Genomic DNA, 72089 nt, shown 5'->3' with positions numbered 1-72089 from the left:
CAAGGTCCAGGTCCAAGAGAAGAAACCCTTTATCATCTAAAGGGCTTTCTAAGCTGCTTACTCGGAACTAGTGCTTTCCTATCCATACCACCTGTATTATTTCGGATCCTGTATCTGAAAACTTGACCTCCGCCTGGTTCCACTTGACTAAAAAGCTTTCCCGAGAAAGAGTACAGGCTACCTGACAAACCAACAGAGGAAACTCTCTTTCTAAAGAGATGGATTTGACAACGACCTCCTTTTTCTCTACGACCACCTCTCGCTTACCCGACCAAAAAGGAAGGAAGGAAACAAACTCTGTGAAAAGTCACCTTTGCATTGATTCTACCGGCCGCTCGCCTTTCACCAGAACAAAAGAGACTCTTTCTACGAGCGGAGCTGCTGGAACAAGAAGGATTTCTTCCTCTGTTCCATGTGCCCGAAAGAAGGAATTAAGTGTTTATTCCAAGCGTTAATTCCGAACTTACCCGTTCCCTCGCTTGACTACCTTCATATGAAAATATTTCATCATAAGTGGTTGTTAATGGAGTTGAAGTTACCAAGTTTTGAGGAGTCGGTATAAATTTATACCTGATTGCTCCACATATAGTTCCTCGAACCACATTTTCCAAACAAACCAGAGCCAATACGAATTGATCCTGTAACAGATCTGCTACAGAACGAATACATTTATTTTTTAAGTGATTCATATCGTCAAGTGTACCCATTTCAAATTTCATTCCAATCAAATGATCTGTATCGTGGTAATAAAAATATATTGTTCTGAGGTATATCAATATTCAATCTCTAGTTCATGTATTGTCGACCAATCCTTCCTAATTCACATCTTTGTTGAAAAAATCTCTTTCGTAATTCCTTATAGGGGGACTCAGAAAATACCAGATTCCCGCCTACACAAGAAAATTGTTGATAAAACTCCAAAATAGCATTTTCCTTCAACCCAATTTTCTTTTTCTCTTTCTCATTCAGGAAATACAATAATTTATCATTGTACACAATAAAATTTAGACACTTATATATCATTATTCTGTACGTGGAGTGTGACATCACTCACATGAAGCATTAAATGCCAATAGTGTGCTTCATGTGGGTGATATCACACCCCATGTGGATGATGTCACACCCCTCCTAATTTCCAAAAATACCCTTACTAAAAAAAATTCCATGTACAAAATAATGGTATAGAAGTGTCTAAAATTTGTCGAGTATGTATTTGTATATGTATATATATACTTATGGACGAAAATAAACAATGTTTTCGCCCATAAGCTCATCACTGTCCGAAAAAATCGGGCGGCATGCATTTTGCGACCCCCACGGACCTAGCATGTCTGCAGCGTTACCATCAGAACATAGTTCAAAAAATCACGCAGTGGTCCATTCAATAAACCACCACATACATAGTAAGATTGTGGCAGTGACGAAACAATGTAGCATTTCACCTATAGGCATTTTTAAGGTTTTTCTAAAAGCCTTCACAACGCCTATAGGTGCAATGAACAGTGATTTTGCCTATACTCATTACCGTCTAAAGTTCATTGCACGATCACGATTGTTCGGTAGTCTTTCAATTTTCATTTTTTTCTATGAATCAGAATGATTTGAAATTTAGAGTGTGTGTATATTTTACTGAGGCGCACCTAATAAAAATATGAAAAAATATTTCGCAAAGTATAAATTGGCCAAAATACCCCCATAAATTTTTAGGGGTATTTTAGTCAAATTATATTTTACGAATTATTTTTTTTCTATTTTTATTAGATTCTCCTATTTTCTATAAACACAAGCTCTAAATTTCAGATAATTCCTATTTGTAAAAAAAATAAAAATTGAAAATCGGACAACTGTGACCATGCGGTGAACTTTGGATGGTGATGAGAGTAGGCGAAACTCTTATTCATTTTCGCTTATAGGCATTGCGTAGTGTTTTTCTATATATATATATATATATATATATATATATATATATATATATATATATATATATATATATATATATATATATATATATAAGGGATTTCCTAGGATTAACAACCCCCCAAATTACATAGGTTCAAGTTAGAGACCCTTGTGAACCGTATTTTTACGTTTATTGCCCCTACATTACTTGAAGACCAAAGGATACATATGGGCATTTTGGACTTTTTACTTCTAAACTTGAAAAAATTTGAATTTTAAAATTTACCGATTTTCTCTCTCTTACACACAATCATATTCTTTCTCTCTCCTTGTTGTCCCCCATCCTCTTTCTCTTATCTCTCTTTCTCTCTTCATATTGTCCCCCATCTTCTCTCTCTTTATCTCTCTCCTTGTTGTTCCCCTTTCTATTCTTTCTCTCTCCTTGTTGTCCCCTTTTTTATTATCTCTCTCTCTCTCTCTTGATCCTATATGAGAGATTTCCAATCAAAAGAGAGTAATGATGGGAGAGAGAAAGGAGAGGGATAAAGAGAGAGAGAGAGGATGGGGGACAACAAATAAAGAGAAAGAATATACATAAGAAAACACCACACAACGGCTATAAGAGAAAATGAACAATGATTTCGTTTATCTTCACCACCGTCCAAAGTTCATCGCATAGTCACAGTTGTCCAGTAGTATTTCAATTTTTATTTTTTTTCTACAAATCAGAATGACCTGAAATTTGGAACGTGTATTCATCAAAAATAAGGGAATCTTCCCAAAAAAAAAAAATATTTTACATGAAAAACATTGATCAAAATACCCCTGAAAATTTTTCGGGGTATTTTGGTTTTGTTTTGCGGATAATTTTTTTTTATATTTTTATTAGATTCTCCTTAATAAGATGTACATCCCCTCCAAATTTTATGTCATTCTTATTTGTACAAAAAAAATGAAAGATAAAGCACTGCCGACAATCGTGACCGCACGATGAAATTTAAACAGTAAGGATAGGCAAAATCACTATTCATTTTCGCCTATAGACATTAGAAAGAATTTTCCATATATATATATATATATATATATATATAAGCAATGATCTAATACAATAGTTGTATCATAATATAATGCAACGACACTTCTAGAAAATCATGTTTGTTGTATTTGTATGGGGAAAGGTTTCTATGCTTCCCCTACAGCATAGAAGTTCTATCCAGCCGTCCAATTTTGATCAAGAGAGTCACTCACCGTTTGATCTTAGATATGATGTTTCAAAGTATTTTATTTTTAGTTTTTTTTATAAAAATTGTATGAATATGAAATTTGGTACGTGTCATCTTCTCATTGGGGCGCACCTATAAAAATTAATAAAAATAATTTTTCGATAAAAATAATAATGACCAAAATACCCCTTGAAATTTTGAAGGGTATTTATCATTTTATTTTATTGAAATTTTTTTTTTTTTTTTTTTTTGCTACTGCGAGTTTAATAAAGGCATGGACGTACAAAATTTGGTGTCAAAATACTTTACAAAAAAAATTTAAAAATAAAATAGTGTAGAGACGTGATATTGTGATTGGGGCAATCTTAGCCTTCCATTCAAAATGGACGGTTGGATAAAGGGGAGGATAGAACTTCTATGCTGTAGGGGAAACATAGAAAGCTTTCCCATTTGTATAACCCCAAATATTTCACACACACTCTCTTTATCTCAATAATCAATCCCCAAAAAAACAAAGTTCAATTTGAACCCTAGATAAGGTCAAAATGAGTCTTCTCTAAAAACGAATTTCGACCATTCATTTTGTGAATTTCAAGATCTTAGCCTTTATAAACTCAAAGTCATTTTTTCCTTTTCTAACATTGTTTATCTAATGATAATAAAGCCATCCAAAAAAATTGGAAATGAAAAAAATCTTTCTAAGGCCTAGATCTAAGCATCTCATCAAAATTAACAACCTATGTTAATTCGGCTAAAAAAGTATTTTCTCGGTTGTGTTTTCAATTTTTTCTTTTTTTGTGATTGTTAATTAGAATGAAAAGAGTGTATATTTCAAAATTTCAATCAAGCAAATGGACATAAGATGATTTTTTAAGGTTGTTGCATCATATTACTATACAACGGTTGCATGAAATCATTACCCTATATATATATATATATGAAAAAGCTAACAATAGCTGAGCAGCTATAATGAATATTAATGCAGTTGGAATCTCAACCGTCAGATATTCATCATGTGGTTCAGAATGCATATCACTATATGATTTTTAACTTTTTTTTTTAGAAATCGGATCATAATGAAATTTTACACGTGTGTACTAAAAAATAGGGTGTACAATTAAAAAATATGGGCGACCTCAAGATGCAAGTAAAATGTTGAAATTTTGAATTTGTTAAAACTTAAAAAGAGTTTCCACAACTTTAAAAACTTAAATGTATCACTTTTTTTTTTTTCCCTTTTTCTATGTTTACATATTATTTATTTTATTTTTATGTAGTTTTTGTTTTGTGCTTAAGGTTGTCTTGCCTCCTTTCCCGTTAACCTTGGCACCGTCCCTCTCTCTCTTTCTTTCTCTACGACTCTTTTCTCTCTCTAAAACACTGAGGGGCCTTCGAAATAGACTACAATCTAATCGATCTAGGTTTAAGGACTTGGTTAACCTAATCTGAGGTACCCAACTTGATCTCTGCATTTTGTTGTACTGAGACATGTGCTTTAAGGAATTGAATGAATTAGCATGCTTTGCACGTATAAGAGTATGATTGCTTAATAGAATTTGGGCGATCATGGTTTTAAGGCAACGTTTGAAAAAACGGATCGTCTATCCAAAAAATCAGGTTGGTTAAGTGGATCGACGATTCGGATTGGAGCATCGGGTGAATCGATAGGATTTGATCTTAAAAACTTTCAAAAAATCACTAAAAATTATTATAAAAAATGTAATTAGAATTTCAAGAAAAAATAAAGACAATGCATTATGAATTTTCATTATATTGCAAAAATAAGTGAATATTGAAATATTGTTTCGTGTTTAAATGCTTGTTGATTACATTTTGATTGTTTCTATCGATTTATTTTATGAGGCTTCTCTTTCTCTCTCTAGAGATGATAAGGGAGGACATGTACCTTGTATTTTGCAAATTTTTTTTTTTTTTTTTGCATATTATTTGAAAGTAAACAACCACAAATTTCAATTAATTGAATCATTTCCAAAGTCTTGCCTCATGGCCACAATTTTTTTTTTAAAAAAAAAAAAAAAAAAAAAAAAAAAGACCTCTCCAAATATTTACAAACCCATCCATTTTTCAGCTAAACACCATAGAAACAAGGCACTAACCCGATAAATATTTGCGTTATCGGGAGGAACAAAAGACAAAGATACACATCATTACGAGTCATTTTAACCACATCCGCCCACCTTCAAATGTCTATCTAAAATGCCCACGAGATTTAGCAAGCAAAAAGTATATGTTGCCAATTAAATAAGGGTGGTTGCCTCCAAATTTAATCACGAAATTTTAGTGCAAACAATTCTTAGAATTATCTCAAAATCTATTTTTATATTTAATTATAAACTTTTAAACTTCAAAAATGGTTAAAATCAAATAGATCTATAAACATATGAAAATATTGAAAATGGACGGTCTAGATAATGTGTTGTAAGATACACTATTTCTAGGACTCAAAATCTTCTTTTTTTTCCATATTTATACATCTTGATATCGAGATGATAAATTAGAGGGTGTTTCAAAATAAAAACAACATTTTCCGATAGATTTTTGAGACGCATCTTTAATTCTACATTTAAGGTTGCATCCTCATATAAACTTTTTCCATTAAATAAACCTAAGGTGTAATAATTAATATCGACAAAAATATAGAATTTAGAAATATAAATTTATAATCATGTTCTAATGAAATTGGAAAAATAAATAAACAAATTTATGCTTGTAATGAACAATAATAGAAAAATAGAAAGAGCAACTTGAAACATATTCTAAAATGGGCATATCAACTAAAGGTGCTCAATGAGCTATAATTATTTTATTTTTTAAATATCTTATGAACTTGTCTTATGTACCCCAAAGTTTAAAGGTCCTCAATGAGCGATTGCTATTCTATGTTTTTTTAATATTCTATGAACTATCGTGATTTACCCCAAAATACAACTCAAAACAAATGGGGATGGTATAGAATGAGGCTATTTACTTTTAGTATATGAAGGTCACAATTACCCATACCTATTCGATATGAAATCTGATAGCATGGATATCACAAAGTTCAAAAAAAAAAAATTTGAACTTAGAGCTTGGTCAATGAAATAAATGCAGCCGCCCAATTTCACATCAGATGGTTAAGATTAATTGTGATCACCTTGTACCAAAGGTAAATAGTCTCATTATATATTTTCCCAAACAAATCCCATAAACTTGTGTTATTTACTCCAAAGTTTATGGAAAAAGATGGGATTAACCCACTCGCTCATATGAACATATGAGCTCAACAGCTTAGATTGAATCTGAACCGATCTGACGATCACGGATGTCCACTAGTATTTAAATTATTATTTTTTTCTACAAATCCAAATCACTTGAATTTTTAGGTTTATGTTCTTCTCATCAAGGCACACTTAATAAAAATATAATTAATTATTCTTGAAAAATAGAATGACCAAAATACCCGCCGAAACTTTTCGGAGGTATTTTGATCAATTTATTTCAGGTAAAATATTTTTTTGATATTTTTTGAAGATTCAAATATTTTTTATGAACACATGCTTAAAATTTCAAATGATTTTAATTTGTAAAAAAAAAAAACTAAAATTCAAACACTACTGAACATCCGTGATCGTCAAATCGGTCCAAATTCAATCTAAAACATTGGTCTCATATGTTCATATGAGCTAATGGCTAATCTCTATCTTTTTCCAAAATTTATTGGCCTCACAAGGGATGATTTATTCCCCATCTAAGATTTGAAACAAGCAATGCCTCAGTGGCGTTGTATGAGCATTGGCGCGAGGTGTGGCCACCGCATATATCATGTGCATAGTAGGAGCTTCTAATAAAGAAAGCGTTGACTTCAAAGTTTTAAAATAGGGGAGGGTCACTTAAAACTACGATTCAATGGTTTTAGAGCTTCAAGGGATTATATCAGTTACAACTACGATCCGTAAGTGCATCCCGATTATATCACTTATAACCACAATCCATTGTATTCCACTAAACCAAAAATGAAAATTATAATGCACTTACGGATCCTAGTTATAACTGATATACCTACTAAGCTTTCTTTCTTTCTTTTTTTGTAATTTTCCCTCTTTATAAAAATGATCAAAAAAGATTCTTTTCTTTATATGTATTTTCTCTTTCCACTAAATATCCTAATAGAAAGAAGAGAAAACCCCAAAAATAAATATGTGAAATTCTTTTTTTTTTTTATGTATTTTTTCTCTCAACAAAACATCCCAATAGAGAAAAAAAAAAACCTCAAATGTAAGTAATAAAAAATCCAAAAAGATTTACTTCTTTCTATGCACTTTTTCTCTCTCCAAAACATCCAATAAAGAGAACAAAAAACCTCAAAAGTAATTAAGTGAAATTCCCTTCTTTCTATGCACTTTTTCTCTCAATACGAAATATCCCGATAGAAAGAAGAGAAAAAGCCCAAAAGTAAGTACACGAAAGATGGAATCAATCTCTATCCCATGATAGGTAGACTCTTATGACAATCTTAAGCTAATGATACCTTATCCCATAAAAACAAATTCTACACAATAAGAAATTGAGTTAATGGCAAATCTCAAATTAATAAAAAATCAGTCCTATATGAAATGAAATCAAGACAATTATCAACAGCCAACACGTCTCATTGCAAGGATTCATGACAGTCTTACTTCCTCAAATCTAAAAGGTTTGTCCTTTTGAAAATGAAAGTTATGTCCTGTTGCTTCCAAGTTTCAATATCAACTCCATCGTAGTGCCTTTGAAAAGGTTGAAGGTTTGCCTTGAAAGGTTTTTCGAAGTCCCAATCCATTGTGCTGTTCAGTGTCATTCTGAGAATAAGTAACTTTGGCACCTCATCTACTGAAGTAGTCCCTGTAGGCCTCAATAGCACGTCTTGTACCGAAGTGGTTGGAAATCTATCCGCACCTCTTGTACCGAAGTAGTCCTTGAAGTGATGCTCTGAAGATAGCTCAAGAAGTGTGGGAGACGCTTTACCATACATATCAAAAAGAAATATGGTGTTCTTAATCTCCTTTTACCTCTTGCACAAATTCCTTACGGTCAGGTTTGTTAAATTATGAGTTGTATTTTGTCTTATCCTTATCAATGAAAAAAGGGTAGGGGACTTTCTCCCCCACTGACTTACCCCAAAAAAAAAAAAAATATTTGCAAATGTTCTCCAACTTAAATCTAAATTTATCAATTTGCTAAGGGGCAGAGGGGAGCTCAATTAATGACTGAATGTGACTGAATATATGAACAAGTTCGAAACCATATGTGACCACCTTACAATGATTGGTAGTCCAGTTAGTGATCAAGATATAATCCTTTATATCCCCAAAGGTCTTGGTCTATAGTTTAAGTCTTCTAAGACCTCCTTAGTAACCATATTTGAATTCACTCTTTTGTAAAGGACCAACAAAATGGGAAGGTGACCGTTAAGGGGGTGCTGAGAGGACTTATATGTACTTCAAACTGACCAACTCTATGGTTTGGCTATGCCCATATCAAACTAAAGGAGCAATGTCTATCTTGTGGCATGAGCGTCTATGTCATCGTAGTTTTTCTATTGTTCACATCTAAGAAGAGAATCAAGTCTTCCCAACTTTGCTGATGACTTATTGGTTCATTATGTTCAGCTTGCTAATTACACAAACAATCTAAATCTACCCTTGATCTTAATGGTAGCAAGTCTAAGGCACCTCTTGATCTAGTCCCGTACCTATTACTTCTCTATCTAGTTCTTGGTTTTATATGCAACATTTGTACAAGACTATACTTGGTTACTTGGATATATTTTCTAAAACAAAAATCTGATGTGTTTGATCGATTTGTTAAATTACATGCTTATGTTGAACGTCAATTTGCCTATAAACTTAAAACCTTTAGGTCAGATAGTGACGGTGAATTTACCTCTCATGTATCTAACTAAGATTTGAATCAACATGGAATCTATCATCAATAATCATTTCTATGTACTACTCAAAATGACGTCATCGAACGGAAGCACTACCATATTGTTGAAAGCAATCTTTCAATGATGTACGCTAGTGATCTACCACAGTTTTTTTGGCCAGAGGGCTTTTCCACCATTGTGCACCTCATTAATAGACTACTCTGCTATTCATTAGTTTTCATATCTCCATGTAGACACCCGGATCCCGATCTAGGAAACTCCAAAACGAATCCTCCATATTCATATCATTCATTTGGTGGACATTGAGTTCTAGACTTTTAAGAACTCCAAATCATTTTTTTTCTTTTTCAAAATTATTTATATACTAATGATAAAATCATCTACAAAATTTCAGATAAGAAAAAAAAATCCCAAAAAAGCCTAGATCTAATTATCCATTAAAATGAAGTGCCTGTGTTCTTTGCTTTAAAAATAAATAAATAATAAAATCACTTTTTAAAGTGATTTTTCCAAATTTTATTTTTTCGAGATTTTTCATCTGAATGAAAATAGTGTATGTTACAACCGGGGTCAAACAAATGCCCTTAACATGATTTTTGAATATTTGTATTATCATATTACTACAAAACCATTGCGTGAAAGCACTCAACATATGTGTGCGGGGCACTTAGCTGAATACAAATTTGTTAATCAAAATTGACAATGAACTGGAGACATCATCCCCAACGATCACCTCAATACAAATCACAAACATTATTAACACATGCACATACATAAAATAGTGGACCTAATTTCATGTGCTAAGGAGAGAGAGATATTCTGTCCTATCGATACCAACCATTTACAGTCATTCCACCATCAACACAAATGACTTGCCCTGTGATATATGATGCAGATGGCATGCAAAGGAATGCAACCACTGATGAGACTTCCTCTGGCTCCCCTAAGCGGCCGAGAGGGGTTCGCGCGACTACACTTTCTGTATTCTTCTCTGCTTCAAAATACTGCAGGAAGAAGGAATTAAGATTAATATTGGGTGGAGGAAGGGGAAAGGAGTTCAGATCCGAATGTAGTTTCACCAGCACACTTCTTCCACTGTACTACCACCACTACCAATGGTTACTAACTTCACCGTCATAGAAAACGCCATTGTTAAAAGGCCATGATCAAAGTGACAAATTCTTTGAGTAACTTCTTACGAGAAAATCTCATAGAAGATATCAAGATTTTTCATCTTTTGATAACATCTTTAAAAACAGGTTGCGGTTTGCATAGAGTTACAACTTTAACAATCAAATTAAGGCACGCTTCCAAATTTTAATATAAATCTAATTTTGGTGTAAAAAATTCTTAAGATAGCTTGAGAATCTATTTTTGTCTCTAATTATAAAATTTGAAACTCCAAAAATGGTTCAAATCAAGTAGATCTATGAACAAACAAGAATCTTGAAAATGGGTGGTCCAGATAATGTGTTGCAAGCTACACTATTTTTGGGACTCGAAATCTTTTTTTCTTTTCATACTCATTCATCTCGATGTTGAAAGGGTTTTCCAGCATCAAAACAACTTTTATGATGGATTTTTGAGGTGCACCTTTAAACTACATTTTAAGGTTGCAACCTTATATAAATTTTTTCCTTAAAAATATGGAGAACTGAAATAATACAATTTTTTATTGGAACAATATTTAAGGAGTTTCCAAATACTCGCGCATGAACGCACAAGCTAATTGAATGTGCGTTACACAAATATCTAATGAAAATTTTATCATTTAAATTATAATCCAAACATAGAGGGAAACATATAGGGAAAATCAAGAAATACGTCATCACAAAAGTTTAGAAAATATTGAAAAGCAAATTTACTAAAAAGGGGCACAATTATCAATAAGACAGGATTGCATAAAATGGTTTTGGACAAAGAACCAGAATGAGAATATACCAAAATTCTATCTTATGACTAAAACCTTGCAATTGCCCAAACTTCACTATAACTTGTACTCATCAAACAAAATATCAGTCACCTATATATTGACCACTCTAAAGCAGAATATAAATTATTCATGCAATGAGGGTTTAGTGTACGGACAACTGTTGGCCCTTGGGCTGATCGAATTCAAATAAGAACTTACTTTTTTTGCAAGAGGTGTCATTATGACCCAAGGTGCCACGCAATTGGTCCGAATATTGTCACTTGCCCACTCACATGCCAAATTTTTGGTTAACTGATTCATAGCAGCTAAGAAAGGCATCCAAATGAGGGAGAATGGGTATGATAAAGTATGGCATGTAAGAGTACTGAACTTTGAAGCAATGAGAAAGAAAATATCAGATTTACTGTTACCTTTAGTTGCTCCATATATGGTACAAGAATTTACAGCAACAATGCTAGCCACAGAGGACATGAATACAATACTTCCTGCTTCTGATGCTTTGAGAAGAGGATGTGCAAGTTGACACATATGATAAGCAGATTCAAAGTTGGTTGCCATTGTAAAGGAGAAGTCATCAGCTGTATATTCCACAGTAGGCTTTAGTCTGTTCGTTCCTACATTATTCACCTAAGCCCATCAAGCCGAACAGGCCCAACTCTTTGAATTAGAATGGTAAAACCAATAAACTAACCCCTGAACCATAAGCCAATTTATTATTCAATTATAAGCATTATGGAAAGAAAAACAACAAATTCTACATAAAACAGGAGCCCAGAGGCACCAAAGTACATGTATGCTTCGATCTCTTAGTTGCTATGCAATTGTTGGCGTATAAAAAAGGGAACCAAAAAAAGTAGGAAATTTGAAGCATCAACGATTCCGAACAAAAGATAACACTCCAAACAAGAAGAAAGAATCAGTCTATTGAGCTGATAACTGGAAAAGTTGAGTTTCAGATATGTATATGCATGTTTTCGCATGACATGCTTTTCATATAAAGTTGCCAAATTCTCAACATGGATGAAACCAAAATTTTACTTCCTTGCCGTGGTCGACTGAGTCTATTCAAAATAAATTAAGGTGTTTACTATGTATACCATGAATCCGTGGATGGTATTCCATATGGACATCAGTCATCTGTTCCCAATGATGAATGCTGGGGGTTATTCTAGTTGGTCCATGGGATAATATCCGAGATATAAGGGATTTGCACCATTTGTCATCCAGAATGGAAGGTGAATGACACTTTGGAATACCATATACCATACTCCATATGGTTTGCTGTCCTTATTTACTATGAAGAAGAATGAAAGGAAGTGTAGGATGACAAGAACACCACTGCCTCCTTCTCAAAATGCAAGTGAGAACATCTTGTTCAGTAAATGATTCAAACCTTGAAATTTATCGCCCATGTAAACCAAGATTGGCAACCCAAAAAAATAATAATTAACCAGAGGCAAGGTACATGAATATTTGAATATTATTAAATGCAAACCATGTAAAAAAAGAAAGGCCCTCTAAGTTCCTAAGGAAACATATCAATCACCAGATATATTATTGCAGAAAATAAAGGAAACTTTATACAGATAAACCATCTCAACATACAGGGTCCTGATGAAAAAACAAGCTCAGAATAAGGGAAGAACCTCTGTCTACACAGGCAACAAAAAATTAGTCATAGTCAGTTCAAGGACAAGCATATATTCAATTTTAAGGGAAGATTGGCAAAAGTTCTATCAAGAATACTGTTCATTTTTCATATTGAGTGATATATTTGTAAGGAAAAGGTTAAAATGGACCATTTTTTCACTTTCAAAGATATAAAGAAATATTCAAGTTATTGATCTATCCATTTCGAAATTATTCCATAATTAGTGAAGCAAAAGGAAATGCATTTACAATTTCAAGAAAAAAAAAAAAACTCACAGAATTTACGAATAGGATAAAATTTGGGGTAAAAGATAAGACACGTACAAGAATATTGAGCTTTCCTTTAAAATATGAAGATACAGCTTCAATCAGTTTCTGCCTTTCCATACGGGATGATAAATCACAAACCGAACCATGCACATTCAATCCCATTCCCTTCCACTCATCCAAGCACTTGTCAAGATCAACTTCATTACGACAACAAGTGTACACTGATGCTCCAAGTCCAGCTAATTCTTCTACAATCGCACATCTGCAAAAAGAGTGAAGTAGGTAATGCACAATGCATTAAATTACGAGAGCTTGATTTTCTGCTACAAGTAAAGGAGGAAAGTTAGCCATACCATTGAAGCAGAATATAGCATATCAACATTGGATTTATTAATACAGCAAGTACCAACTACCTTAGTTGTCTTAAGAGCATCAAAATAATAAGGTATAGAATTAGATTTGGATGCACTCAAAGATAGTTTTCAAAGTAGTTTTGTCAAGGAGAAATAATGCTGAACTGATAAAAAAGAAACAGGATAAAATGGTTGAAGTATTTCCTAGGAAACTTTGCATACATCAATGTATGGCAGTAACAGGTTACTTGAGAATCAAATGGGGATCCTGTGTAATCCCGAATGTTGAATTCCACGAATCTATTTAATTATCAAGTTAGAGAAAGTCCTACTACCAACTATTTCACTTGGGGCAACCTCAGTACCTCACAAAACAAACAATACAAGTTAGCAGGAGTGTAGCTATCCATTAGCTTGTGAAACAACAACAGCCCAAGTATCAAGTTGTAATGAAGAACTAACAAACTTTTCCAATTTTCTTGTGGGTAGTGAGTTTCCTTATCTCTTATCAGTGAGCAAGAATGCCTCAAATTTCACTCAAACCTAAAGTGGAACAGTGCGGACAAAACTCCCTATGGATTAAGATTTCTAAAATGGTAATGGCAGGTTTTAAAATTTTTAAAAATTGCAAAAGTTACATATACCAAATTTTCTTACTACATACTGGTACATAAATATCTGAAAAGAGTAAGACAAAAAGGAGTCAACAAGTATATCGTCAAATAAATAATAAATAGAAATAGGCTGACCATTAGTACCTCATCTAAATTTTAACTATTCTACCAAGGTATTTGTTATACCATCCTGATATGGTTTCAGTTGTCCCGTTACGTTCTCCAAACCCTGTAAACTCCTAAATGAGTAAAAAATCCATTTTCTATCATAAGGTTAGATTTAGGAAATAATAGGAAATCACGTGCATGCACACACACACATGTGCACTCACACGCACACATGCACACATGCACACACGCACACACATGGGCTTCCACACACACACACACACACACACAACAAAAACAAACAAAAGTCCATTTTCTGTTATAAGGTTAGATTTAGAAAATAACAGGAAATCAAACACACATGCGTGAACACTTGCACACACACACACGTGTGTGCGCACGCTCACATAAAGGAAGCAGTTTTCTAATCTCAATAACACTTTCTTGGATGACTGCATCAAGAATTTAGGAACACCAGGCTAAAATAAAGAAGAAAAAAAAAATGACAGAAATAAAGTTGGATGCAATAAGATAAACCAATATACACATACATGTCAAATAAATCCTGAAGGAATTTGTCTGCCTTATCTAGCTCCTATGATATACCAAATTGTTTACCTGAATTTGCTATCATACTTAATGGTTTTCTATCTTGGCCCAGGACCCCATATATAAAGTATCCCAGATACAGTTTTTCTTAACCCCTCATGAAGCCATATGACTCCAAGCGAAAGACCCTACAAAATTGGAAAATGGTTTGTGCTCATTTAGCAATTTAAAGAAACTTCAAAATGTGATGCAATGACAAAGAACCATATCATGTAAGAACAGCACCTAGACATACTAGATTAATGTTTTCCTGGTTCCGTCAATCTCTTAATCACCTAGATTAGGAAGGTAACAACCCCACTCACAAAAAAATATAGTATAAAGAAAAGAGCGGGTAAGAAGAAAAAATCATATATTGCTTATCAGTGCATATCACTTTATAGATAAAAGAAAATTTAAATGAAGCCCATTAACTAGCATACAGTAAAAACAGAGCCACTCATAAGAAGCATATAACTAACATATAACTTACATTCACTAAATGAGGAGCCACTTTATAACAAATTCTTCAGGTTTGAGTGAAATATATTTAACCAGTAGTGAGGTTATAATTTCTCACACAGTATATAGATAGAGAATCTACAAAGTCAAACAAATATTTACAAGCAGTGTGCCGGGAATCAGCCGAGTCAACTCAGACACAGCCAAGTTACAGGGTGAGGCCGAGTACCCAGGATTTGTGTGTACAACTCGGGGCATTTAAAAATTTTCGAATAAATAAAAATATGTTATACGAATTTTTTCTTACAAGATTTGGATGTATTTGGCAAAGATTGGTGAGTTTTTTTTGCCATAATTAATATTTTATATTTTCTTTTTTTGGATTTTTTAAAATGTCCCAAATTGTAAATTGGGTTTTTTAAATCTATTTTTTCTCTACTTTTTTAAGCTTGATTTAACTTTAAAGTTGTTTCAGGTTTGAATTTACTTTTAATACATGTTTTTAATCTTTCAATTTTTGTAATTTTTTTAAAATTCTTTTAGGACCTTTTGGCCTTGTGCTGGACTCGGTTGAGTCCTGAGCAGAATCCTGAGTCCTGAGGACTCGGCAGAGAAATTGCTTCAGCCAGGGGCGAGTCCCGACACACTCATCATACTAAATGAGTCAAAAGACCGAAAGAGGTTACTAGCAGTTCACTAAATCAGATTAACAATGAATAAAATCACATGAAAAAGTGGAATTTCAGTATCTTATAAGCAATACTCGCAATATTCAAAGCAAGAAACCAGGTGACAAATTCCTGAATTAACATTCACAAAAAGAAAAGGTGACAATTTATTCAATAGAAAAAACACTTTGCCAGAACAGTTACTATTTACTAATAATAGGGAACAAGGGGATGATTAATTAGATAGAAAATCTCTCTCTCTCTCTCTCTCTCTCTCTCTCTCTCTCTCTCTCTCTCTCTCTCTCTCTCTCTCTCTCTCTCTCTCTCTTTCTCTCTCTCTCTCTCTCTCTAAAAATCATAAATGTACTGCAGAACAGGGTTCCACAATCTATGCCAAAGGAAAATCAATGCGTGGAGCAAAGAACATATAAAATTTGATTTGCAGAATACATTGATAATGGATGAAAAGAAACAAACTTCATCTTCAGTATCAGAGTTCGGATTGTAAAACATATCCACTGACTGTAAAACATGATAATTTACTACTGGCTTGAATTCAAAAGATCCTAGAGAGAGAGACCCAATTCCTTTGGTGCCACCAGTGACGAGAGCAGTCATTCCATTGAGAGACCATCTCTCTCCTCCTCTTTTTATCCCGCAGCTGCTGCGGCTGCCCTCTGCTTCCTCACCCATTTCTCTTGCTTTCGATCAGGAAAAGACCCTGCACAGAGAGATGCATATACAGTGTCCTCCTTCCTGCCTCACACTTTGGTGCACAGCGCTGAATTTCGATTCTCGAGGACTTGGGACTTCTTCTTTCTGTTTCTTTTTTTTTTCTGTTTCTTTTTCTTTTTTTTTCTGTTTCTTTTTTTTTTTTAATTTAATATAAATAATTTGATATTTACATATAAAATATGAGTAATGATCTACGAGACCCTCCACCACCACACACCCATGAGTTGATCTTTTGGAGTTTTACGGAAGGTATGGATTATTACTCATAAACTATATACATAAATAATAATAAAATATTTTATATAGCTATATTTTTGTGTACTTGAATTTAATCGTAAAATATTTTATATAGTTATATTTTTGTGTACTTGAATTTAATCGTAAAATATTTTATATAGTTATATTTTTGTGTACTTGAATTTAATCGTAAAATATTTTATATAGTTATATTTTTGTGTACTTGAATTTAATCAAACCGGCAGCACCAAGCTTTGTTTCGATTTACGCTTAAAATTCGAAAGTTTCGGCCTAAAGGCAAAACAAAAATAATAACATTGCTTTGGAGTTGGCCCCTAGGACATATGCAACTTTGGAGAAAGAACATTGGATTGAAAAAAGAACGTCGGATTTGTGTGGTCTTGTTAAAACGGGATTTTTTCATGGCCTCAGGTAGGGTATTGTTTCCATAGAGTATAATGATTTCTAGGATTCACGCATTAGTTGATTAGAAAAGATTCATTGTATCAACTCCAAATAATTATCGAAAAAAGGTCAATAATTATTAAAAAAAACAAATGATAATTATGAAATAATTATTGAAAAAGGCTAATGATAATTGTGAAATAATTATTGAAAAAGGCAAATGATAATGATGTGGTGAGCATGACACCCCCACACATCCCATTAAATTTGAAGCGCGTATTTTGTGCTCTGGCGGGATTATGTTGTGCATCTACTACCTGTAGATTTTTATTCACACGTATACCTGTTTAATAAATATCTTGAAAAATATCCAAATTGCCTCTTTTCAAGGCTGAAAACTCTCAAGCGCCTATTTGATAATTAGGAACTGGAATTTTATTGGAGATTTGGTTTTCAAGACTCTAAAATTGAATACTTTGATGATTGGGATCAATAAAAATTAGAAATAATATGTGGTTTTCAAATGCGGGGAACCAAAACCTAGACCGGTAACTGAGGCTCAAGTGATGCTACTACGATAACCTCAACCTCATTTCCAAAAAAATAATAAGTCAATGAGGATTCGGCCCTGTCTTTTGGTAGTGAGAATGAAATCAGAGATCTCATCATGGGGTTCGGCAATACTACTATCAAGTCCCATATCATTTTCAAAAGTGTATTACGGCCATGACATCCGATTTTTGGACATCTTCCAATGAGAATGATTAAAAACATAAGAGAGAAATTAAACATCGTCCCATTTTTGCACATCTGTAATCCACTCATGAAAACAACAAGAGCTAACAACAATCTTCCATTCAAATACATAACTGCGAATCCAATTCATTAAACTAGAAACAATCATCTACATCTAACTAAGGCTAATGCAAGCTAGGCATTGCAACGGTAAGCATTTTATCTCAATTCTCAAGAAAGTGAAACACAAAAAATCAACAAGGGCTACAATTTTTTAGAAAAATAAGATCCACTCCAACAAAGAGGTAGATTGAGAGAGAGAAGAAATAGACACAAAAAGACACAGAAAAAGTGAAGAAAGGAAAAGGAAAACAAGAGGGGAGAGGAAAAAAAGTGAAAGGAAAAGTAAGCATTCCCTTTTTTTTACTTTTGGATGGGGTTTTTGTGAGAGCCAACTCATACTATACATATGCAGGTCCCCTCTTAAACTATTTAGAAATGAATTTTGAATATAAAATTTTAGAGATTCATGACCTAGGTTAAGATGATCATGAAGGTGAAAATAAAATAAAATTTTTGATATTTAAAATGTAAATTTTTTTAAAAAAATCTACATGGTATAAACCTTGTGAGTTTTTTACAACATCCATATTTGGTGAGTAAGCGGGCCATTGCACGAGCTTAATCATGGAGGACTTTTCCTTTTGCAACTCTTAATAGTAATTATAAAAAAATGAACAGTACTTTGTAACCATGGTGGAGACTAGACAAACATAATCCATAAAAAACCCCTCCATGAAACTGATAAATATCATGTTTTCACATTAAAAACATGCAAAAGAAATCAAAAACAAGAATTTGTATATAAGTTAAATGAATAGAACTACTCACAAAAAATGATGATAGTTCAAAAAGATATGAGAATTTATGGCCTCACTCAGGGTATGCCTTTAATTGAACAGAATAGCGCACCAGGATTCCTATAGCCACCCCAATTAATTGAAAAAATACTATAACGATGATGATGATTCACAAAGATTGATGGTAAAGTCTCAAATATAAAAAACATAGAAGAGTTCATAATAAACAAAAAAAAATCACGAAAAAATAGAATTTCCATGGAGTAAGCATCCAAGCATGAACCTTGAAGCAAAATTGCAAACAGGAAGTACAAGAAATGCAGGGACTTTATTTTGAGAATTGGGGGTATGAGAATTGCTTGTAATCAAAGAAAAGGCACAACTCTAAGTCTTTTGGTATAAAATTCTAGGGTTTTTATTTTGAGAATTCAAGTTTTTTCTTTCTTTTTTTTCAGTTTTGATTTTGAAAGGCAAAGTGGATTTCGTTTGAAAGCTCGCCTTCCTCTCGAGAGACATACCTGCCACGAGAGAGACAAGACGTCTAGAGAGAGAAGATGAAAGAGATTGGGGGGCTCGGGGAGAAAAGTTGTAAAGGAAAATTTGAAAGGGAAGGGAAAAAAAATATCAGCCAATAAAGATGCCACTACTTTGCTTAGAAATGAAGGTTCCATATTTTTTTGAATGTTAATAGTAAGTTTTTATTTATAAAAGGAAAATTGTTTCATGTGGCGGGGACTGTATTTTTATATTTTGGTCCGTAAGGGATAAAGCATCTATTTTAAAGGGGTAATGATTTCATGCGACCGTTGTATATGATGCAACAACTTTAAAAAATGGCTATTTGTTTGATTCAAATTTTAAAATATACACTCTTCTTATTCTAATGAACAATCACAAAAAATAAAAAAAAATTGAAAACACAACTGAAAAAGTATTTTTTTAATTCAATTAACATAGGCCGTTCATTTTGGTGAGATGCTTAGATCTAGGCTTTAGTAGGATTTTTTCATTTCCAATTTTTTTGGATGGCTTTATTATCATTAGATGAACAATTTTAAAGAGAAAAAAATGATTTTGAGTTTATAAAAACCAAGATCTTGAAATTCACAAAATGAATGGTCTAGATTCGTTTTTAGAGGGGACTCATTTTGACCATATCTACGGTTCAAATTGAACTTTTTTTTTTGGGGGATTGATTATTGAGATGAAGATAGTATGTGTGTGTGTAAAAATTGGGGTCATACAAATACCATAAACATGGTTTTCGAGAAGTGTCGTTGCAATATACTATGATACAACCGTTGCATTGGATCATTGTTCATTTTAAATATTGATGCAAATAGGTAGTCCATCTAAAAACAATTGAAACTAACCGTCCAAATATTTTCTTAATAGAATTATTATTTTTAATTTTAAAAATTTATTTATTATTTGTATTCATGATCTCCATGCTAGAGATTACATATCCTCAAAATTAAAATCCATCTCAAAAATAGATTTTTTAAGAGGTGACTCATTTCTTGATGGACACATAGAAAGGTGTCTCTAATAAAAAGAGGTAACCTCCAAATAATAAATACAAAGAAGACGAAATAGAGAGAGTCATCTATTCAAAAGAGGCCGATCAACACTTCCAAAAAAATGACCAAACTCTAAACCTTGAAGAGCTGCAATACCAACAAACTTAGACGCCCCAAAATCCGCCACTGCGGCCGAGTCCTTACAGCTACTTGGCCAGGGAAATTTTTAATCATGTCCTTCTAATCAATAAAGGAAAATTGTTTTTTGTGGGCTCAACTGCATTTCTACAATATATGGTCCAGAGGTATAAAGAGGTATAAAGCGTCCATCTTAAAGATGAATGTAAATAGGTGGTCCATCTAAAAACAAATGTAACTAATGGTTCACATATTTTCTTAATATAATTATTAACTCTAGTTTTTTTTTTTTTTCTTTTTTTCATATTCATGATATGCTTGTTAAAGATTATATATTCTCTAAAAATTAAGATCAAATTATAATTAAAAAATATATTTATTGTTAAACCTACGTTCCTACAATATGCGGGCTAGCTGCATAGAAACCGTGTCCATAAATGTGTGCATTTTATAGAGAGAGAACAACCAAAGCGGTACATTCACTCTCGCTGCTCCAACATCCATCCTTTAGCTGGATGGTGAGATATACTGGTGGCCTTGGTTTTCGTAGTTTATATAGATCATATTAATTTTTAAAACCTTAAAAATCAGTGATTCAGATTAGAACTGGCTTGTATTGATTCTAGAATAAGTCAAGTCAATCGGATCTCATAAATATTAGAAATCAGCATGTTCCTTCAACCAGCCCAACTTTATTTTTATATGTTTTTTAATTTTTTATTCCTTAACTTTTCAAATTGACTAATCGTTAAACCGGACTTCTGATATGCTAATCTAGATTGATGTTTTAGAAGGGAGAAAAGTTTATATAAGGGCGAGGCTCTAAACAATTAAATTTATTGGATATGGTGATATCAAAATCACCTCCATAAAGAAATCCCATATTACATGGGACTGTGATTAATATTGATAAATTTTCTAAATAAAATATAAATTCAAAAAGATTACAATTCTGAGATATATCTCTTAATTCTTGAAATATATGTAAAGTCAATAGGAAGTTTCCTATTTGATGTGGATTTCTAACCTTTATATATATATAGATATATATATATATATATATATGATGAAAATACATAGAATTTATGTGCCCTATTTAGGTCACCATATGAGAAAAGTGGCTTCCTCTAAAGATAGAGGTTGGACCTCCGTTACTCAGCTTCCTACGAAGAAAAACACCATGAATGTGTCTCCTGTGATTGAGATGTTGGTTTTTTGTAGAGTTTACTCAGGTTCCTACAAAGAGAAACACTATGAATGTGTCTTTTATGATTGAGAGGCTGGTTTCTTGTAGAGAAGCAGTGATACTGGTTTCTTGTAAAGAAGCGATTCCCATAAAGATTTTGGGGTGTTTAACTTTTAGTGAGAAAAAGTCTCTGTTGTTTTTGGGTGGTTTTCCCTTTAGTGAGAGAAAGTCTTAGTTGTTCTCAATGATCTCTTCTTGGAGAGCGATTTAGTTATGGAATAGAGATGAGTCTATTCCTGGACAGTGGTTTAGATGTAGCCCTCTAAAGGTAAACCACGTAAATCTTTGAGTTAATGTGGTATGTATATTTCATGTTTTATTTATCAGATTATAGCTCATGCTCTCTCTTATTTTGTTTCTCACTGGATAAGTACACAATTTTGGTGGGGATCCAATTTTTGGGATGATTTTAAAATTCTAACAAAATTAAGGCGCACCTCAAAAAGCTCACTTAAAGAAGTTGCTTTGATATTAAAAAACCTTCAACTAGATCATCTCGACCACAAGATGTATAGACATGAAGAAAAAATAGATTTTAAATATCGAATAGTGCATCATGTAACATATTATCTAAATCGTCAATTTTCAAGATTTTTAAATTTTCATCGATAATGTTCGATCTACACTTTTTTTAATCTTTAAAATTTATAATTAAAAATAAAAATAAATTTTCAAGCCACTGTAAAGATTTATGATATAAAACAACATATTTTAGCATTGTTTCAAGGCGCACCTTTGATTGCTCAGTGCTTTAGCTTTATACAAACCACAACCTTTAGAAGTATGATCCGCGTCATCGTTTTTAGACGTTTGTGATACTTTTGGACCCAGTACGTATGCTGCCAAGTTTGCATTTGTAGAAATGCGGGCCTTTTAATAAACTTATTTGTTAGATGGGTTTTAAGACTTAATTTTGAAGAACATGCAATCTCAAGATCATAAATATGGAAAAATAAATAAATTTAAAAATTATAAATAATAATTTTAATAAAAAAATATTTCAACAGTTAGTTTCAATTGTTTTTAAATACAACACTTATTTGCATCGGTATTTAGGATGGATGCTTTATACCATGTGGACCGCAAACATCAAACAATTTTCCTTGCTTTTTCTCATCCAATCATTTAAAAAAGAAGGAAGAGCGTGCGTTTAGGTACTTCAAGCAAAGCTACCCTTGTCGGGAAGCCTTTAACAACCCCAAGGGGTGTTATGGAAATCTATTGGTCTGATGAGAGTACTCTTTTAAATGGTTTCTAAGTCTACTCCAAAAGCCGGCCTTTTTTGACCTGTTTCTATTCATTCTGAACTATGCTACCTCAAGAGCACCTGTCTACTCCACCGGACAAAATGCTTGCTTCGGAGAGATTTTAAATCTAAATAAAATTATGCGGGAATCGTTAGATAATTACTTTTAAAGCCACAACTGTTTAAATTATAAAGGTTGATAATAGAATAAGTTATAAATGGTAAATTTACTAACTTTATTTTATTTTTTTGACACTGTTTTTATGAGTCCATGTAGAAATGAGTCACCTCTTAAAAATATATTTTTGAGATGGATTTTTGGACTTAATTGTTATGGACATGTAATATCTAACAAGGAGATCATGAATATGAATAAATAAATAAAATTTCAAAATTAACAATAATAATTCTAATAAGAAAACATTTGGATCGTTAGTTTCAATTGTTTTTAGATGGACCACCTATTTGTGTCCATCTTTAAGACGGATGCTTTATGCCATGGGATCACATATTGTAGAAATGTGGTCCAACCCGTATAAAATAATTTTTCTTATTTTTTTAAAAGTTAATTTTTGTGATATATTGCTCATTAAGTAATAGTACTTTAGTAAATATCACTAAAAGAAAATGAGTATTTTACAAAATTGAAAATATTACTAAAAGATAATAGTATTTTACAAAATAAAGTTCTAATATACTAGCTTCCAAAATAATATTGTATTTTTATAAAACTTTAAAAGTTGTAATTGCTTAATGATTAAATCACCTATTAAAAATTTTAAACAAAAATACTTTTTTTTTTTAATGAAAAACGGTTAGATAGGGCTACAACCCTATTAGAATAAGCAAATCCTAACTTCATAACTCATCGAAAATTACAATCAAGCATTGGAAAATCTTTAAATCATTCATCTCGACTTTAACATTATGGTTGTGAAAAAAAATTAAGATTTCAAACTCTAAAAATAGTATATATTGTAACAAATTATCTAGAACGTCCATTTTTTTTAAAAAACAAGTGTTCACATATCCGTAAGATTTGTACCATTTTTTAAGTTTCAAATTATATTGTCAGTGTTGGAAATTGATTTTAGAGCGATCATAGAGATTTTTGTCGCTGAAAGTACTTTCCGGGCGACGATTTGAAGTGAGGCTTTATTTTATTTTCATAAAGCCTATGCCTTATAGAAACCACATTTTTTTTTTTTTTTTATAAATACGCCATCACAACTCCTTCTAACATTAATATTTATATTTTGAGGAGTTAATTCTAGACAAACCTATTTATAAATGATTAAATTTGAATTTTCAATTCTCTGACACTTAAGTCACTCCTAAAAAATTTGGTCGGTTTCCCGTCAATCTTAGGACAATATTTTTTGTTCAGGCACATAGAGAGCGTAATTTAGAACTTCTCTTTCTTGAACTTATTGTAGTTTTAATAAGTTTTTCCTATAAGGTTGCAACCTTAAATAGTCCAAGGCGTACCTCTAAATTTTATCATAATATGTAATTTTGATGTAAAAAATTCTTAAAAGTATCTCAAAATCTATTTTCATATTAAATTATAAAATTTAAAACTTCAAAAATACTTAAAATCAAGTAGATCTATATACATATCATATGAAAATATTGAAAATGGACTGTTTAGATAATGTGTTGCAAAATGCATTTTTTATTGCACTCAAAATCTTATTTTTTTTTCATATTTTTATATCTCAATATCGAGATGATCAATTGGAAGGTTTTTTTACATCAAAACAATCTTTTTCGATGGATTTTTTATATGCATCCTTAATTCTACATTTAAGGTTGTAAGATTATATAAACTTTTTCCTTCCTAAAATTATTGTACGATTAGATTTTACCCGAGGGAGTAAATAGGTAGTACGATGACGTGGGAGCATAAAAGCTTTTGGATAATAAACAAAAGAACCTTATATAATCCAACTCTTCACAAGAGGAAATTGCGCTTCTGTCCTCTCCCTGTCTCTGCGATTAAATATGAATTAATTCATTCTCTTAAAATGGGAGAGAAAATACTTTTTTTCTCTCTGGTTCATGAATTTCAAATACCATCAAAGCCTTGTCTGGATTATTTCGTGGCGAAACTGTAGTAGAAGGTACGTGATTTTGTTTTTTTTCGGTAATTCATGGAAGTTTTCTCTGCAACATTTGATTTTTTGATAATTATACCTGCTAGGGTAGTGTTTTAATTTTTTTAATTTTTTAATACGAGGTTCAATGTTGCATGGAATAATGCTACTCTGTGAAAGTTAGATTGAGGAAAGAAAAATTTAATTTAATTTTAAAAAAATTCCCTTTCTTTTGCTCTTTCGACTGGCACAGATGATTTCGATTTTATTTTATTTTCCCTTTCTTTTGCTCTTTCGAGTGGTGCATATGAGGGTCACTCAGTGTTTTATTTTTGTAAGTGGGCTCTGTTATTTGGGCATGGCTAGAATACTGATCATATACATGTTGAATGGAATTGTTGACATTGTGATAAAATCTAATATCCATGAGTGAATTATAGTACTAATTCTGTGTAATATCTCATTCATTGGAAAATCAATGGCCAAAATATCACGCAAATAACACAGAAAGAGCTACTTCTTCTTCACTAAAAGAATTACTTACGGGAATATGAGGGGAGAAACCTCTCAAATTATCAAAACCTCTCAAATTATCAAAACACGCGAATGCTTTTTAATTAGGTAATATTAGTGCTGAACAAGAAAGGGGTACTAGGTTTAGGGTCATGGTACACCATATTCTTTGAGTTATAGTGAGAGAAGGGAGTTACACTAGTTGATCTTTTGCTATGGACCCAACATTGGCAAAAGATATTGTCTCTGTTTAGTTCTCCGTGAACGTGTTAGAAAGAAACATGCAAAAAACTTACCAACTCTCTATTCTCCTTAAGTACAGCAGAAGGCTTGATGCTAGTGACTCACACGGGATGCGAGCTTTGGCGAGTAGGATACACATGGTTTTGAAGGTGTCGCTTTTGTAAAAAGCAATTCGTGGAACATAATTTCGCAAGACAAGAGAGACTATTTCTTTTGGAGCTTGAAGATGTAATGGAGGAGATCATTGAGGTCAGCAGACCTATTTATGGATCCTTATGTTGTATGAGGCATTTGAAGCTCGAGGAAGAAAAGGGTCTTTAGAGAAGAGTTAATCATTGGATACTATCTTGCTCTGCAAAATGTTTTAAGTACTCGATTCTTGGCACTTAAAAACATCATTGGTTTCTATTTTGAATAATGTTACTTAGAAAACAGAAAAGAAAGGGAAAAATTTTATCTGTACTCCATAGCCACATCGACAAAGTCAATTCCAATTTCACCAATTATTACTAGTGAGTATAGTTAATTAAGTAGTTTTCTTTCCTTGATGTTGTTTAATTTCTTTCTCAACATCAATGAGGTGGCTGGGCTAGAACAACTTCTTCGCGACTTGCATTTCTTGTTTCCAATTCTACTTCTATGCTTGCTGATAGCAAAGATATTAATTCTTATTCTTTTTTTGACACAATTTCGACACAAGACATGAGTTGGAAAGACCATTTACTGAAGAAGAGATTAAGGGGCTGTATTCTTGTTGGGTCGTGATAGAGCTCCCACTAATGGATATAGTGCGCCTTTCATTCAGGACAATTGGGACAATTTCAGATCTTGTGGAAAATTTCGCTAATTTTCCCCAGAGTGGTGTACTAGATAAAGCTTTGAATGCTACTTTTATCACAATCATACCTAAGGTTGAAGGGCTGAAAATGTGAGAGAGTTTCAACCCATTAGCCTTGTGGGAAGTGTGGATAAGATTCTAGCTATGTTACTTGCAATGAGGCTGAGGAGGGCACTAGGACTGATGATCTCTTGGTTTCATCTTAAGTGGTGCTTTGTTGGCAAATGAGCGTATTGATTCAAGATACAAAGGAAGTTAGACCAGGGGTACTCAACTTGGATTAGAGAAGGCATGCTATTTGAGTACTCTGATGTCCTATTTGACAGAGGTGGATTGGTTGGATGCTTGCTCGTGTGGCCATGACTTCTTTCTCCATCCCATAATTACCAGGATCTCCTACTTCGGTAGGCGATCCCTTCTAGGATCTCGATTCTGTCGCTCTCGGAACGGGTCTCTCAAGGATCTCAATTTTTAAATTTTGGGATCTCGAACCCCACTGACAGGGATCCAAATTCCTGCTTTTAGGGATCTCGATCCCAACCTTAATGACCAAGACAGCAACCAAACTGTTGATTTTCTTTGTTTATAGCCAACTAGCAACACAACTATTGCTTGCTTGCTATCAGTAATGAGATCCCTACTTTAAAAAGTATACACAATCCTAGATTATTATACACTTTAAGGTTGGTTACAAGATCCCCAAAAAGTTGGCTCAAGATCCCCAAACGGTTCGAATCTCGATCCCTAACATTTGAGGATGTCAATCCCTAACATGTGCATTGTATGGATGACGTTCCCAAACATATGGATCTTCTAGCATTTCATGGTCCCTCCCTCCTGAACCCGATCTCGGTACTGTTCCCACTCCCAATCCCAAGAACTATGCTCCATCCCTGTTGATGGATCTCCCAAAGGCTTCTTTGCAAGCCTGAGAGGGCTCAGATCAGCAGATCCCCCTTTTCCAATTTTACAATCATGGAAGAAATGTTAAGTCAGTAACTTTTACGTGCTCATTTGGTCTCTTTGATGGTTTTAGGCAAGCCTGAAGCAGCCCCTCATCACCCATTTTCAGTTTGCCGATATTGTTATTTTTTGTGGGGCTACCTTTGATCATTTAAAGCTCACGCCCTTTGTGTTTCTAAAATAGATACTCCCCAAACAGTAGACATGAGTAACAGTGCTATATTGGATGAAAATTTCTCATATCGTTGCTTAAATCAACCGATGATTGCATTGTAATGCAAAGTAAAAGAATTTCCAAGCAGGTAGATGCTTGGGCTTGCTTCTGTGTTTTGGTAGATGTAACGAAACCATATGGGATCCAGTTATTGATAGGGTGGAGAAAAGATTGGCCTCTAGGAAAGGAATGTTTCTCTCTATGGCTAGAAAGGTAACACTGATCGAGGTCGCCTTTAGCTCCATACATGTTCCTTTTCCAAGCATCTTGTGCAATTATAGAGAAGCTTAAGTGCATACAAAGTTTATAGCAAGGCAATAGTGATACTCAAAAGCTCCATTTAGTTAATTAGAAGCAGGGGGCTTGGTTTGAGACACCTGAATATTTGGAGAGTGGCATTGGAGGTCTAGCTATGAGGATGTAGCGTTATGGAAAAAGGTGATTGTTGCTAAATATGGTTTTGAAAGAAATGGATGGAAAATCAGCACCCTAATAGATGCTCAAGAATCTCAACCATCTGGTATGGTATAGCTTCAGTTGCTTATGTGTTCGAAAGGAATTTGGATGAGAACTAGAGGAGCAGATTGGATTTTATTTTGGGATGACACATTGTGTTCCCCCCACCCTGGAACGCTTTTTAGGACTTTTTCAAATAAGTCTTCTGCCTGAGATGATAGTTAAACAGTGCTATAGCAGAGTAGATGGGGGGGTTGTGTGGTGCCCAATCTTCTGCAGAAACCAAGATGATCAAGGGATATCGAAGCCTTTTTACCTCTTGAAATGATTGTACTCCATCTACATCCCTAGATCTTACTTCGATAGACTTGGAAGATTTTGTACCAAGCTTTGTCTCTCAAAGAATGGAGGCCTCCCTAGGAAGGTTGGTATGGGACATCTTGGCACCCTCTAGAGTTTTATGCTTTAGGTGGCTGGTACCATCAGATTACCAGCTCGCTGGAGACCACCTACAGCATGCCTACCGCATTAAGGTATACATTTCCCCTACATATGCCTCATGTGCATGGATGAGGAAGAGACAGGGGACTACTTGTTTATCCATGGGCCTCTTTGAGGAAAATTGGTTTTTCCCAAGATCAACAGTGGCGGTGGTTGCCAATTGGAAATATTACCCATTCGCATAAAAAGAAAGTACCTTGTGGAAATTCAGCCTCATTGGCATTTTATGGCGCTTACAGTTAGAGCGGAGCAGATGGATATTTAGGGAGGAGTTTTCAAGAACCGGTGTTGTAGGAAATCTAGAGATATGATCATTTTCTGGGCCCTTGCTAGTAAGGAATTCAAAGGTTTCCATGCAATGGACTTAATGAGCAAATAAGTCAGTGGTGACAACTGACAAATAGTCGAGTGTTGGAGCATGCTTTTCATGCTTTTTGTGGGTGGCACCTCCAATTGGGGTTACTTAAAGTCAACTTTGATGGGAGCACTCACGGTAATCCTGGGCCAGCTGGCGTTGGGTGTCATCAGAGATTATTTGGGATTTACTCACATTGATTATGTTTGGAGATGCCAATACAACAGAAGCTTTGTTCGTGATCACAGGTTGTGTATGTTCTTTAAATCATTCACATCTCACATACAATACAGAGGTTAATCTTTTGTTGAGAGAAGCCAATCACTTTCCAGTAACTGTCATAAACAGCCAATGACCTGTGTTTCATGGTTTCTTCACCTTAAACTTTGTGCCATATGGGACCCAGTTGGATACTGGTTCAGGTATGACACGGTGATGCAGGACAAATTGGAACCCATGAGTCCAACTAGGACTGCTAGTTTTCTTAAGCCTTAAATGGAGCAATAGAGAGTTTCAAGAAGTCTTGGTGTAAGAGAGAGTCAACGAGGGGGAATTCCTAGGATTGGGAGTTGGAATATACTTAAGACCTTGTGGGCTTTTGTAAAGGGCATTAATAGGCATATAAGGGTGGGACGTGCCAATTTGGGGGGCTATGAATAATGTAGTTTTATTTTGATTTTAACAGTTTTCTGTAGCATTGTGGTGAGGCTTCTCCCACCATTTCTCTCTCTAAATTCTCCCTTTGTGGTCGTCTTCTCTTAGTAAGTTGCTGGCCCCATTGTTTCACCTCCTCACATGGACATAGCTGGATTCTCCATTGTGAAGAATCCTGAAGGAAGGATTCTTGAGCATTGAACACATGGACCAACATGTTCGGATTCTTCTCATTATGTGCAAATTTGTCTCCCAAAAGAATCTTGTAATATATTTCTATAGTTAATTATTTTAATATGGAAAGATTGTCATTCGTCCCCTAGGGCTCATGGGTCCACCCTAGTTTTCACCTACTTAGGGATTTGATCCAGATCATCTTTACAAATCTATTTTCTTAAATCCATGAATTCGGAGCTTAAAAAAATGCAGATCTGATGATCTATGAAGAACTGAAATAAATGATCCAAAAGGAAAAGTATAATATGGACCATTTGAGGATCCATGGTTGTGGAGGTTGAGATAATAGCTATGTAGAATTTTGGAATTTCAATGCATCTCCGTGATGGATTTTGGAATGGTGGACGAATGCATCTTGGGACGCAGACTAACCTCACCTTGTTGATATTGTTTTTCTCACGACATTGGAGCACCCGGATGAGATCTACAGGTACGCAAGATTTGGGGTCCATTGGACCTCTTCCTTTTTTAGAAAAGAATATTTTACTAACATGCAAATCTGAATGTTATTTTCTCCTTCAGTGTGGGGCTTTTTCAGCCTAAAAGTGCTAGAGGTTGGTTGGTTCATACGATCTTTTTCCCATGGGGTGTGATTTCATGAAATCCCATGGGGTGTGATTTCACGAAACAGTTTCATAATAATATAATGAATCTGCACCTTCAAAAACCACATTGATGCATTTGTTTGATCCCCACATTTTAAATATTCATTTTTTTTCATTCTGATGAATAATCTCAAAAAACAAAAATTTCAAAAGAGCTGCCTAAAAGATGTTTTTTTTTTTTTTATAAACACACTGAATGTAAGCCGTCCATTTGCTGAGTCATTATCTGGGCCTCAAGGGCAATTTCTGTACCCCAGATATCATAGATAGCCTCATCATCATCATATGAGCAATTTTAGAAAAGAAAAAAAATTGATTTTGTGTTCTTAAAGGCCTAGATCTAAATGTCCATCAAATGGATGACCTACATTCATTGTTGGAGCAAGATTTATTTGCACCTTTTCTTGGATGAAAATTCAATTCTTTTGGTTATTGGGATGAATAAAGTGTGCAAATTTGGGGTCATACAGAGGCTCTCAACATGATCTCTTAAATGAATGCCTTGAGTATATGACTATCTATTAAAATTTTGCATGAAATGAAAAGTTTTGGCAAAGTGTTGCGTCGGTGCCTAGCTAGCACGACCCACCTCCTTTACCCGAGCCTGGGAGGGGTTAATGGAACGTTTAAGGTCCTCGCGCTTCTTAGATCAAATAGTTGGGAAAAGGCTTTGAGGATGATGATGAAACTTTTGCATGAAAACACTCATATCTCCCTCTCTTTCTCTCTCTCTCTCCCTCTCTCCCTCGATATATATATATATATATATATATATATGGATAATCTACAATTCACAACATTTCAGAATACCAAGGTTAATGTTAGAACATATCGAGAATGGTGGATTTGCTAATTATATGGTTTAAAAAAAATATATATATATATATATATATATATATATATTTTGGTATTTTGCTTATCAAGTAAGAATGTATGTGTAATTATCACTAAAAGACAATGGGTACTTTTTTCATTTTTATACGGATAATGTTGAAAATTTTGCTAAAGGACATGGGTATTATACATATAAAGTTCCACCACACTAACTTTCAAAATACCATTGTACTTTAGTGAAAATTTCAAATTTACTCTTACTTAATGATTAAGCTATGTATAAATCAATTTTTATACAAAAATAAATGATGTTTTGATAAATATACCCATCATAACACATTCTAACATTAACCTTTATATGTTGAGGGGTTGTTAACTCTAGACAAGCTCATATCTTTATATATATATATATATATATATAGGAAGACACTACAAAACGCGTATAGGCGAAAATGAACAGTAATTTCGCATATCCTCAACACCATCCAAACTTCATCACACGACCACAGTTGTTCGGTAGTGTTTCAATTTTCATTTTTTTTACTAATCGGAATAATCTGAAATTTGGAGCGTGTGTACATCTTAGTGAGGCGTACCTAATAAAAATATGAAAAGAATAATTCACAAAATATAAATTGACCAAAATACCCGGATAAATTTTTGGGGGTATTTTGGTCAATTTATATTTTACGATTTATTTTTTTCATATTTTTATTAGGTGGCCTCACTAAAATGTACATATGCTCCAAATTTCAAGTAATTTGGATTTGTAGAAAAAAAAATGAAAATTGAAACACTACCGGACAACTGTGACCATGCGATGAAGTTTGGATGGTGATGAGGGTAGGTGAAATCACTGTTCATTTTTTCCTATAGGCGTTGGGAAGAGTTTTCCATATATATATTTAGACATATATATGAGAAAAGATCTTGTTAACTTACTAGGTAATAGCCACACTGTAAGCCCAATGACCCAAATTGAATCTGGGCTGATCAATGGTCACGATTGCATTTTGTGTTTGAATTTTAATTGTTTTTCTACAAATTCAAATCACTTGAAATTTGAAGTGTATATTTTTTAAAAGTAGGAGAATCTATTAAAATATCAAAAAAATAATTCGTAAAAAATAAATTTACCAAAATACCCCTAAAACTTTTCAAGTGCGCCTTGATGAGAAGAATGAACGCTTCAAATTTCATGTGATCTAGATTTTTATAAAAAATATTAAAATTATATTACGAAATGAGGACGTGACCGTCAGATCAGCCCAGATTGTGTAGCTATCAACTAGTGGGCTAATCTCACCTCCCAGCCTTCTAAGCTTGATCAAATGCTAAGAGTGTGTACCAGTTTTCAAATTTTAATTATTTTTCTGCAAATCAGAGTTAGCTCAAACTTGTGTTATACTCTTCATCCACAAAAAGCTAAAAACATATGTATAAATAAAATGATTCAATTTAAAATAAAATGACCAAAATACTCATAAAAATTTCATAATTGTTTTCAATTTTGTTGAATGTTTTTTCTTATTTTTAGGTGGCCTAAATGAGATGAACATACCCTCAAACTTTCATCCCAAACTGAATTTAAAATAATAATAATGACATATATACTAATCTGCAATCTCAACCGTCCGATCAAAGATTGGATGGCTGGAAGGTGGACCTAAATTACTGCAGGAAATTGGTTCAGCAGTTTCACTATATCACTATGAAACTATTGCATGAAATCACTCTACTGCTGTCTAACACCAACACCCATACCCATAACTATACCCATACGCATACCCATACCCATACCCATAGCCATACCCATACCCATGTGACATCGTGAATGACATAGCATATTCACTAGTACATGCTGGAAATAGTAGGAGAGTCCTTTTTGTTGGATTAGATGCCTCACCAGTTTGATGTTTTTGTTTTCTTCTCTTCTCTTCCCACTATATACATCTCAATTTGTCTGCTTCATTGTGAAATCACTTGACGTATCCATTTTTCCTCTCAATACCCACACACACATTAGTGCCATCAGGTTTGCCTTGCAATCTCGTATCTCTATGGCTGCGCTAAACACATTGGGCTTGAGTGCTATCATATATGACAATGAGACCAAGGGCTCATTATACTCTCTCTTAGTATAAGCAACTCATTGTACTTGCCCCATTTATCTGTCTCAAGTGTTTGATGCCTTCGCTTTTAAACTGGCTTGGCAATGCACATAATAAATATTTTCCTCCTGATTTTTCTTATAAGGAGAATTAGATGTACATGTGACTGCGAGAGCTTTTGGTTGATTATTTGTTTCTTTTCTTCTGCCCCTCAATTTGGTCATTGCTATCACCTGGTACTATTGTTGTTGTTACCAATCATAGAAAAGGTGAATGAAAGAACCTCATAAATTATTATCTCCTTAGGCATTTGGCTGAGCAATAATATACTTTACCTAGTTTAAACATTAATGTTATTAGGATATTGGAGCTAATTACTTATTTAAAATTAGACTGTAATTTGTTTTTTGACATTGTTCATATTTGCATGCTTATAGAATATTTTAGTTACAAACATGTGAATCTGAAGAACCCTGTATGTTTTATTTCAAATGAAAATACCTGCATCTGTTGAAGACCATCCTGAATATTTCTAGTTTCAGTGTTTGCAGGTATGATGGATCCTCGCAATCCATTTCCGAGGGATTATGCCATTTTAGGATCTTTCTTGAAAGACCTTCTTTCTCTTATCACACCAGACGAGGATGATCAAATCAGAAGGGCTGACGTCATATCTGATATTGCAACTAGCCTTACTTGTCTGCAAAGTTTGAAAGGTATATTTGGCATACTCACTTCTATTTTTTGTTCTAATATGGGTTTAGCTCTAATTTTAGTTTGTGTGTCTGCCTTGTAGCAGTTTGAGTGTTTGACTTTGTGGAGTAGGATTACTTTGTGAAGTAGGATTTGGATACCTAAAGCACATAAGTGCTTCTAGGTTATGTTTCTTTGTTCTTGTATCCGTGTGAATTTGATCACATTGTGCAAGAGTTAGTCCTGTGATGGTCATGAGGGTCATGATTGGAGGTTTAATACTTGATGGTCAATTTGATGGGCCAAATAAATACTTAGATATGGCCATGTAAATAAGCTGACTCTAGATTCATGTAGGCCCCTATTTGCAAGTCTGTTGAAATTGAATAATTCTTGTCATTAAAAATCTGGAAGAAAAATCCCTTTTTTGGTGGTGTGGGCATTTGACTTTTATCGACTCAAGCAGGTTCTTCTGTCCAACCATTTGGATCATATGTATCCAAGCTGTATTCCAGATGGGGTGATTTGGATATTTCCATTGAGTTGGCAGTCTCAGATGTTTCAAAATCAAAAAAGCTGAATGTTTTGAAGCAATTAAGGGATGTACTTCAGCGGACAGGTAGCCTATTGATTATTTTAGCTTTAATTGGTTCCTTTTCCGGGCTGATAAAAGATTCTTTGTACTAATAGTGTAAACTTATACAATTTGATTAAGCTTAAAGAACATGAAGTATAGGGTATGACAAAAATTTTCATTACAAGATTGTGTTTGGATGGGACTACAAAAAGTATGCAGTTCAGGGAAAAGGAGGAGGTATGTGCTGGGTCACTAGGATGGGGGGAGGGTTACCCCTTCTCTTGCCAGACTGTTAGCTGTAGAATTTGCCTCTCACCATGTGTGTGTGTGTGTGTCAAGGGCACTGAGAGATCGTGACACTAGTGGAAGCACTGTGTTGTGTATTCATTGATATTCAAAATGGCTCATTCAGAATTTTATAGCCATTTTTGCCACATTAATAAATTGCATTATTTTTATCCAGTTTTTCAAATGAGCAGTATTTTTAAATATGCAAGTTTATCTTCCCTGCAGTCTGGATTACAGGTGTCCATCTTTCCATGATTCCATGTTCTTCCTGCGCCTGTTTCTTGTTAAAGCTTGCTATCCCTTACGACTACCGTTGATTTTCAATACTTCAATTCCAATTTTAACCTTGAGATGCATGACTCTCTCTCATGCGCAATACAGGAAAACATACAGGTGCAAGTTTTCATACTTGTGCTCATGCAACACTGATATAATTTTGCTGAATAATTCTCACACTGGAATTTTAATTTTCTGGATTCCTTCTTAATAATTTTCTTATTAATGATCTCCATATTCAGTTGATTTCTTGAAAAGAAACAAAAACAATGTTGGGAAGTTCTACTGTTATCTAGTTTTTTTGTCAAGATATGCAACACATTCACTTTTTACCTGAAGTTTTACTTTTTGGATCTGATGACATTGTGTGATACCAGTCGACATATTATCTTTGAAGTCTAAAATATTAGAGCTTTTTTATATACGTGATATGGTTTTCAAATTTATTGAGTTTTTAAACTTCTATGATGTGATTGCAGGTGTTGCGCATTACATTCAGTTCATTCCACAAGCCAGGGTCCCTCTTCTTATTTTTGAGAGCAATAGACATCATATTTCTTGTGATGTTTCTGTTGGCAATTGTGAGGGACTTTTGAAGTCCAAATTTCTGCTGTGGATCTCTCATATAGATGGAAGGTTCCATGATATAGTCTTATTGGTATGTATTATATTGAAAAAAGTAGAGGATAATAGAGGATATGAAGGGGTACATGGGGGATATGGGTTTGGGGAAAGAAATGAGATCGGTGAGGCTATTCAAGATTTTGCTATAGCCTACGACCGAGCGATAGCAAACACTTACTTTAAAAAGCAAGATGAACATTTAGTAACCTATAAAAGTAGATCACATAAAAGCCAGATAGACTTCTTCCTAGTTAAGAAGGTAGATCGACCATCTTGTAAAAACTGCAAGGTTATTTCAGGAGAGAGTTGACTGGCCAATGCAGGCTCATGTTATGGATGTCTAGATAAAGACATGGAAGAAAAGGGGTGAAAGTAATGGGTATCTAAGAAATAGGTGGTGGAATTTAAAAAATGAGAAAATAGACTTATTTAGGGATAAATTAGTTAAATTAGGAAAATAGAACTCTAAACATGAGGTCATGTTATATGGAATGACATGGTTGACAGTGATAAGAAAGTAGCAAAAGAAGTTTTAGGAGGAAAAGAAATTTCAATAAGGAAACTTGGTGGTGGAGTGATGAGGTTTAGAAGGCCATTGACGAAAAATGATCATGTTATAAAACTTGGCAGTGTAATAGAAACGATCAAAACTTAGAAGAATATAAAAATGCTAAGAAAGATGCCAAACAAATATTAAGTAAGGCTAAACTTCAGGCAAATGATAATCTATACAATAATATGGAAATAAGAAAAGTTGAAAAGATATCTTCAAATTAGCGAAAATGAGAAAGAAAAATTGTAGGGATCTAGACCATATTAAATGCATTAAGAGTGAGGATCAAAGGGTCTTGGTGAAGGATGAAGAGGTCAACAAAAGGTGGAGAGCTTATTCTAAAAAATTATTAAATGACGAACACAATAAGAATATAAGGGTAGAAGGAACCACTGGTATAAATGAAAGCATAGGTCATAGGTACATTCGTAGGATTAAGATATTGAAAGTGAAAGAAGCTTTGAATAGGATGAAGGTAGGAAAGGCTTTAGGACCAGATAGTATCCCGATAGAGGTTTGGAAGTGCATGGGGGAGATTGGCATTGACTGACTGACAAAGTTGTTCAACGAGATGTTGAGAACAAAGAAAATACCAGACGAATGGAAGGAAAATATTGTGATATCTATTTACAAGAATAAATGAGATATACAGAATTGTGTGAACTATTGAGGGATCAAGCATATGAGTCATACTATGAAGCTTTAAGAGAGAGTGATTAAGCAATAACTAAAGCATGAAACGAGTGTATTTGAAAACCAATTTGGTTTAAGCCAAAGAGGTCAACAACCGAGGCTATTCTCCTAATTAGGCAACTGATTGAGAAGTTTAGAGTGAAAGGAAAAGATATCCACATGGTCTTTATTGAACTAGAGAAAGCTTATGATAGTACCTCGAGATTTGATTTGGTGGGTATTGGAAAAGAAAGGAATCTCTGGACACTACATCAACTTGATGAAAAATATATATGATGGAGCACGAACTAGTGTATGAATAACTATAAGAGAGATGAATGAGTTTTCAGTGATAATAGATCTACATTAGTGGTCAGCATTGAGCCCGTACCTCTTTGTCTTAGTTATGGATGATATAATTAGGCACCTATAAGATGAGGTATTGTGGTGTGTATTGTTTGTAGATAACAGTTTTGATCCATGGGACCCGAAACAGTGTCAATATAAAGTTAGAACTTTGGAAGGATACTCTAGAATCTAAAAGTTTTGAAATTAGCCGGACTAAAGCAGAGTATATGGAATTCAAGCTTAGTAATAATAGGAGTAGAAACGAGGAAATAGTTAAGATTGACAGCTAGGAAGTGTCAAAAAGGGCGTACTTTCGATATCTTGGGTCGATAATCCAGAAAAATGGAAAGATTGAGGAAGATGTCGTACAAAGAATTAGAGTTGGGTAGGCGAAGTGGAGATGTGCAACCGGAATTTTATGCGATTGTCACATATCAATGAAGTTGAAGGGCAAAGTTCTATAGGACAGCTGTGAGACCAACTTTGCTCTATGGGGAGAAATATTGGGTGGACAAAAAACAATATACCCGTAGAATGAGTGTAGCAGAGATGAGGATATTCAGATGGATAGTGGCAAGACAAGAAGGTATAGAATTCGAAAAGAATTCATGTAGGAAAATTTGGGGTGGCACCAATAGGCGATAAGATGAGAGAGAGTTAGGTAGGTTGGTCATGTGTGCCGCAGACCTAAGTACAACACCTGTTATGAGGCACGGGTATAGTTCAAGTGGAAGGCTTAAAAGGATAGGAGGTATGCCCAAAAAGACATGGTTGGAAGTAGTCAAAAAAGATATGGAGACTTATGGCCCCACTGAGGATATGACCCTTAATAGAGCAGAATGACAGACCAGGATTCGTGTAGCCAACCCCAATAAATTGGGAAAAGGCTATGATGATGATACTTATATTGAAAAAAAACTCTACCATGAGCAAAAATCTTCTGGTTCATTTGGTTATTAGCTTTGTTGGCACATCTTGCATAAAGGAATACACATTGAACGAGTTCATTTTGTTTTCTTGTGTAAGTCAAAGAAAGGGCAAAAGTACATAAAATCAATGATCCAAAGAATGGAAGTTAGTTCAAGTGACAGGCTTAAAAGGGTAAGGGGTAGGCACAGACCCAGACCCAGTACAACACCTGTTATGAGGTGCAAGTTAGTTCAAGTGGAAGGCTTAAAAGGGCAAGAGGTAGACCCAAAAGGACATGGTTGGAAGTAGTAAGAAAAGATATTGGGACTTATGGCCTCACTGAGGGTATGACCCTTAATGGAGCAAAATGACAGACCAGGATTTATGTAGCCAACCTCAATTAATTGGGAAAAGGCCATTATGATGATGATGATGATTATATTGGAAAAAAAAATATATATATATATATATATATATATATATATACCATGGACAAAATTCTTCTGGTTCATTTGGTTGTTGGCTTTTTTGGCACATCTTGCATAAAGGAATACAAATGTACTGGTTCATTTTGTTTTCTTGTGTAGGTCAAAGAATGGGCAAAAGCACATAAAATCAATGATCCAAAAAATGGAAGTTTGAACTCATATGCGCTCTGTTTGATGGTCATATTTCATTTGCAGGTGATTATGGCTTTTATTTTGATAGTCTTCATCTAATCTTATTCAAAATTTGGTTAATAGGACAATATATACTTCATGCATTCATTTCCTGCTTCTAGATTGGTGCTTATTTGATGCATTCTTTTCCTACTTTTGGATTGGCGCCTTCTTTTCTTTTTTACCTTTTAGATCTAGATTTATGTACATGCAATCCTTATAATTTGTTCCCCAGAAAGTCTTGGTTTGACATTCAAAATTGACCTTTTCAGACATGCAGCCCTTCTATATTACCTCCATTGAGGGACATCTATGGGGGAAATATGGTGGAAGATCTTAAAGGTGAGTGCCTCTTCGATCAACAAGCTGGTGGATGCCTGTTAAGTTGTATGTCAAATGATTTTTGTGAACCTCTAAATTGTTTATTGGGATAGTATACATGATCCATTGGGGTATGGCACAGTACTCCAAGGGGGATCATCTGTGTGTGGTCCAGATGATAGGCTGTGGAGATTATATATGAGGCAGTGTACCCTTGGGCCCATTGCTACTGTCTATCATCCGGAATGAGGGAATGCCTCTTGGATTGTCAAATAGGGTATACTTTCTGAAGTTTATGCATTGTGTATTACATTGCAACTTTCTTTATGGTTAGCTTTTTAATAATGTCTTCTGCAAATTATTCCTGTGGTTTTTCTTGCATAGGAGTTGGAAGTGCATATAAGAGAGATATAGAGCATAGTTGCAATGAAAAGATAGATCGGCTAAGGGCACAAGGCTTCAACCAAGCAAACAAAAGTTCACTAGCTGAACTTTTTGTGTCCTTCTTTGAGAAGGTAAAATTCCTCACTACTAAGATTTATGTTTCAGCTCCTCTTATATATTTGTTCCCTTGAAAGTAGTTTGGTTCTCAATTTTTTGGGCCCTGGAAAGGTATTTATATTCCTTGATAGATGGGGCCTGGAAGGAAAAGTGCTCCTTAATTTATATGCATATAGAGGTGTGTTTTGATAATTTTAGGAAAATTATCAAAAATATACCTTAATTTTTGGATTGTTAGAAATAAACCCCAAACTTTCCACAACCTCATCCATACCCCTTTTTTGGGTGAGTAGACAAAAATAGCCTTCATGGTAGTCTTGGAACTGTGAAGGCATCATGGTCTATTAAATTATATTTTTTATAATTTTCCTTTATAGAAGTTCCAGGATTAAATTATTTGTAAATACAAAGACTGATTCTTTTTCACTTGTGTAGAAGCTTAGATTTGACTGTAGTTTGTAATTTAGTGGTTGGTGCTTTTTTTAGTATTCTCTAGTGGAGAAAGGTGCTCTTTCTATTCTAGGAGTTGATTTTTAGGATTCCTAATGGGAGGGACATTTTAAAGTGTGTTAGAATTGTGGTTGGCTGTTAAGTTAGCGTTAAGCAGTCCCATACAACCTTAAAGAAGGTTTTCTTTTTCGTTTTTTTGAACCATTGCAACCTTAAAGAAGGTTTTGAATTGGTTTCAGATTTATAGTAGTTAGATTGGCAAAGTGTTGAAGAAGAGTGAAATCTTTGAATATGTGCACGTACAAAAAAAGGATTTGGTTGCTAAAACTCAATTAACTAAACAAACTAGTGCAACTTGGACAGAAGATGACTTAACAAGCGAGCCAGACCCATTGTACCCTCAAGTTGCCTTATGTAGGAAAACAAGGCACTTGCTAGGAGCCACACCTCAGTCCCAAGCGAGTGCTTCCAATAGCAAAATCCAAAAGCAAGGGGTTCTACAGATGGGGGTGCTTAATTTGGGGCACTTCAGGTGAAGATATAAAAATATATGGTTTATGTTTATACATGAGACACATGCACGCTCAGAAAAACCAAAAAAACACTTTTAGCATTTACCTACAATGGAGTGATCAATATCAAAGTGGCCGTCACTTGGTGTGACAGTAAAAGGCTTAGGTAGCCAGTGCAAGAGCTCGGATTCAAGTCTTGAGAGAAGCCACTTTATGCATAAAAAGCCAAAGGTTAGGACCGTTTCCAGCTCACCCTTCCCGGGACCCTGCGTAGGTGGGACAAGCACCGGGTTACGGCCCTTACGGAGTGATCAATATCAAACGTCCGATCTTGATTAGGAGTTTGAGAGTGCATCCACTATTTGAATTTTATTTTTTATTTACAAATCCAATCAAGTTGAGAATTTGGGCATCCACATTTCCAACAATGGTACTCCAATTAAAAATAAAACAACAATATTTCCAGTAATCTAAAATGACTAAAATACTCCTGCAAGTTTCAGGGGTATTTTAATTATTTTATTTTATTTGAAATATCCTATCTATATTTTTAACAAGGTTTCCTTTGTTGGAAGTGTGGACGCCTAATGTTTCAGTTTAAACCAATTGATAGAAAAAAAAACAAAAGTCAAAACACTGATACACTCTCGACTGTCCGATCAAGAATATTAGCGCTTTCACCATCAGCATCATCATCAAAGCCTTTTCCTGACTGAGAATGTTAGCGTTTTACTGTAGAAAAATGCATAAAAGCATTTTCTATTTTATTTGTGTAGCAATGTGTTACATGGGATATATGCATAACTCCATCTTCAATTTCAGGAAATGTTCAATTTGTCTCTGCTCCTTATCACCATAGTTGTTCTCATTCTGTATATGTAGGAAACTTAGGTTTACTAACTTACGGTGGATGAAGTATCATACAAATTTAGATAGTTTGTCATTTCAAGTCTGATGATGAAAAAGTAGATTTTGGTTTTTCTGTATGGGGCTATGAAAGTAATGCTTATAGAACTCTCTTTTCTCATATTCTAGGACTTATAACCATTGGGTCCTCTTTTTCTTTTCTTTTTTTCTTTTTTTCTTTTTTTGAATAAAAACCATTGGGTCTGGCTTTTTGGTTTGCTTGGTAAAATTTGTCTCATCTGAACAATTTTGTCGTTCTTTAGAGTTCATACTTGTGCCTTTTCCTTGGTATCAATCCATTCGCTTAATAAGGAGGAAAAATGCCCAAGCAGTATATCTTCTTTGTTACTGCTGTAGCCATCTCCTATGTAGGATTATAACGCCCTTGTTTGTGTTTAGTGTATCAAAGATCAAGTTCTCCCTTATGATTCAATGTATACCTATTTCAGGAAGGTAAATAAATTCAATATTGAATAATGTATCAATTGCTTTGGAAAAACTAGAAAAAGTTCTTGATATTGGTATGGTGAAAAGTTCTTATACGACTCAATGAATTTAAACAAGTTCTGGTTCACCGGATGCAATTAGAACTCCGTAGTAAGTGACCATGCACTGCATGGATGTTGACCTACTGGGAAGCCCATGTATCGCACCTAGTCTCTGGCAATTTGTAGAAAAAAGACTTCCCACACATGCTAGAAAGAGTCACCTTCATTTTTAATTTGAAGGCTCTGTCATAGCTTATTTACATTAGGGATTGTCTCCTTCCCTATGGTTCATTTCCTCCTTGTATTCTAAAATCTAGGTTCTGATTGGAAGTTTAGATGCATGAATTTTAGGAATTGTTCATCAATTAGGGACAGTGCCTTTTTCATCTCCCAATTTAAGAGTCATAAGTCACAGGTTGATCTGCCAAACTATTTAAAGGGGATGCAAATTTCGGTTAGCTGCAAAACATTGAGGAAACTTCGGTAAGACTAAAAAGAAAAAACCATGATTTTTTCCTCTGTTCCTAAAAAACCAAATATGGTTTCTTTGGGATTGCTGTTAAAGGTAGGCAAGGCTATTTCTTTGATATGATTGAGTAACATCCAAACAGGGCTTAAATATGCGATGTGGATAGTAATGAATTGTGATGATTTTGCATTACACATATCTGAATCTTTTGTTTCTTATTTTTAGAAGGTTCCATTCTTACATGTGTATTTGAACGCATGAAAATCCACATATGGGTGCAGGCATGAAGAAGAATATAAGTAACTTAGGTAGCCTAGAGAATCCCATACTCAATATTTTTGTATTTGACTTCTGCTCATTTTTCGCAACAACTTGAACGCTTGGCCTACAGTTCACTGATATTGGAACCCGGTCATCACAACAAGCAATTTGCACTTTCACTGGACGTTGGGAAAACTTGTACTCCAAGAGAGATTGGACAAAGAAAAGCTACCCTTTAGTAGTACGTCTCTCCCTCTGTTTCTCTCTTAGCACAAACAACTACTTTCTTCTCTCACATGTAATGACATTATCTATGAACTCCTGAGTTTTCTTAGATTGAAGACCCCTTCGAGCAACCCACAAATTGTGCAAGGTCAGTGAGAGCATTTGAGCTGTTGAGGATATCCGATGCATTTAACAACACACGTGGAGACCTCCGCTCTCCATTCCGAAAAATCTGTTCTTCCAGAACTTCATTGGCGAAGCTGCTCATTAGGCCTGAAACTGCAACATTGATGGGGTTGGGTGCACCTGAAAGGAGGGCCGATGACATGCACAATGAATTCGAGCGTCTTCTCAATCTAAATAGCAGGCAACCTCAAGTGCATGCAGGCTATGCTTCACGAATGGAACCATCCTCTTCAACTGTGCATTTACAGCAGAGACCCTCTTCCACTTTGCATTTACACAGGGGACCTTCAAATTTGCATTCACAGAGGGCGCCCTCACCAATTGTACATTTACAGAGGGCCTCATCTTCAAATTTGCATTTGCAGAGGGACGCATCATGGAATGTGAATTCGCCAAGACATTCTTCTTCTACTGTGCCTGGAGAGAGGCGTGGGCCCCTTGTTTCGCATTTGCAGGGGCACGGCAGCTATGATACTCTCACAGTAAACAGGCCATATTCTTCTACTCCACGAAGCAATAATGGCTATTATCAAAGCGCTAGTCAACGAGGAGGGCCCAAGCAACGGTTACCAAAGTATCATTCATAAGATGTGGATTTAAGCTGAAACCAGTTGAACTTATGTGGTTGAGGTAATTTACCTTCAAGAATGGTTGAGCAGAGTGTTGTGCAACTTTTTGTTAAAAAAATTGTTTCATGTGGCGGGGGACCGCATTTCTACATTTGCGGTCCCCGAGGTATAAAGCATCCATCTTAAAAATGGATGAAAATAAGTGGTCCATCTAAAAACAATTCACACTAACATGAAAATATAGGTGGTCCATCTAAAAACTATTGAAACTAACAGTCCAAATATTTTATTACTAGAATTATTATTTCTAATTTTAAAAATTTATTTATTTTTTCATATTCATGATCTCTATGTTGAAGATTCCATGTCCTTAACAGTAAAAATAAAGTCCAAAAATCCATCTAAAAAATAGAATTTTAAGAGGGGACTCATTTCTACATAAACTCATAGAAACCGTGTCCTTGTGTTTATTCTTTTCAGAGAGAGAGAGAGAGAGAGAGAGAGAGAGAGAGAGAGAGAGAGGTCTTGATTAGTAGTATATTTTAGTGATTTTAAAAATGGATCGATGACCCTGATCGGACATCGCAAAAACTAGTCCAAATCAATGAATCGGCGGTATGGATTGATGTTTTACTGTGTGGAAAAAATAATGAACCGGTGAAATAACACGTGGAAAAACAGTGAACCGACCAAAAATCAGTCCAGATCGGTGAGTTAGCATTTTTACTATTGCAAAATGGCGTTTGACGGCATTTTACTGTAGCAAAACACCAATTTAATGTAGAAAATCGACGTTTCTCTTCTAGACCCAGACGATTTCTTATATATTGACATAATCAACACGGGGCCAATTGATTCTCGGATTGGACCAGGCAATGCCGTGCCGACCTGGCATTTTTTAAATGGCTGGTATATTTGGTCCTTTTCTCTTTCTCTACAGGGCACCACGGCAGCATTCAGTCTTGAGCAGCATTCGTCTTTTGGGGTGATTTTCTTTTGGGAACAGGTTATCTGGAAGCTTTTGGAGAGTTTTTTAGATGTTTGATTGTATATAAAATTGCCACAAGAAAATTGGAGAAAGAATAGCATAGGTTTTCTCTGGGTAATAACTCAAAAACTTCAGCTTTTTGTGAAAATTTGCATGTTTATTTTTTATTTTTGGTTGAAATGTTTGCTTTTATGAAAAATGATGATAATTCAAACGGCCCAAGACAAACCTATCTCGTAGTTCATATTTTGGCTCATTTGAGTGGGTGGATTAGAAGGAAATATTTCTATTTTCTGAATAGAATTTCATCAATCTTTTTCTTGAAATGGAAGCAAAAGGAGGAAATATTTATGTAAGAACAACATAAATTTTCATAAAACAAACGAAATCACCCTAGTCACCACGTTATAGTTTTGATTCCCACCACTAACAGCACCCCATTAGCATCTTCAAAAAGTTAACTTTTAATCTATTTGAAAAAAAAATAGAGGTCTGTCTTTCCCATTGAATTACCCAGAAAAAAAAAAAAAAAAAAAAAAAAAGTTGTCATGTCTCTCTTATTTTCTTTTTTCTTGCGAGAATATGCTGAACTTGAGGTTAATGGCTGGATGGATACTTGAATTTTACCAGGTTTCTAGGATTTTGCTAATTAGGTGCATTTAAGGAAGGAATCACCACCAGGTTTAGGTTTATGCATGGACCCGTCTTGTCATTCGGCGTTCAATAAAAGGTTAAATAACTAGATATGTTGGCCGATGTCAAAAACACCAAATATGGTTAAACATCAGCAATTTCGACGTTTACAATAGCACTTATATGTGTCGATATATCGTTAACAATGATTTGAAAAATGGATCGGTGATTAGATCGGGCATCACAAAAACCATTCCAGATCGATAAATCGGCAGTCCGGTTCACTGTTTTACTATACAAAAAAATTAGTGAACTAACCAAGAACCGATTCAAATCGGTGAATTAACATTTTTATTGTAGCAAATCGCCAGTTTTTTTTTAGACTCAAGACGATTTCCTATATATTGACAAAAATCAGAATGGGGTGACCAATTCTCGGGTGTAATTTCATACCAACTTGGCTTTTCTCTTCTAGACTCGAACGATTTCCTACATATTGATAGAAAGCAGCATAGGGTGACCAATAAATCACTTATCGTTAGCAACAAGCAAGTGATGTAACACACATTAATTATGTGTTTCTTAAGAAACTTACTCGTTGTATCCACTGTGAATGATCCTATGTATTATCAGTGCACCATCTTAGGGCGTATTTGAATGTCCATTCTAACAAGGAAAAACAATCTCAATACCTATTAATTGGGGGAGTTAATATTTTTAAGCTGGCTTAATTTGTTTTTGGGTTCATTTTCTTTCTCTTCTCTACTTTCTCTCGCCTGTGTCTCTATCAAATTTATTCCTCTGTGGCGAATCTTTCAAAACCCTCTATTTTGAAAGAGAAAGAAGAGAGATGAATAGAAAAAACGAGAGAGAAGTTTGAGATGATTTGAGAAGCACCCCCTCACCTCTCAAAATTCAGGCTAGCCAAAAAAATTCAAAAGAAAGGAAATCAAATCTTGATTCTTAAAAGGGAGAGACCACCATCACATTAGAGAACCTAGCTTTCAACTTTAATTAGAATTTGAATTGATGATTATAAAACTTAAAGCAAGAAAAGAAAAAGGGTAAGTCCAAATAGCATATCACATGCCTACTACCCTCCTTTTTCTTTTTGGGCAGTTCAGTGGAGATTGGGTATCATGTCTTTGATAGGAATGAAATTCCAAACATCATGTTATAGCTCCTTGTCACCCTCACCACCTAGAGCCCATTCCTAGCCCACCACCATCCCTGATCATCTTCTCCCTCCATCCCTCTTCAAGACAATTATTATCGCCATTATTTTCCAGATCTTAGTTATCAAAGGTTTGATTGCCACGGTCATGGTTGGAAGCTATTGGGTTCACTAGAGAGAAGGGGAGATTAACATGTTTTCGTTGGTCTAGATGGGGATAGAAAGAGAGGGAAAATGTTTATATAAGGATGCATACTTAGTTGTAAAGTAAGATTTGAGTACCGTAAACCCTTTTTTTAGTTGGAATATGTGGATTTGACATTATCTTAAAAAAGGTGCGATATTATTTTAAAAATTGTATAAAATCTACATTGTCCAACTAAATTAAAGAAACAAACCCACTTTTCATGTTTGCTACATCTTCATCAATCTTGCACCATTGCATCTGGTGAGGGTAGTAATGGTTCACGAAACTTCTTCTCTCAAGATGTTCTTCTGTGAAGAATAGGGTTGGGGTACAAGTATGAGAGAGAGAGAGAGAGAGAGAGAGAGAGAGAGAGAGAGCAGGGGAAGAAAGCTTCCGTGAAGAATAGGTCACAAGACAGAAAAATAGAAAAAAAAGAAAAAGGTCTGTCGTGAAGACAAAGAGCATAGGCCAGAGTAGGTAGCGGACGTCTTTCCTCTCTTTTTTCTCCCGCTTGTCTCTTGCCTATTCCATAAAATTCTACTTTCCGTCTCTTTTTTCTCCCGCTTGTCTCTTGCCTATTCCATAAAATTCTAGTTTCCGTCCTAGAGCAGGTTGTGCGTCACTCCAACCCCGATTTGTGTTATATGATTGTGGAAGAGAAGGAGCTACATTGGGTTGGTTGTAAGAGGCTTGGCCGGGGCAGAGGAGGGCTTTCAAGCGGATGTTATTGGAGGAGTCTTTGTGTGGCTTAGTGGGGCAGCTGGTGGTGTAAGATCCCTCGAGGTTAGGGTTAATGCTATGTTTGATAGTTAAAATTGGTCACGCATAGATATAGGGAGCACACTTTTGACGCCCTGAGGAAGCATTTTAGAAGGCGAATTCTCTTCCTGTCTTCCTCTTAGCATAATTTTTTAGTGAGTCTGTTAACTGGTACTAAAATGCTCTAAATTTCAAGGGTTTCAGAACAAACCCATTTCAATGTAGAAAGCATGAAATCTGAATATCCACAAATAGATAGACCAGTTGACAATTGTAATATAAAATTGAATGACACCAAATAATGGGCACAGAGATCAATTTCAAAGGCTCCAAATTCTACCATTCTTTTTTTATTATTTTTCTTTCTGATTCCAAGGTGACAGATTTGTTTAGTTCTAGAACCTCTTATTCCATCTCCATGAGAGATTAGATGCACTAAAATAAATGAATCATAGTAGAATGATAACTATTTAAATTTTAGATCCTCAATTTCTCTCCAAGATGGATTCTGAAAAGTATGCATACCCTAGAAGGAACCTAAACCTTGCCATGAGATACATGAAAATAGGGATTGTATACTGTAAAATCATCTATCTATGGAATAAGGAAGTCAACTAATCCTAACCATCAAATATCAAATAGGACAGTTTAAAGTATGTCGTAGAGTTCAAAAAAAATTTCTTTGAACTTTGAGCCTAATCAATCACACACTCAACATTCCAATTTCAAATCTAACAACTAGAAATGATTGACCTCGTACAAAAGATAAATGGTATATTTCTATAAAAATAGGTTCCTCATTTTAAAAAGAGGTTTCACAAATAGAATCAATGGGATAAGCCTCTTTCTATTCATGTCTGATGCATGCATGGTACACATGCTGCATTTTTTTCAAAAGGAGTACCACTCAATCTATTTTTCTGAAATCACCCACAAGAGAAAAACTTCCATGACAAAATATCGTTAGTTGAATACTTCTTCAAATATGCCACATAAAGTTGAAAAAAAATTAAGCAAAGACATAAGAAATTATAACAAAGGGAATGATCCCTGCCTTGGTGCTTGGTGTGTAAGCACATCCACACATAATTAAAGAACAGAATGCCAGCAATTACTTTTGAGATTACAGAACAGAAAAAAAAAGGGAATAATACCCAATGAATTACACAACTCGGATCCAGCATGTAGCCATGCTACATGCCTGTCTCTCTATTGGGCCGTCTGTACACCCATTCTCTCTCGTAATGCCTCCAATTACACATCTCCGTTCGCAGTTCTCAATGCTTTCCATTGCCCACTGTTTCAGTGATCCATGAACCAACTAAACCAATCAAACTATCACTGATTTCCAAATCTGGCACTGTGTATGAGTTTCTCTCTCTACCTGTATAGAATTCTTTCCACTAGTTTCTCTGTCGATGATTTTGTCTCTCTCTACCTGTTCAAGCTCGCAACAACTGCTTCTGACATGCCAATACCTTTTGACTGGCATAAGGCCCCTCAGAGGTGTCATAGGTAGAAATCCTCCAACCCATGGCGTTTCCTATTAGCTTGACTTCCTCGAGAACAGGCCGCAAGTCCCTGATGTATGCGTACCCACTAGGCCTAAGAATGCGATCCATCTCTAGCAAGATGCTCGATATGTTGCACCTGAGTATGATGACAAGATTTAGAATATGAGCTCTCTCTCTCTCTCTCTCTCTCTCTCTCTCTCTCTCTCGCAAATGAGCTTTACACCACTAGGATTTCACATGCTCAAACCAAGAAATATAAAACAATGAAGCCTGACCTTTTCCGCTCAATGGAGAAGAGGCCATTTGCGTGCAAGAGATCATAGGTTCTGGGATATGTATCAAATGGCTCACACCTGGATATGGAAGTTCCAGCCATTAGTCTAGTGAACAGAAATTTCTTCACATTTTCTATGTTTAGACGTTACAACTAGAATATAGTGGAGGCATCTATAAAGAACATATCCATGACCACCACAGTACGTGGAATTTGGCATTAGTTAGGCTCCAGAAAACATGAACATAAAGGAATGAGAAACAGAGATGGGTTTCTTTCTGCAATTATCCAACCTCAGATGCCTCAAAACATCTCATGTACCAATAAATAAATTGTTCTAAACTGCATGAAGTTAGTTTGTACTCAAGCAACTTCAAAAGACTCTTTAACACTTCCCAATAATTCAAATTTACAAGTCAACAGGATAGGAATTGTAAGTATCCCAAGTTTAGTAAATAGACTGCTAATTAGTAAGTTATGCGATTAGATACAAATATCAACTTTAAAATCCAATCAATTCGATTAGCATCTCAATTCAATAGCATTAGTCTTTAGATTTAATGAGATCAGTTACTAGCAGTCCTCAAAATCCAATGGCCACATCTCTATAGAAAATACAAAACTGCTCTAATATTCTGTGAGTGATGCATGCAACATGCACAGAATTTACACTAGACATGCTTATAATGGAGTAAAAATCGTACAGTTACCGCATCCAAGAACAAATAACTGCATGAGTTACAACTAAGGAAAACAAGTATAGAACAAAACCAAACGAAAATTTAAGTTCATATCCACCCAAGAAACTCAAAATCTCGGCGATTTTAAACATAAGTTATGCAAGATGAAGAACATTATATAGATACTGCATTACAATTGTATTTCAACCAGTCAGCATGAATTACAACCATATAAAACCATAGTAAGTTTTCACATAATAATGTTAAGAAAAAGAAGAAGAACACAACTATGACAACAACAACAGAAACAGCAACAATAAACTAAAAGAAAATACAAAACAAGAAAAGGATGAGAAAAAGCATTAGAATTCACCAATCATGGATAACACCAATAAGTCCTCGATCATAGATAACAGGCAAGGTGTTGGGTCCACTAACAGGAACAACATTCATGACCCAGCAATCCATATGTAGATCATACATTGCTTCTGCAAACCTGGCATATCAAAATATAAATTATTAAGACAACTACTTATATAATGCAAAATGAATGTTTCTCAAGAAGCTAAAAGCATATGACTTTCATATATAGGAAAGCTAAAGCAAATTATAATCCAATGGACAACAAGAAACCATGCCGCATTGGATTATCAGCGTCAGAAGATGGTGGATGGTGATGGAGAGTGAGAAGGACCCAGTAAAACATGACATGACCCCAACGGTCGGTCCAACACTCTCACCTACAGGCATCCAACATTTCAACGACAGTGAGGACCCAATGCACTGGGTTCTCCACTACATTCCTGGGTTATAGTACACTTCCCCGTGGGAAATTTGCAGCCTCTCTCATCTACCATAAACAATATCAAAAAGAGGTCAAATTGTAATATCATCCAAAATTGCAGCAGTCAGTCAAAGTGGGTAGCTTTGCAAAGAGAAGGTAAGACCATACCCTCCAAACCCTGCCCTCATATCCATCACATTTCGAAAATGCAGTTTCTTCCAATGATAAGCTCGTACAAAGCTTGCTATAATATCATTCCAATAACCTGTTTCTGCCTTGAAAAGATCCTTTTTGGACACATAAGCATCCATATTTACAGACTGCAATCGATCTGGAGGACCATGCAAACGTGCAGGCCAAGCTGTTAAATTCCCTCCATACCCAGTCTCAGGCAATCGACTGATGCATCCCTTGAGGTTTACATACCTATAACAATCATTAGGAATATTTATTCTAGGAACCGATCAAATCAGAACAATGTAAATAATGCTGAGAAAACAAGGAATTGTGAACTTCCAAAAGCATTATTTTCAGTAGCCTAGCATGCACAACTATCAGGCAATAATTTGAAGAACGTCCCCAACAACACGTAGCAACCAAATACGTTCAGATATCCAGCTGCTTTTACATCTTATAGCATGTAAGAGAGCAGATTTCTGCAAACCAAAAATGTCACATGACATTTCCAAAAATGTCTCATGACATTTCCAAAAATGTCTCATGACATTTCCAAAAATGTCTCATGACATTTCCAATGTCCCCCTTCAAAGGGGCGGTTCGATATTTGTACATGTAATATCTTTGTGGATTAGTAATAAAATGCGTAGGGTCTCATCATCCCCACTAATTTAACCAAAAACAAACATGTAAGAGAAAGCAGTATGCTTGGGTTACATCTTATAAAATAAGCATGCCCAAGATCTTACATATTAAGCATGCACCCAGGAAGTATAACAGTGGATACTCCAGCAAAGGTGAATGTGAAAATATCTTCATAAATAGGAGATCCACTAATGATGCAAGACATAATTGATGGCCGATGGAAGGCTTGCTCTACATTGTTCATTAGTCAAAAAGAAGAGTGACACCATATTTTCATGGGTGTTTTATTAGAAGATTGCTCAAGCTAATTTTCTGTATGTGATTTATAAGGTTAGTCAGTTCATGACATCTACACAATGGTCACATTAGGTCTCAGGATTATTAGTCATACCAAGACAAGTCTATGCAAAGATCTTGTAAGGTCTTCTTTTTTATGACTCCAACTGAATTTTCATATTGATTTTGATTAGGCTGTCATCCTACTGCCTAAAGAACAAAAGGATTTTAGTTTTATCAACAGAATTTTGCATGTTCCTCAGGTGTTCCCTTCCTTCTTTGAGACCAAAAAGAATATTAGTTTCTAAATCCACTGCTATAATGGAAATAGAACCTTGTTTACAGAATGTACTGAAGATTCTTTGCTTTGTGCACTAAAAGGACGTTGGAGCCCGCTCACTCAACATAAGCGCCATATATTTTGGTTACCCCCTTTGTCATGAGTAGACAGTGCACAATGAAGGTGATTTGTCATTTTAACAAGAAGTTCTACTTCTCATGTAATGAAGGGACACCAAGCCTGTACTGGAGCACAATCTCCATATATTATCCAACAAAATCACCATCATGATACTGCGATTACAATCCTAGGTTCCCAAGCATAAATAGTTTGTTGTCGTCCCGTAATTTGCTATACTTAATATTTGAATCTCAATAAAATTTTGCAGTATATTGTCTGGAAAAAAGTTAGATTATTTCAAGCCATGTCATTGTGCTTTGTACAGGAGCAGGGATGTTAAGATATTTTACTCCTACTCTCCGAGTACCATGAAAATAAAATTCTGTGCATATGCATGTTAAAAGCATGCATATCCCACAATCTTGGTCATACATTAGATCAGCAGCCACCCTTTGAATTATTATTTCTATACGACAATACCCCCTACCATCTATGAGTAGACTCCACGCTCCACCCAAAAGATATGCTCTCTGTCATCTTTTCTTTTAACTTATAAGTAACAGATGACTCATAAAGTTGAAAGCATACATGGAAACTGTTTCTAGAAATTATTTTCGTCTACATTCCAATATCAAGTAGCAAAGCAAGTGAAATAAAGAAATACCAGACACTATCAGGGTCATCATCTGCCTCACATAAGGGAGGCTTAACACCAACATCACGGCTTAGATAACAGCTGTTGTTTCGAGGCTTTTGCCAAATGGCAAGATAGCCCTCCTTCTTCACAAGTTGCCAGCAGATCCGAGCAGTAAGGTCTTCCATCTCTGCACAGCAAAAAGCATCAGGACAACATTTAAACAAATTGAAAAACCAGCTTGATATATTGCAATTGAACGCATCTGATTAAAAAATGAAGTCCAAAGGATTATCTATAGAGAGTCTGGATATATGATTTACCATGAAATGTAGTGATACCAAGTTACAAATTAAAGACAAAAAACTAAGTAGACATACCATCTTGTAAGCCTACATCTCCTGTACAGGAAACCAATGAGCCATGCAGTAACACTAATTTGTGGCAGAAGCTTGGAAAACATTCATAAGAATCCGCCAAGACATGATTCTTTTAGGACCATCGATTAACAAACAAAATATCCTAATTTATTCAATGAATCTCGCCCATGTAAAAGCATTTTAAAGTTCAGCTGCAATAGCTGAAGCTGATGATTGATCATGTTCCTTTTCACTGGAATCTCTTCTGAAACACGCTCCATCAGATGGATGGCCATGACTGTGATTGGTATCAAAAACTATAAACAGCACATCTCCTTCCAGTTTCCACCAAGGAATCTGGGGAGATCATACACTGCCAATGTAGGTCTGCCAATTTTTGGAATAAGTGATAAGCCATTCAGACTTGAAAGCACCGAAACACTGTAAAGAAACAGAAATGAGGAAATTAACAACAAAGATGAAAAGGTAAGTAAGTCACCCCACAATATTAGTTGTCCCTCCCCAATAAGTCAACCAGTCTGCCTAGAAAGGTACCTATTATCAGGCCCATAAAGTTCATCTTAAGTGCTCTCAGGAGGAAAAAGTACAATTTTGTTCAAGCTTTTAGCTGATATGCATGCTGATGAATGCTGCCTCACAACCAGTCGAGATTCAAATTTTGAGAGCCACCATGGAGAGTGGAGAGGCATACAAATCAGAGTTTGCATGAATCAAGTTTACATCATAACCATGGATAAAATCTCTGTCTGTGACTTAGATGAATCGCTAGCCCACTCTCCGACTTAGATGAATTGCTAGCCCACAAAGATCTGACGCTGAAACAAAATTTGAGAGCTACCACGGAGAGTGGAGAGGCATACAAATCAGAGTTCACATGTCTCAAGGTTACATCATAACCATGGATAAAACCAGATTAATTTCAGGGATGACAGGAGGGCTATGTGTTATTATGCAGGTCATTTGTAAAGTCAATGGTAACTCAAGCACAGAGAGTGTGAACCAAAGGACAGTTTAAATTTGGGGATTGGCCATTTCTTGGTATTAGGAGTGGGTCTGATCATGAAAATCATAATATCCCCTCCAAAGTGAAACCTGGCTCAGAAAACATTTCCCTCTTAAGGGAGTGGAACACAAGAGCCCAACTTCTACTCTTTCTGTTTTATTTTTTGATAGTTTACAGTGGTTTTTTGTAGAGGGTGTTGTGTGTGTATTCACTGCAGATATCCTCAGCAAAAAGAGTTGCCTGCATTAGGTTTTGTCAACTACTATGAATATGTTAAAGTTAAAATGAAACCCACAACTTGAACCACTAAAGTAGTCTGAACAATGACACAACAGCCTCACAAAAATAATAATGGGTCTTTCACATACTACACAAAGACTGCTGCAACCCCTCTACAGAAATTACACCTTTGATGATGGGGGGCTAATACTGTTGAGGACTTCGTGTCTCCTATAAAAGCACAGCAGTGCTAACAGTTTCAGAGCAGACAGTTCTAGCCTTGTGTCAGGTTATGAGGAATAAAAACGATCAGTTGTCCAACTTACTCTCCCAGCTTCTATAATCTAGTGGTTCAGTCCTCCCCCATGAACTCTGTCAATTGTTATTAGGCAAGTCAAATATGAAATCATAACAAAGGAAAATGAGGTAAGTCCAGGGGTAAGGGGCAAATATAGAGGGAAATAATGTTTACGCAGCCAGGAGCCAGGCAGCAATTAAGGAGAGACAACTTTTAGAACAAAGGGAAGACGTCAAGATCGCCTGGGATATTACAGGATCCTTGTAGCATTAATTCAAGGGATGAGTACACATTATTTGCTGATAATATATATGAACTATTTCTTTGCTTCTTTTTTTCTATTTTCTTTTTTTACGGTTTATAATCAAAATCAAGTTAGTGTTTTACATCAAACATATCTCCACATTACTTAAACCATAAAAAGGCAGCTTATTCTCCTTAAGTCACAGAGAACCAAAATAAGGTTCTTTTCAGCGTAGTTCTCCCATATTCTCTAATTCAATTCCACTTCTTTCAGCCATTCTATTAACAAACGACCAGATATCATCTCTGTTTTTGTAAAAATAAAAATAATAAAATAATAATAATAATAATAATAAAAAGAGAGAGAGAGAAAAGACCACATATCATCTCTGTTTTAGTAACAAATTTGGTTTGAGAGGTTCTATACATTCGATACATGAGTTTTCTTTTAATTCCCAAACAATAAAGTGCGATAAACAGAGCCGACACAAAATAAAGAAAATGCACAAACCTACATGCAGTATCTCAATTTAGCACTTAATGATGGCAAAATGGTAAAAAAAGATTGTGTGACCTAATGAAACACGAAACTAATGACATGAACAAATTTAAGATGGTAACCAATATATTGATATTCCTTAACACCTAGGTTCTAAATGATTACCTTTCCATGCTTCTTGCAAATTCTCTTCGTGTTTATATACTGGTTGTGCTGCCCAAGCAAAGTAGCCTCCAGCCCTCAGCATTCTATCTACTTCAACAAGTAAAATTCCATCTGCACCAAATGCCAAAAAGCATGCAATTTTGAGGACCATTAACCACATCAGTATTCCCATTAAGTAACAAAGTCCCATTACAATTTTACACAAGTATGCTTCCAATGGACAACAGATATGTGTGTGCCAAAAAGCATGCAGTTTTAAAGACCATTAGCCACATCAGTATTCCCATTAAGTAACAAAGTCCCTTTACAATTTAATTATGAATAACTCATGCAAGGATGAACATATTGCAGTTCACACAAGTATGCTTCCAATGGACAACAGATTTGGGTGTGGATGGAAGAAGCCACACTCTTAGAAAAAGAAAAACGAAAACCCCTGCAATCTGTCTCAGAGAAAGAGAAGACGAAGTCAAAGAGAGGTGAACGGTTTACAGAGAGGGGGTTGAATACCAGGGAGAGATGAAGTTGTGTGTGTGTGCGAGAGAGAGAGAGAGAGAGATAGAGATTCGTTAAGTTTCGGTGATTTACACAATTTTCAATGAATTTCAGCAAGTTTGAGAATAAAAATTGCAGCTAAACAACCCTCAACCACATTTCAATTGCTTCAACTACAAATCAGTTTTAATGTAGTTTAGCACATGGCGATCTACTATTAAAGAAAAATACTGATTGATTTTAGTTTGCAGCCAAACATACACTTAAACTGAAACATGGTCCTTTGAACAATCAATTGTTCGTCATGAACTTTTCCCCTTTTTCCCTAAGGAAATTTTTTTTAAAAAAAGCAAGGATAAAAGCATTACATCCCTCAAACAACCATTTATATTTCAATTAATAATAATTAAATTTTATCTTTTGAAATTTCATTCAATGTGAATCTATTGATAACATCTAATTTACTGTGTGTCACATGGTACCTTTTTTTTTTTACGAAAAATAATGTTTAAGTAGTTAAGCTCAAAAGCAAAACCATACAGCACCATTTTCCCTCCACCCCAAAATGAAACCATCATAATTGTGGTTGCCCATGGTTGTGAGTTGGCTTGTCAAAGTAATAGAAACTGTAACCATAGGTTTAGGGTTATCATTGAAATCTCCAGCAGCGGTTGACATAAGTGAAATTGGCAGGAATGACCCAAGGAATGCATGGTCAGGTTGGCAGGGCAATAACAAGTCTGGTGGCTCCCATACCTACCCACTATACACATCACCTTTTTTTTTTAAAATGAGTTAAGCCAAGCTCTCCAAATTACATGACAGTGCCTAAAATAGAAGATCGCAAACCACATGAATCTGACACATCATCTTACTTCCTCCAATTCATCTTTGACAGGATTCTTGAGGATCCATGGACATGGATTGAATGGACTCCTTACCAATAATGTTGGCTGACTCAGATGATTCAACATAGCCATCTCAGCACCACTGTCATCATCCATATAGAAATTATCCCAGCGGCCATCTCAAGTGTTTGCACAGTTCCTTCTTGAGTGTCTCGAGAGAATCTACAACTTCTTAGGTTCGGTTATTCCAAGCTCCTTTCATTTCATTTGTAGGTGAGAATGTATCAGTATTTCCAGACCATTAGCAAAGATACAAGGTAACACATGAAATGGTCTATACTTAAACTCTACAAGTACAATCAACTAAACCATATCTACTCATATAGCTATGTGAACTTCAACACATACATGAAAAATTTGAACAGGCCTAATTTAGCCCATCTGCAGCACAATAGCAGGGTGGCATCGAGATATAAAGAGGAAAAGGAAACCCGTACCATCACGGGTCCAGTTGATTCGACATCGTGAGCAATGTATCAAGTCAAAAGCCTGGCTTGGATACAATAGTCGACGTGTGGCAAAGACAGACACCATAGCAGGAACACCACGTTCAAGGGCAAATTGAATCTGATTCTCATGGACATCTTTTGGTGCAATTGACATGGTTATCACATTTCGTGCAAGCAGAAAAGCGCCAAAGCTTGCAACCCCACACCCGACATCCAAGGCAACTCTTGTATGAGAGCCAAATGCTATTTCTGGAACCATCTGTATGTTTGCGTAACGAAAGTTCAGAACTCAAACAAGGTCAAATGTCATGTGTAATAAACAGCATATCCTTTGTTTTCTCTATTTTCTATTTTGTTATGAACTTAACCTCTTGCCTTTTCCTTTTTTGCCAAAGTTGAACAAATTTTAGGGTAAACAAATATATTATTTTCCCTTATCAAGACAAACTCAGGAAAGGTCATTAAAAACCTGAGAGATCTGACCCAAGTACTGATCTGCTCCATGGATAAATTGGGTTCCTCCTCCGGGAAATTTGAATTTATCTTTATCTCGAGAAATCCAATTCTGCCCTCCTTTGTCTTCAACAAGCCGTGTATGTGGTACATTGCTGAACCATACCTAGATGACAACCCAAAATCAGCATATGAACTTCAAGCAATGAGAACAGTAGCTTCAATGACAAATATTCAGAATTTAAATTTCAATTAAATACCAATTAGGTAAATGAAGATTCATACCAATAACAGAAAGCCCATGCGAAACAATAAAGATGAATAAAATTTTAGACAGGAGATGATAGTAACAGCACAGAAATACTAAGTTCGCTCTTTAAAAAAAATAGTAAGTGAGAAAACTTCACCACGAAAAATAAAAATTTGAGGGCCATTGTTTGACAAACAACAGAGTCGATGTACATTATGAATTAATTCAGAAGATCATGTAGGTAAAGCTGTGGAAGTTGCAATACAATTGTTCCATGCATCAATGAGAAAAGATGATGCGCTCTTTCAAGTCATGCATTTATAACCCCAGGTTCACAGCAATTATGGCCACAATTGCTTCTTATTTTCTTTTTGAAATCCTTGTTTTGTAAATATTGTTGCTAATAGTGTGCTTCACATTTTTCGGAAATTCATATTTAAAAAATAATTCTAATTTATTATTATATAATGGATCGTTTATTTCATCACTCGTAGGAAAAGGAACCAAAGGCAGTAAAAAATACTGCAGCAAACCCAACCACCGGATACTAAGAGAAAAATAAAAAAATAAAAAACAAAGCCTATGTCTTACGACCATGAGAGAGAGAGAGAAATCACCTTTGCTGATAGGACCCACATTGCCCCAACTTCCAAGTAACATGAAACGACGAGCACATTTAAAACTTAATTGAACAAAAATAAATAAGAACAACATGTAAAGATGTTGTTCCCAACCCAAAGAAGAAGATGCACAACCACTGTAGAAAAAATTTGAACTAGGAAATTTTTTTCACAATAAAAAATGAATTTAGTAACACACTTGGCTCCTTAGTTGAATAGTGTAAGTACGATATTGATTTCCTAAGTACGAAGGCGTCCAAAAACTACTACTGATCACCATCAAACTTTACTAGATTCTATAATTCCATTTTGTAAACAGAAGTTGGCCATGTTACCAAGCAAACCACCTCTACGGCCTTAGTCAATTGTGCACTGTAAAACCAAATCGCAAATTATCCGTTAAAGAGAGAAGAAGTACACGAAAATTAGAAAGAAAACAAATTAAATACCTGGTCTCGACTTTTTGGCCATGGAATGGGGGTCCTATAATCCTTTGGTGCTGGAACCAAGCAATCCAAACCTTTCCCCTTCTCTGGGCAATGCCTCTCATATTTCTCCCCCTTCTCTGTGGAATTAAGCTTCTTAATGGCCTCAACATTGTCCAAACAAGGAATGTACTCTCTCATACTGATATCGCAGAGTTTAAAATTCTTCACTGCAACCAAACCAGAACCACCGTCAATCTCTATATCTCTGGTCTCATTTTCCCAATCCTTAACCAGATCTGGATCAAAATCCCCCACATCAAAGTTATCCGTCATTGTTCCACTTTCATCAACCACTCCATAAGTTTCAGGAGACATTGGAGGAGGCGGAGGAGGGCGTGAAAGAGGAGGAGGAGGATATGGTGGTGGATCTTGTTGAATTTTCGCAGGTTTTGGACTTGAATCGTTCTCTGTGAAGTTCGAAATTAGAGCTGAAACGTTTAGGGTTAGGTTTGAGTTCTTGGAAATGGAGATGGATGGTGGTTTCTGAGAATTTGCAGAGAAGAACACCAGTTGTTGATAGCCATCGGACCAGTGCTTTCCAATGAAGAAGAACGAGAGAGAAGCAAGAATTAGGGCAGAAAATTTCAGAAGAGAGGGGAAATGGACGAGTTCTCCATAGCCAAAAGCCTTCATAGTTACAGAGCTCTCACCCACTGTAATGAGAAACTGGCGGTATGTCTCTCACTTCTATGGCAGAACCACGCTGCCTTTATGTATGACATGTGTTTAGGATAAACAACCCATGACATTTTAATGAAGGACGAGTTTGTCCATATTCATAAAAAAGACGAAAAGTCCCTTAGAATGTTCCCCTAAGACCCTGAGCACTCGTCTTGGCGTGGATCGAAGTAAAAAAAAACGACAATTTCGTACATAGCTCTAATTCTTCATCTTATCTTACATTATATTTTTTTATTATTTTTCTTTCAAATGGCATAAAAAATCTTTTAAGTATTTCATCATACCCTATTATTTCTTTTCTCTTACATTAATTCACTTTTGGCCACAAAAACTACTCCCAACAAATTATTTTATTTCATCTTAATACAAAAACTTTTTTTAACTTATTGGAAATAAAAGTGTTGGAAATAAATAAGATAGAATAAAACAATTTGTTGGGGCTAATTTTTGTAACCAAAAGTAAATAAACATAAGAGAGAAAAGATAAAGGGATATGGTGAAATACTTTGGAATTTTTTTAGGCTGTCTTAAAAAAAAAAAAAAGAATGAGAGTCTACCGTGAAATCAGACGAGGAATCAAAGGTCTATATGAAGTTTTCCCTAAAAAAAATTCAACAAGCGGTTTTCGTTCCATAAACCATAGAGCTAACCAACAATATCATTATTATATTGTATTATAATATTATGTATTAGGTAGATCGTCAATGTAAAAGTTTATCAAAATTTATAATGAATCTCAAAGCAGACTATGATTTGTGTAGCTGACCCCAATTAGTTGGAAAAAAAACTTTGATGATGATAATATTGTATTATATATTATAGTTTGTATAAAGTGTAAATCTTAAACAAAGCAAGGCTTATTTCTAAAAAGATACAGTTAGCATGCGACCAGTCCGCATATTGTAGAAATACCGGCTTAGTAATAAATATATTTTTAGAATATAATTTGATCCTAAGTTTTAGATAAAACATAATCTTTAACATGGAGATCATGAATATGAAAAAATAATAATAATTATAAATAATAATTATATTAAGAAAATATTTGAATCGTTAGTTACTATTGTTTTTAGATGAACCACCTATTTGCATCCATCTTTAAGATGGATGCTTTATACCTCTAGATCGTATATTGTAGAAATGTGGTCCAGCCCGTATGAAATAATTGTTCATTTCTAAATCATGCTAGAAGATGTAGTTTGGGTGTCAAAAACACCTACGATGCCCTAAAAAGTTATTTCACACCTAATTATGGTTTAGATCCAGTAGATCTACAAGCATTCAAAAGTTTAAAAAATGGACGGTCTAGATAATATGTCTCGAGATGTACTATTTGAGGACTTGAAATCTATTTTTTTAGTATCCATACATCTCAAGATCAAGATGATCAATTGTAGGATTTTTCAACATCGTAACAACATTCTCGGATGGAATTTTTAGGTCCACCTTTCGTTTGTAGTATAAGGTTGACACCTTATATATATATAATAGAAACCTCTTTACAGTTGTTTGTATAGATTTATTTTTTATTTATCATCCAATTTTAATTTGGCATGCGATTGGGGCGACAATGTCACATTAGAATTAGATATGTTCATTAACTCCAATTAAGTGTGTAAAACTCTTCTAAAATTGTCGGATCCCATAAAAAAACTCTTCTAAAATTATTCAATACTAAGTAGTTGTATTTTCATAGTTTAGAAACCGTGGCATTATTTACATTTTCCATTTTGTTGATATGAATAGTTTGGGTCGTGAAGAAGGGGAGTTAGTCGTCACATGGCATAGTTTGGCATGTAGTATGTCCCTATCTCTCTCACTATCAATGTCATATCAATTGATTGCATGGTGATAAATTAATGAAATTTTGCTGCCACAAATTGTAGGACACATTTTGAATAGTGGCATAAGGCTAGGTATTCAAGGTGGCATGGCGCGATAATATGACTTTTTGATTTTTATTCTTATTACGGGTCTCCATTAAACTACCTAAAAAAAGAAAAAAGTTTGTTGAAACTCTTAATTACAAGGGCGATGGTCAAATCCCTCTGGTCAATGTCAGATCGAAATTCTAAAGTTTTGCAACCTTAGTTACTTATCTACTCGAACTGGAGCCAGAACAATTTTTTGTAAAATTTTTTTGGGTAAGTCACTAGGGAAGACAGGCCCTACCCGTTTTTCAAATAAATCGGGAGTTAGCCTTTTGAAGGTGTCAATAAATGGTGTCAGTGGATCGAAGACCACAACGTGGTAAGTATAGGGGTGCTACCACCATAACTCAGCCGCTTTCCCAACAGTTGAAGAATAAAATTGTGTTATTTTTAAGACATTGGTTTTCAACATCAAAATTCTTTTGAATTTGTTCAAGAAATCATAGAAATCTGCAACATTTGCACTCAGATTTTAGGAGATAATGTTTACACGAAGGACCCAATTTTTATGCGGCCAAGTCCGCATATCTAGAAATGCAAGCCTCTTAATAAATCTTTTTTTTAGACGGATTTGAATATTTAATTTTTAAAGACATGTAATCTCTAACATAGAGATCATGAATATGAAAAAATAAATAAATTTTAAAACCTAGAAATAATAATTCTAGTAATAAAACATTTGGACAGTTAGTTTCCATTGTTTTTAGATCGAACACCTACTGGCATCCATCTTTAAGATCGAAGCTTTACACTTTCTGGACCACATATGTAGAAATGCAGTCCAGGGCGCATGAAACATTTTTGAAAAACTACAAATAAACCCCAAGAAGGGGCTTCCTATACAACTTACCCCCAACCAAGGCTTGTGATCACTTTTTACCCCAAATATACTTTGTTAACAAATACCCCCCAACCACAAAAAATAAATAAAAGAAAGATTAAACTAACCTCCCTTGACTTTTACCTTGGCCTCTCTCTCCTCTTTTCTTGGATAAAATCCTGTTTGAAAGATCCTTATGGCGGTCTGACACTTTTGTTCCTAGACAAATATGTGGTCCGACAAATCTATAAGGCGGTCCGACACATGCAGTTCCAAAGATCTATAAAGAGGTCTGGCAAACACTTTTTTTAGTTTAGTTGGGTTCGGCAATTGGTACATAGCGGTTTGAAAACCCATGTAGCTTTTAGTACTATGTGTAATCTCACATGAACATCCGACCAAAATAAATTTTTTATATACAGAAAAAGGTATTTTTGTTAACAAAAATATGCATTTCCTTAATCTGCCGGTATTTACTAAGAAAGTATATTTTACGGTAAGAAGTGAGAAAAAAAATTAGATACGGATAAGGTACCTAAAATGTTTGTTCTTGGGGGTTACTTGTAATTTTCGAACCAATTTCTTCGCACAAACTACTTACAAAGTATTACGAGGTGGGACCATGGTGTGATAACCGAAAAGTGGCCCCTTTCAGTCTTTAAGTTAAAGTTAGGGGTAATTTGGTTAAAGTTTTTTATTCTTTTGTCTTTGTGCAGGGGAACTGAGAGTGTGCACGTGCAAATAACGGCACGTGTAATGGATAGGTAGACACATCGTGGAGATCTAGCGGTGGAACCGATGCGTCGGGCGCTGGTCGAGATCTCAGTACACGCCACGTGGACAGTTAAAGTCTTTATTGCTGCACTCGCTTCAAATAAATCACAACCGTCAAATAATCAATTTGAAAACATGCTACATGTGTGGAAGGTGCCCTAACTCTGGTTCAAGTGCCACCATCTGCCGTTGATCACTACAATCGCCCGGTGCAGGTGAGCAGCTGTTTCGCTGGCAGACGGGTTTATAACGGCAGCTCTTCACGGCCATCGGTATGTAATATAAACGGTAGATTGCCAGTCTAGAGTATAATTACGTGTACCCATGCTTAGCTGGCTTCTCGAAGGCCAATGAATTTGGACCACCTATATTAAGATGACTTAATAATAAACAGAACTGCGGGTGCATGCACTTGGGACCTGGACTTTATCACGGTTACGGCGGCTGCCATATCAAAGAACTTGTTAGTAAAATAACGAAAGGTTAAGGGCAAAACAATAAAAAATAAAAATAAAAGTAAATATGGGAGAACAAGGAATAGGGTTTGGGCTAAAGTTTAGGTGAAGTTTTAACAGAACTGCATCTCAAGTTCGATTCCTACCGCTAAACTAGTCGAAAGAAATAGTAATTTGGTATGCCAAGGTTAATAGAAAGGTTTTGTAAAATTTAATAAGGAAAATGGTTTGGGAGGGTTGCAGCTCTATTAAAATAAGTATTACTTCACCTCACAACTCATAAAAAATTACAAATCAAGCATTATAAAACTTTTACAATCGATCACCTCGGCTTGAACATTATGGTTGTGAAAAAAATTTAGGATTTTAAGCTATAAATATGGTGTATATTGTAACCAGTTATCTAGACCGTCTATTTCACCTTAAAAATAAGTATTCATAAATCCACAAAGTCTACACCATTTTTTGAGTTTCAAATTTATTGTCGATGTTGAAAATTGATTTTAGATCCATGCCTAGGCCTTATAGAAACTTCATCCTTTTTATAAAGAAAAAAATTTAAATAAGGTTGCAAACCTTGTACTATAAACGTAAGGTACACATCAAAAATCCATTAGAATATAGTGATTTAAAGTTGGAAAACCATCATTTCAACCTTGAGATATATGGATATAAAGAAAAAGAAAAGAATTTAAAATCCAAAAAGTAACGCATCTTGTAACACATATTGACTATGTATTTTCAAGTGTGATATGCATTGTTTTCAGATTGTTAAAATTCATAATTAAAGTTGAACATAGATTTTTCAAGCCATCATAAGGTTTCAGACGCTAAACTATATCTTCAAGCAAGATTTAGAGGTGTGCTTTACTTGTATAATATAAGGTGGGCATTTTATACAAACCTCACTATTTTATAAAGTTAAATTCTTGAAAAATTATCACATATATCCCTCATAGTTGCCCATATTTCAAATTTACCTTTATTTTTTGTTTAATATATCTATATCAATTTCTAGTTTTTTTTTTTTATAAAATAAGTTTTTACCCCCGTAAAAACTCTATTAGAGCAGTGGCGCTCGAACCCTTAGACCACAAAGAAGTCTATAAACCATCACATACCTGCTATGTCTGTGACAGTCGCCACGGCTCTATTAGAGTCGGCTCGAAGGATTGCTAGAACCCTTCGGCCCGGCTTCATGGTGCTCCAAGAAGCATATAACTGTCACTGACAATAATCACAGACATAGCAGGTCTGTGTAATTTAAAACATTTGTAAAAGCCATGATCATATGTAAAAATAGGAGTGATGGCACTGGCATGGAGAGGGAGAGGGAGAGGGGCAATGGTAGCTGGGACAGAGAAGGGTGATGGCAGTTCATGAGAGGAAGAGGGGCGAGGGTTTGTTTAAAAAGCGGCATGGATGTAATAGATCCATGGCGGGGTAAAAGTGCCATTTATGCAAAATTCACTAAAAAACGGGCAGAGGTGTAAGCACAAAATAAAGGGCACAGTAGGGATATATTTCATAATTTACCTAATAATTATATGTGAAAAAGTTTCAAGCTCTTGCAAGAGCGTACTACCCATTTGCTCCCTCGGGTTAAACTGAAGCGAGGAATAATTTTTGGGAATGCAATATTCAAAAACCACAGACCAACCTCAAAGGGAAAAAAAGAAATTGCACTCTATGCATCCAAATAAAGTAATGTCCCAAGATTGAATAAGAACCGTCCAATATTTAAAGGGAAATATCTAAATGTTCAATAACTCAAAATCCTTGAAGATAATAATAAAGTGATACTTAGATAGATCCTAAAACTTAAGGTCAAAAATAAATAAATAAATAAAATCTTAAGTATATTTTGCCCAAGGGAGGTCTTGTACAATATGCTTATCGGGGAGTATGCTATACTCGCTATTCTTTTATAAAAGTGAATCGTATTGATTAGTTGATACTCGATGCAGTTTCTAAAAGTGACAATGTGGATTTCTGTTGGGTTGGTACTTTCACCAAATGGTACACCCTCATAGCGAGTATGTGTTATTATATTGGTACATGATGCCTAATTATAAGTGCATAATATTATTAACAACTAATTTTAGAAAGGAAAATGTTTTGATAGGCTACAAGCCTATCTAGTAAAGCCACACCTAAAAAACTATCTAAAATTACAGTTCTTACTTAAGAAAACCTTCAAATGGATCATCTTGGCCTTGAGCGTTATAGTTGTGAAGAAAAATTGGGATTTCAAACCCTAAAAATAATGTATATTGTGACACATTATATAGACAATTTGTTTCAACCTAAACATAAGTATTCAAGAATCCACAAGATTTGAACCATTTTGAGCTTCAAATTTTATACTCAGTATTGGAAATTGATTTTAGAGCCATCATAGAGATTTCCATTGCCCATTTTGTTTTCATAAACCTTAGGCCTTATAGAAATTGCATCTTTTTAGGAATATAATGCAAATGTGAATGTTAAAACCTGCATAATTTTTTTAAACTCGTTCCTTATCCCCACTTTCTCTCTTTTTTTTTTTTTATAACTTAAAAAGTATTTGTTAAGGAGTCATTATAACGAAAAATAAATAATGCAAATATAAAAATGAAATATCATCAAATGAACAAAGAATTATAGGCATTACTAAGGTAGAATAGGTGTTTGACTTCTAACAATTTGTTTGCATACTCTTGGTTCTCATCGAGTTTCCGCATGTTACCAATTGGAAGTTTTGATAACCTCTCAAGGTGACATTGTCAAAAATGAGAAGTGCACACTTCCATTCCCCCTAGAAATGCAAGCTTCTCACTGAATGAGAAGTACTCACTTCTCATATTAACTCTCCCCTTCTTTCACTTTCTTAATTTTTTTTACCTTTTTAAATCATGCTAATATGAAAGTTTGAAGGTGACTTTGCCTCTTCAGGGCGCATTTATATAAAACATAAAACCACAATTTATTATATAAAAATAATAATAGAATGCCCCTAAAATTTTAGGGGTGTTTTGGTTATTTTATTTTTGAATTATTTTTCATATATTTTTTATTTCATATATTTTTTTACAATTGTGTTGGTGAGAAGTTAGGTAATCAAACTGCTATCTCATTATGATGTATAAAAATAAAATAAAATGGAAGATATGCGCCAAAAAATTACTCATTTCCCAATCTCTAGGTTTTGGAAACTTATAGGTTTATCAAACAAAGGTTTCCATAGTCTGTTAAAATTCTAAACAAGTTATTAAACACGGTATTTTCCATATCCATATACAATTTTCTAGCTTTCAGACTAAAAAACTTCCCTAATTTACAATTTCCAATTGTCAAACACACCCAAAAGATCTCTAAGAGAGTAAGCAATAATCGTACAATCTCTCAAGGAGACCAAGTTTAGAATTATAGTATTTATCTCTGAGTATACTCAATAAATTAATCTTTGTCTCTAAATCCAAATAATTCCTAGTTCTTTCTCTAACTCCAACTAATTCCTAACTTTTTGGTACAGCAAAAGTAAAATTTAACATGTCATTGTTTCCTAGACTATTAATATCTTATCTTAAGCCTCTGTTAATTTTTAAAATATTTATATTTTAAAATATTAATAGGTATCATAATAGATGTTCCAATAGATAATTCATGAAATAGTCGAAGTATTCTAGTGCTTTCTATTGGTAAAAATTAGTCAAAATAAAATTAAAACAAAAATATATAAATGAATAAAATTTACAATTTCTCCCCACAACTCATTCTTTCCTTCAATTTTCCTAAAATCTCTTTGTAGGAGAATAAGTTTTAGAATTTATATATCGATCACTAAGGACATTGGAGAAATTTATCTCCGTCCACAATTCCAACCAACTGCTAAATTTTCTAGCCCAAAAGTTGAGAGAGATTCAAAACTTTCACATAATGTCAAATCACTGATAGGAAATCATAATTTTTATGAGGTAAAGTGCAGATAAAAAATCCCCTAGAAGAGAATATTCTTATGTTGGAAAACTTTCTAATTTGATCATCTCAACTTCAAGATGTATGGGTATGAAGAAAAAAAACGAACTTCAAATACTAAAATAGTACATCCTTGTAACAAATCATCTGGATTATCTATTATCAAGATTTTCAAATGTTTATAGACCTGCTTGATTTTTACCATTTTTAGAATTTTAAATTTCATAACTAAGTCTAGAAAATAGAGCCATCCAATGGTTTAAAAAACGGATCGGTGACCCGGATCGGGCTCCCAAAAAACCGATCCTGATCGGCGAATCGGCGATCCGGATCAGGAATCGGGTGAATCGGTCAGAATAAAGCTTAAAAAAAATCCGAAAAAATTATTAAAATTCATTATAAATATTGTTTTTTAAGAATTCAATAAGAAATGAGGGTACTCCATAAGGAATTTTCATGTTTTTGAATGAATATGCGAATATTGATATGTTCTTTCCCTGCATGAACCGCCATTCAACATTTAATTTACATCACACAAAAGGATAAACATAGAATTATCATGGAATAAGTATATCAACATACATGGACTACAATAAAGCATAAAATTAGTAACATATGATCTAAAAAAAAAATGATAGACGACGTTATTGTTCTTCTTGGTCACGCTGGTGCCATTGATTGAATTCGTTTAGCAATTCATTGATTCGATCTAAAAACGAATCATCGATATTAGCAGACGTCTGACTATTCCCAAATCCCTGAGTGTTAGTGTTTTGTTGTGTTCCCAATCTAAAATCCCCGAAGATTGTCCATCCTTCATGCTCACCGACACTGTCGTGCTCATCCCTACACTGTTGCTGTTGGGACTCGATATGTGAATAATATGGCTGGTATAGGGTGGCCTCAGAATCATCATCTCTCTCATTTTCTCTTTGAATAATATGGATTAAAAAAAAAAAAAAACAAATTTTCAAAAAAATTGATCATGGATTAAAAAAAAAAATCACAAATTTTCAAAAAAATTCTATCATGGATTACAAAAAAAAATTCGATCATGGATTAAAAAAAAAAATCACAAAATTTCAAAAAATTCAATCATGGATTACAAAAAATTCGATCATGGATTACATAAAATTCGATCATGGATTACATAAAATTCGATCATGGATTACAAAAAAAAACAAACAAAAAAAAACAAAAAATTCAATCGTGGATTACAAAAAAAGAAAAAAACAATTCGATCATGGATTACAAAAAATTCAATCATGGATTACAAAAAACTCTATCATGGGTTACAAAAAAAACAAAAAACAAAAAATTCGATCATGGATTACAAAAAAAAAAACAAACATTTCGATCATGGATTACAAAAAAAAAACAAACATTTCGATCATGGATTACAAAACATTCGATCATGGATTACAAAAAATTCTATCTTGGGTTACAAAAAAAAAAAAAAAAACAAAAAATTCGATCATGGATTACAAGAAAAAAAAAAAAACATTTCGATCATGGATTACAAAAAATTTTATCATGGATTACAAAAAATTCTATCATGGGTTACAAAAAAAAAAAAAAAACAAAAAATTCGATCATGGATTACAAAAAAATCGATCAAGTATTACAAAAAAATCTATCATGAATGCGTACGGGACTCGCCGATTCACTGTGCGGACTCGGCTATTCCGTACAGTGAATCGGCGAGTCACTATGCAGAATCGTCCGGTTCTCTCTAGAACCGGACGATTCCCGTTTTTTTCGCCGATTCGATCCGTCCATGGTGATTCCCGAGTTGAACCGGGTGAGTCCGGTTCGACTCGACGTTTTTTTAAACACTGGAGCCATCATAAAGTTTGCAACAGTGAAAATAAATCTCCAGACAAAATTTAAAAGAACGTTTTACTTCTATACCGTAAGGATAGCACCTTATACAAGCTCTACCTTTGAAGTTATGGATTTTATTTGTTTCATATGCCAATCCCAAATAAGATATTTGAACTTTTAGGGAAGACTCGACATGGGAATTCTACTTTTATGACACTTTTGAGAGAGAGAATATAGGAATTTGTTGGAGTTTCATTAGCTTTTTTAAATTTATTAAAGATATATTCATAATGAAATGGTGTGAGAGATAATATAGAATTCTAAACTCACAAATTTTCTTCAAGAAAGGTATTAGGAGAATTGAAGGAAAAAATGAGTTATACTCGAAAATTTGGGCAGGGATTAAGCAGTCATTGCCTTGTTTTCGGGCGTAAACTCGTTGAAAGGGATTGGTAGATAGATGGGTCTCGTCAAATTGCGATTCGGGCAAAAGTCGAGCCATTGGACCCTCTTTCGCTCGAATGGCTGGTAGAACCAGCTCTTGGTATAGTCCGGGTAGAAGTTTGGAATTCGAGGTCAGAAAAAGGGGAGATTTCAAAGAGATTTGGAAATAGAAACAAAAATGAAATGAAAGTAAAATGGAAATGTACTTGAGGCCAAGCCTTAGGCCTGGAGACGATGCCGGTTCCGGAGATGTTCCCTATTAATATGTATATTTTTCCTTTTAGAACTGTGAATATATAAGCTTCAAGGCCCAAATCAAATGGTGTTCGACCTCGTATAGGGGGTTAATGTAAATTGTACAAGATGTAAGTGCCTGAAACTCCTCATGTACCCAGTATATATGTGAAAACCCTTTTTATTATCATGATATGAAACCTCTTAAACATATTTCCCTGATACATTTGGGAGAAACTAGCTCCTCTTTTATCTTTCAAAAAAGTAGTTGGAATTGGATATTTGAAACTTTGTCAAGGGCTACAGTAAATATTATTAGGGAAAAGTTTATGTAGAGCCGAGGCTCTAACCAATCAAATTTGAGCCTACCTCAAAACTTTCACTAGAAGATGTTGTTTTGATGCGCAAATATCCTAAAAATTGATCATCTCGACATCAATATGCATGCACATGAGAAAAAAATGGATTTCAAGTTTTGGAAATAGTATATTTTGTAATACGTTTTTGGACCGTCAATTTTCAAGATTTTCAAGTTTTCATAGATATGTCGATCTACATTATTTTTTAAGTTTTAAACTTTATAAATAAAAATGGAAATATATTTGAAGGCTATCACAAAGATTTTCAATATTGAAACCGCAATTCTCGACACATTTGAAGGTATGCTTGAATTTGATTGTTTAGAGCCTAGACTCTACACAAACGGCACCCATATTATTATAGTACTAGTTATGGATGAATATTATGCTGCATATTTTGGTAAGCATGTAGTGATATATGTTGCGATGATCATGCTTTATTTGGCTTTTATTTTATTTAATTCAGGAATAGAGAAAAGGAATTTGGGATACTTGAGTCAAAGACAGATCCCTATCGATCTACCCAACAAGGGAGCATTTGAAATAATGAGGTAATTTAAATCTTTTTGAAACATAATATAATAAACTTTCATATTAAATTGCGCTATTTCGATTTAGAGGGATTTGAGAAAGAGAGAGAGGAGGGGTGGGGGTAGAGAGTGAGAGCAATGTTAAAAATGATATAATTTCAATTTCTTTTTCCGTTTGAGAGAGTGAATATGAGAGAGGGAGTGAGAGGGATATTTTGTCAACCTCTATGACAACATTCTAGCATTGTTATAGAGATGCGAATGAAGATGCCGATGTCATTGCCGGTACATGTTCTCTCTTATTGGTTGCTTCATTTCTGTAATATTGTGTCTTTGCTTAAACATCCTGTATTTTACATATGAATTAATGATAAGCCGTACGTTACCATTCAAAAAAAGAATATAGATTTGACAAAATAAATAGCATACACAAATAAATTATTTTAAACAAGTACTATTCAAGGTTTTCATAATATAATTTACAAATCAAAGTATCAAATATATGAAAGGATTTACACAATCTTTCAGAAGTGTTTACCAAAAGGCAAAAAGCAGGTTTGCAAAA

The 72089-nt window shown here is 34.6% G+C and overlaps 3 protein-coding genes across 21 annotated transcripts; 1 reads left to right on the top strand and 2 right to left on the bottom strand.

Moving 5' to 3' along the window:
• Positions 1–9624: 9624 nt before the first annotated feature.
• On the bottom strand, positions 9625–16474 carry LOC18436274 (tropinone reductase homolog At5g06060). 14 transcript variants are annotated; one of them, XM_088873473.1, is made up of 7 exons: positions 16272–16474; positions 14592–14710; positions 14010–14094; positions 12953–13160; positions 11389–11605; positions 11177–11283; positions 9625–10049 (listed from the first exon to the last, which is right to left on the bottom strand). In XM_088873473.1, the coding sequence occupies exons 3-7, from the start codon at positions 14012–14014 to the stop codon at positions 9870–9872; spliced, it is 717 nt and encodes a 238-aa protein (XP_088729599.1). In that variant the 5' UTR covers positions 14015–14094; positions 14592–14710; positions 16272–16474; the 3' UTR covers positions 9625–9869. The 14 variants fall into 14 exon arrangements, 9 of the variants coding, with proteins under 9 accessions (XP_088729599.1, XP_088729605.1, XP_088729600.1 ...); XM_088873479.1 differs by having other exon boundaries at positions 11389–11556; XM_088873474.1 differs by lacking the exon at positions 14010–14094.
• Positions 16475–24782: 8308 nt separating this feature from the next.
• Positions 24783–45056, top strand: HESO1 (Nucleotidyltransferase family protein). Of its 4 annotated transcripts, none has more exons than XM_006846297.4 (10): positions 24783–24936; positions 33985–34149; positions 34593–34745; positions 35747–35925; positions 38961–39056; positions 39305–39374; positions 39738–39868; positions 43071–43181; positions 43276–43981; positions 44861–45056. In XM_006846297.4, the coding sequence occupies exons 2-9, from the start codon at positions 33987–33989 to the stop codon at positions 43936–43938; spliced, it is 1566 nt and encodes a 521-aa protein (XP_006846360.2). In that variant the 5' UTR covers positions 24783–24936; positions 33985–33986; the 3' UTR covers positions 43939–43981; positions 44861–45056. The 4 variants fall into 4 exon arrangements, with proteins under 4 accessions (XP_006846360.2, XP_088729598.1, XP_011624147.1 ...); XM_088873472.1 differs by having other exon boundaries at positions 44793–45056; XM_011625845.3 differs by having other exon boundaries at positions 33976–34149.
• Positions 45057–48606: 3550 nt separating this feature from the next.
• Positions 48607–60164, bottom strand: LOC18436276 (S-adenosyl-L-methionine-dependent methyltransferases superfamily protein). 3 transcript variants are annotated; one of them, XR_016060446.1, is made up of 10 exons: positions 59477–60164; positions 58174–58323; positions 57693–57963; positions 57289–57450; positions 55853–55963; positions 53076–53235; positions 51082–51339; positions 50503–50625; positions 49451–49528; positions 48607–49311 (listed from the first exon to the last, which is right to left on the bottom strand). XR_016060446.1 is itself a non-coding variant. In XM_006846298.4 (9 exons), the coding sequence occupies exons 1-9, from the start codon at positions 60146–60148 to the stop codon at positions 49104–49106; spliced, it is 2031 nt and encodes a 676-aa protein (XP_006846361.1). In that variant the 5' UTR covers positions 60149–60164; the 3' UTR covers positions 48607–49103. The 3 variants fall into 3 exon arrangements, 2 of the variants coding, with proteins under 2 accessions (XP_006846361.1, XP_088729595.1); XM_006846298.4 differs by lacking the exon at positions 57289–57450; XM_088873469.1 differs by lacking the exons at positions 57693–57963; positions 58174–58323; positions 59477–60164.
• Positions 60165–72089: the final 11925 nt, after the last annotated feature.

Source organism: Amborella trichopoda, chromosome 8, assembly GCF_054954075.1.
Source record: "Amborella trichopoda isolate Santa Cruz 75 chromosome 8, AtrichopodaSantaCruz75HAP2 v2.0, whole genome shotgun sequence".
In the NCBI taxonomy this organism is placed as follows: Eukaryota; Viridiplantae; Streptophyta; class Magnoliopsida; order Amborellales; family Amborellaceae; genus Amborella; species Amborella trichopoda.
This window is presented reverse-complemented; position numbering and strand designations above follow the sequence as displayed.

Bases quoted from the DNA above. Each gene is read 5' to 3' on its own strand.
- HESO1 (XM_006846297.4), top strand. From the start codon at position 33,987: ATGATGGATCCTCGCAATCCATTTCCGAGGGATTATGCCATTTTAGGA. The intron at 34,746-35,746 runs GTAGCCTATTGA...ATGTGATTGCAG, and splicing joins GGATGTACTTCAGCGGACAG to GTGTTGCGCATTACATTCAG. The intron at 39,375-39,737 runs GTGAGTGCCTCT...TTTCTTGCATAG, and splicing joins TATGGTGGAAGATCTTAAAG to GAGTTGGAAGTGCATATAAG.
- LOC18436276 (XM_006846298.4), bottom strand. From the start codon at position 60,148: ATGAAGGCTTTTGGCTATGGAGAACTCGTCCATTTCCCCTCTCTTCTG. The intron at 49,529-50,502 runs GTGAATTCTAAT...TTCCATATCCAG, and splicing joins ATTGGTGTTATCCATGATTG to GTGTGAGCCATTTGATACAT. The intron at 49,312-49,450 runs GTCAGGCTTCAT...CATCATACTCAG, and splicing joins TTCTCCATTGAGCGGAAAAG to GTGCAACATATCGAGCATCT.
- LOC18436274 (XM_006846296.4), bottom strand. From the start codon at position 16,384: ATGGGTGAGGAAGCAGAGGGCAGCCGCAGCAGCTGCGGGATAAAAAGA. The intron at 13,161-16,271 runs GTCTCTCTCTCT...CTCTTTTTGCAG, and splicing joins GGTGGCACCAAAGGAATTGG to ATGTGCGATTGTAGAAGAAT. The intron at 11,606-12,952 runs GTACGTGTCTTA...TGATGGGCTTAG, and splicing joins AAGGAAAGCTCAATATTCTT to GTGAATAATGTAGGAACGAA.